The sequence below is a fragment of the Cenococcum geophilum genome, assembly GCF_001692895.1.
Source record: "Cenococcum geophilum 1.58 unplaced genomic scaffold K441scaffold_3, whole genome shotgun sequence".
NCBI lineage: Eukaryota > Fungi > Ascomycota > Dothideomycetes > Gloniales > Gloniaceae > Cenococcum > Cenococcum geophilum.
In genome coordinates this window covers 3834328-3903782 of record NW_027137561.1, presented here as the reverse complement: position 1 = coordinate 3903782, position 69455 = coordinate 3834328, and the positions used below count along the sequence as shown (strand labels likewise).

Genomic DNA, 69455 nt, shown 5'->3' with positions numbered 1-69455 from the left:
TTAGTTAATACAACAAAGAGATCGCGAGATAGTAAGGACTTTAAGAGGCCTTAAAAGTCGCTGAGAACGACGTACAGGTGTAGACTCTGTCGAATACCACTATATAAGAAGGGCCCCTATTAGCAGGAGTACGTAAATTAACTTAACTCTAAAGAATAAGGGCCCTATATATAATATATACCAAAAATTCAATATATTTATAACTTTATTTAAGACCTTTAGTAATATGGTAGAACGACTTTTATTTATTTATTTATTTTTATATCTATTGTATTATACTACATATAATACTACGCATACAGCCTTGGGCTATAGCGTTATAGTTCTATATATATAAATCCTTTCTAGGCAGCTTAATATGTACTAGTAGCTATATCCTAGTAGTTTATAAACCCCTAAACTAGGAGTTTATAGTTCCTTAGTAAAACACTAAGTTACTATAACTACTAGAGAATGAGAAAACGGTAAGAAAAACTATAAGAAATCCTAACCCCTATCCCTATCCTTTTGCAATTTATTTCTATTATTTTGCTCTCTACTATCTTTTACCTAGGTACCTAGTAGAAGTTACCTCCTTCTAGAATCCTATTAATTTTATTCTTCTATAGAATATTCTACACTAGTACTATATACTAGTTTAGCTGCTTTAAGAACCCCGCATTATTTACTATTAGTAAAGTGTTTTTCTTTATAATTAATACAAAGAGGGGTAGTATGCTTGTAGGCCTTGCCCATTATTATATAAGTAGGATAGCAGTGGTCTTTAGATAGATATGCAGCCGTATAATATCTATAGGCCCTAGTAGAGCATCTATCTCCTATATGGCCAAATTTTTGGCAGCTATTACACTGCGTAGTAGGAGAGACTTTAAGGTATTTTACTACCTTATAGCTGTACCTGCAATTGAGATTTCTTTTTACTTAAGGATTTCTTGTCTTTTTTCTTCGTTCTCTATAGTAAAAACTATAGGGCTAAATCTAGTTTATGGATCGTGTCTTTTTACACTAGATAAGATCTATCTAGGTAGTCCTTATATCCCTATAGGATTAAAGGTCTTAATTTCTTCCTTTAAAAGCTTAGAGCCTCCTTCTCTTAGAAACGGTAAGGCAGGAACACTATAGGCTATAATTTAAACCTATAGCTCTAGTTTTTATTCTCTTTAAAAGGTAAAGCAGTTATGCTAGATTTCCTTATATTTAACTAGGAAATCTATATTATACTCTTCTATAGTTATAAGAAGGATATTTTATTTTCCTTTAGTTCTAGCTATAGACGCTAAAACTGGTTTTTCTACTTGCAGTTTTAATATAAATAGTTGATTGACTTTGTTTCGTATAGAGAAGGTATCTAAAGGTTAGTCCTTTTCGTCTGTAATTAAGACTAGCTTCCTTTTTTATGGTTGCTTTTTTTTACTTCTAGTAGAAGTAGAGCTAGAGCGAGGTGTACTGCTAGTTACCCTACTAAAGGGAGGAGGTAGTGATGAGGAGGGTAAGGAGGATAAAGACGGTAGGTCCTTCTTTAGCCTCTCTATATAAGTTTCTTTAATAGGGGCTACCTCCTTACGGAGAGCTCTTACTTCTTCTATTAGTCCTTTTAGGACATCTCTTACCTCTTGTGACGGCTCGAACCATCGAATAAATGTCTCCACAGAGACTTGAACGAATGCTTGCAAGATCAAGCGAACGAATGCTGTATTACGAAGATATTAAGCTAAGGAGCAAGAGAAGGTGGTAAGGCCACGTCTATATACATATGCCAAGTCTTAAGCGAACCCCTAACTAGGTGACGCGCTCCAGCGCCGTCATACCTCTTCTTCTTCTTCTCTTATAAAGGGGTTTTCTCCTACTAGGATACTTTATAAATAGTCCACTAGCTATTTAACTTCTTCTTTTTTATAGCTTAGCAAATTGCTGCAAAATTGCTAAAATTGCGACTTACGCAAGTTTTGCAGACCCCGATTTTCGCTTACGACAACGTGCCTAAAAAAAATTCTTAATGTAACCGTAGCCTACCTAGGGACCCCCCGCATTACTACCGTATTAATTTAAACTATGCCGTTTATATGCCGCTATACTATATACTACTCCTCCCTTATAGCAACCGTAGCTAACACTAAAGTATATAGCTCCGTAGTGATTCCTATACCTACTAGTATAACTAGCTTCCCTAATAAGCTTATTTTTAGTTTTTCCTTTACGTCTATAATGGCTCCGAACTAGTACCATTTGCCTTTTACTAGCTATTTTAGCAGTATATAGTTAACGCTTAGGCCCTATATAACCAGAATAAGCTTAACTAGATCCGTTTCTATTAGTCTAACCTCTACGCGGACCGATATAATAGTATTATAAATACTATCTCCCGCGGAGATGTTAACGCTAATTCTATTAGCCACTATATTATCCTTCCTTTAAGCTACCTAAGTAGCGCCCGTTTTATTGGCTAGTGCTACTAAAATACTATAACTATAGTCCGCCGTTATAGCCGTCTAAGCCTATTTATTGCTTTTATGGCTAATCCGCGGTAGGACAAAGTTATACGCAAGCGTTTACCTTCTAAACTACCACTAACCGCCCTAATTTAGTTGCCCGTATTTTCCGTATAAAGGTTACCTACCTTTTTACTAACCTTAGGAAAAAGTAGATTTTTAGTAAATTCCTTAGCTAAGTTTAGACTATTAAATATTAAAAACAGGGCCTATTATATCTTTACCTTCTTCTCTTTTTATATCCGGAGGACTGTAATTTATTTATAGATCTAGTAGTTATTAACCGCCATATATCCGCAAAGCTTTTATAGTCCTAAGATAACCCTACTAAACGCCTTATAGACATTATACGGACTATAATAGTCTATAGGCACTACGGTACTACTAATCTAAACACCCCCTATATAGTTGCTAGTGCTTTAAGGTATTTACTAACCTACTTAAAGCAGTTTCTAAAGCCGTTCTACCCCGTAACGGTTATACATAATAATAGGTACCCTTAGTATTAGCGCCGCGATAATTTACGGTTATAGCCTATTTGTATACTAGGCGGTAACGGTGCTACTATAGACCTTAATAACCGCTATATAGTACCGTACAATCCGTATTTTAGCGCAAAGTATAGGGCCTATATTAATGTCAAGGTCTGCGCCTCTATATAGGTTATAAAGTATATTAATAAGTATATCTATAAGGGGGATAACTATATAACCGTATAGCTCTTAGACGATAATAATAAAATTAATAAGTACCTTTATAGTAGATATATTGGCCCTATAGAGGCTATCTAGCGGCTATTTAAGTTTCCTATTTATAAGGAGTACCCCCCTATAATATACTTTACTGTATACCTTCCTAGCTAGTAGTCTATTTATTTTTAGCCGGATAAGTCTATAGAGGACTTATAGTAGCGGCTTAAGATAGCCTATTTAACTTCAACTGCTTAGTTTTAGTATAACGCTAAAAATATAGATAGTTATACTATGCTTTACTAGGACTTCCCTTATAGATATACCTTTATAGCAAAAATATAACAGTAGTAGCACCGCGCCCGCCTAAAGGATACTGTTATTAGCTGTATATATTACTACAGCCCTATTACTAGTAAGCGGTATTACTTACGGCTACTACTTACTATTATTCCTAGCACTACCTCTTTTAAGTATCTCCGTACTATTTCTAGCACCCTTTACCTAACCTTTTAAGCCGCCTATATAGCTTTAAGGCTCCTCAATAATAACCGTAAGTGGTTTAACTGCCTATAAAAAGCATCCGTATTTACTACTGGCGCCTTACTATAGTCTCTTTTTGTTACGGCACTGACCTAACGCATACTGTTTTATACTGTCTCGTACTATCTTATACTATTTCCTACTATTGGCTAGCCCACCACTAGCGCCTTGGCGGCTGGCCCTACTATTTATATACAATACCCCCTTTTACCTTCTTCTCCTCTTTATACCACAACATAGTTATTTAGTCTACTTCATTGCAGCACCGTGACACTTTTTATAAATACCTTAGTTTACGGCCCCGTAACGGACCTATCTACCCTTTAGGTAAAATTTAAGCCGTCTCTCTATAACAATCTTCCTTATATTTTAGCGCATTAGCCTAATCTTCTAGGTAGTATTAAGAATATATATCTGGATTACAGCCTATATTTTATCTAGTAGGTACTTACAGACTATAGCAAAACTCTTATAGATTACTTTCTGCCTCTATTATAGCATTACTAGAATCTTATAGATAGTAACCCACTTATTACTATAGAGCTTAATTATAGCACTATTAAAAAAGGCCGTCTTTTTACAGAGCTACGCTTCTAGCTAAATTCTAACTAGACCGCCTACTTTACTATAGTTACTACCGCTATAGATATAGACCTATAAACCGCCCATTTTTTCCTATAGGGCCCTATAGGCACTAGTAAAACCTTTCTTTACTGCTATATCTGTTACTACTACCGCTCCTACGGCTGTATTATTCTCTATATTGCCTCTTCTAGTATAGCTACCCTTTTACTGCCTAGCGGCCGAACTGCTCACTCCTATTTTCGCATTCCTATTAATCTATATAAGAAATCTATATATAGCGTGCCTAAAGACTCCTAGCTAGCATAGTTACTGCGCTCTACTACCCTTATAATTTAGGACGAAGTACTAATATAGCACCGTTACTGCTTTAAAGCCGTGCACTATATACTTATAGATGTCCGTTTTAATACCTAGGCTCTTTTTAGCGGCGTTCCTATTATTTTTAGTAGTAATTTTACTTAAATTCTGCCTGTTGTAAAATGGGGGACCTATACTAATATTATTATGGCCTACTTATAGCAGTCTTTTTTATAGCCTTCCCTCTATATTCTATCGCTACGCTAGAATATAGGCGTTTTAAAATGTAAGCTAAATTAGCGCTTTATTACCTAGGTCTATACTCTTTCTTATAACCCTATTTATAAGGGATATTATTGCGGATACCTTAGGTTGCCCTCAGGACAACCCCCGGACGCCCCTTGGATAGTCGCCGGTCACGTGCCAGAGGCACGTGCCTGTAGTATATAGTCTCCACGATCCTAGAGGCCTTACCTCCTTAAGGATTTGTCTCTTTCACCAATCTATCCTATTCCAATTGTGTCCTTATAGCCCCCTGTCTATAAGATCCCCTTATATTCAAATCCTTCCTACTCTTTTTTGGAAGGGCAGTCGGCTTTAAGGACCAGATTGTTTATTTATATCTTTTGTTAATAACTACTATCTTTCCTTAAAAATCTCGCGATAACCTAAATGGAAACTCCACGGATACCTTATGGAAAGCCGTCGCGCAAAGGCAGGAAGGTCCCTCCGATAGCGAGAGATTGCGATAATATAACCCTCTGGGTAAGACGGCCGAATAAGCCCTAATACCTAGATGCTCTAGGAGCTCGAAGACTCTTATATACCTATAGTTACCGCTAAGGAAAACGCAGATACCCTCTATGACGGTTATAACGCTGCTAGAAAGTAACTGGAACCCCTCTAGCCCCACCTAGGCTAATTGGAAGATTAAGCGCTAGAGGTAACTCTAAGATCTTCCCCTAAGCTAGAAATGCCAGAGGAATATACTAATACGTCTAACTAGGGAACTAACCAGAACCCTCCCGGAAGACTACTAGCCTATAATTAGCATAGTGGCGGTGTATAGACTGCTTACGAGCTAAGTAGGCCTACCCCTTTAGGTAATCTAAGCTAATTACTAACTTAGGACCCGAGCCTCGTTGGGAAGCCTATACTAGCTACTAGTACTAATACTACCTCTATAGTAGGAGCCTCCCCAGGCCTAAGTTTGGAAGGTTAAGAGCCCTATACCGATCTCCTTTAAAATAGATATTGGGAAGCTGTCGTAAGGCTCTTGGAAGCCATGCGGGAGGAAGCTACTAATAAATATATTAGAACCCTCTAAGGGTAAATCTAGATCTAATAGGGTCTAATCTAAGCTAGGTAAATTCTTTTATAACTTAGTTAAGGCTAAGGGCTTCCTAGGAGCTACCTAGTACCTACTTAAGGAGGTATAGAAGACTTAGAGAGTTATCTACGCTATAAACGGAAAAAGAATATGGACCGACTGGCTAAGGCCTCTAGTAGTTTAGAACTCTGCCATAAACCTAACACCTAATAGTTGGACGATTGGGTTCATAAGGTAGACAACTTCTTTAAGATACTAATAATACGAGATAATACTAAAGAGCGTATACGCTAGATTATTAGTAAGATTAAAGACCGATCGCTAAACTAGATTGCACTTAATCAGCTTAATAAAGAGCAAATTATTATATAGCTACAGCTGCAAACCTTTCTAAAGAAATGGACTTAAGATCTATATATTATATAATATAATAATGCAGAGCTATTCTGGAATAGGACACAGCTGGACCGCCATAACTTCCGCTAGTTTATAAACTTTGTGGAAACTCGTGCTTAATAGATGGATCTAGAGCCCTTTAAAAATAAGGACGGTAGCATTTATAAGAAGGAGAAGATTGGGTTTATCTAGGCTAGAATTAAGCTAGTAATTTGTAACGAAATAAAGCGCGTAGGAGCCCTATCGCGGATTACTATATATACGGATTTTAAACGAGCAGTTCTAAACGCTAAAGACGCGGTAAGGAACTAGACCTCTTTTAGTAGGAAGCTGGGGGGTCACTAGAAGCGTAGGTACTCTAGTAGTAATGTAGGGCAGACCTAACCTTTAAAGAAGCTGTTCTTAAAGAGAACTTTGGAAGGGTTAAAGTTAGGAACCTTAAATAATGGGAAAGACTCTTAGGGCTAACCTAATACCCATCTGGCACCTTTATAAGAATACTCTAAGAAGTTAAGAGAAAACTTTAGAGGTAGATCTTATTAGAAAAATAAGCAGGGCGATAACCGCACTAATAATCTAAAAAAAAAAAAGCCCTAGTTACGGACCTCTTCTAGCTGCAACTAGGGCAAGATATAAAAGGAGAGACTTTCCATATTACTGTTAAGCTGGAAATGACACTCCTTATAGGTGAGGTATAATAGTTCTAAGTACTATACAACAGCGGCGCCGAAATTAATCTTATATAATATGATTTGGTAAAAGAGCATAAACTTATCCTATTATAAAGGTGGTAGAAACCTATTATAGGCTTCCTGGATAAGTATCGGATTAAGCTATACAGTGCCCATGAGTTTATAGTGTTAGTGGCCGATATATATAACCGTACCAAGGCGGTCGGCCCGTAACCCTTTTGGGCGGCTAACTTTATAGGTTATAACCTTATCCTCGGATACCCTTGGCTTGCGGAAGTAGATCCTAAGATACGCTTTAAGACAGGAGCCTTTAAATGGTAGAATAATAAAGATTCGGAAGGGCGTATATTACTAATAAGCCTAAAGGACATCCTAGAGAATATAGCCTTAGGCGAAATAGTATACGCTCTATACCTAAAGGAGTATCGGATCTAACCCCTATTTGATGGTAAGATGGGTATAGAGCTTAGTATAGGTAATAACCCCTTTATAACGGAGACCCTATAGGGAACTGCCGGATAGGTCGCGGAGACATTATAGGGAGGCGGCGATCTTAAGGATCTTATAAGATACTTTAACCGCCACAGGTTACTCTGGCTTAAGCAATATACAGAGAGTATACTACGGCACCTTAAACGCTGCGTTAAGGAGTTCCTTACCCTCTATTAGCTACCGTATGAAACGGTTTAACGTACGGTGGTAACTATGTATAAGTAACTACTATAGCGTATAACGCTGCCCGTGAGTATTTTAAGGGAGCTCTGGGACCTACCTAATAATAACGCGGAGGACGAATGTAACCCCAATTTATTAAATATTCTAATAGGCCTAAGGGACTTACTAAGGGTATTTTTAGGTAGGAGAGCTAAAGTCCTACCGCAGAACTTGGAGTATGATTACGTAATTAATCTAGAAGAAGGTAAACAACTACTAAACCTTTCTATCTATAACCTCTCGCGTAAAGAGCTTAAGATCTTATAGGAGTACCTTAATGGCTTACTGGAAAAGGGATAGATCTGGCCTAGTAAGTTGCCGTTAGGCGCGTTGATCCTCTTTGTTCTAAAACTAGATAGAACTATAAGGCTATATATAGACTATTACGGTCTTAATAAGATTATAATTAAGAACCATTACCTACTACTACTGGTTAGTAAAATGCTGGATTGACTATTTAGGGTAAAGATCTTTATAAAGTTAGATTTACGAGACGCCTATTATAGGCTCCGTATTAAAGAAGGGGATGAGTAGAAGACCGCTTTTAAGACCCGATACGGCCACTTTAAGTATTTAGTAATGCCTTTTGGGCTAGCTAATGCGCCTGTAATATTCTAATTATATATTTATAGAGCCTTAGGGGGACTAGTCGACCGTATATATATTATCTATTTAGATAATATTTTGATCTACTTAGAAGATAAGGATTAATACGAGTAACACGTCCGCGAAGTGCTGGAACGTTTAGATAATTAGGGCCTCTACGCTAAAGCGTTAAAGTATATCTTTAATACTAAGTAGGTCGAGTTCCTAGGTTATATTATAACGCCTATAGGTGTAGTTATAGACCTAGTACGGGTATAGACGATTTAGGAATAGCCGGAGCTAGAGAGCTACTGGGATGTTTAAGTGTTCCTAGGCTTTACTAATTTCTATAGGCGCTTTATTTATGACTATTTAGATGTTGCCTAATACCTATCTGACTATATTGCGGAAGCTTTTTAAGACCTGACCTAAGAAGTAAAAAGCTTAAAGGCGGTAAGGAAGAAAACCAAAAAGGGACTAACTAAATAGTATAAGCTATGGTTATGGCCTAGAAAGGTTTAGGAGGCCTTTTAGAAACTTTACGTAAAGTTTACGGAAGCTTTATTACTGCGGTATTTTGACCTAGATTAGCTATTGATAATAATAACTAATGCATTAAATTTTGCCCTTATTGGTATCCTATTATAACCCGATAGGCATCCGGACACTACCTAGCTCTATTAGAGACCAGTAGTATTTTATAGCAGAAAATTCTAGGGACCTAAAGTTAGGTATTATACCTACGATAAGGAACTGCTAGCTATAGTCAACTGCTTTAAACAGTGGCGATATTATTTTAAGTACGCGAGCTATACCACTCGTGTACTCTTAGATTACTATAATTTACGCTACTTTATGACTACGAAGGAGCTTATACTTTGATAAGCTAGATAGGTAGAGGAGCTTACGTGATTTGATTTTGAGATTGAATATAAGCTAGGGGAAAACAACCCTACTAATGGACTGTTACGACGGCCAGACTATACCAAAGGCTTTAAAACGGGAGAAGGAAAATAGATAATAGATATCTTACTCCCTATATTGCAGAATAAGCTCCGGGTATAGGATGCTTAAGTACCTATAGCTCTATGCATTAAGTCTTAGGTGGTGTAAGCCCTATTGGTTTCTACTAACGTTTTAGCTAGTACCCAGTCCGTTGCTAATGAGGGTCCGAATATACCTGGATAGGACGTCCCTGATATATTCTTGGAACCTAGTAATATACTATCCCTAATTGCTAAGCTATCCCCTTAAACTAATAGCGAAGCTATAGAGTAATTGGAACTTGGAGTCCTGTAATAACTAAAGGACTTTAACCTTATAGCGGCCTTCCTAATATACGCGTATTAAAGAGTTGTAAGATCTATAGTACTATCTAGTCTTATACTTGGAGTAGTATAGGATGAAATAGCTTTCACCTAGGAACTATCTAAAGGGTTAACGGATCTTATCCGTGAGGTGTAACGGAGGGACGCTTCCTATGCTATTCTTAATGCAGAAATAGACCGGAAACGTAACGGAAAGGAAGCTGCTAGGCGCTACTATTGGGAACTAGACCTGATGGGCCTACTATATAGAGGTGGTAAGGTTTGGGTGCTATAAGAAGCAAATCTACGATAGAAGATTCTTATAAAGAATTACAATGATCCCCTGGGCGGCCACTATGGTTAAGCAAAGATAGTGGAATTACTTTAGCGCAAATACTATTGGCTAAGGCTTAATTAGGAAGTAAAGGAGTATATTAGCTATTGTGAGAAGTGTTAAGTATATAAGATCCGTAGGCATAAGCTATAGGGTCTACTTAAATTAGTTCCCCCCGCTAGTAAGCTATGGCGATATTACGCTATGGACTTTATTACGGATCTCCCGCTATTTAAAGATGGCTAAGGATGAATATATGATTCGGTTCTTATACTTATTAATAGGTTTTTAAAGTACGTTTAATATCTTCCTGTTAATAAGACGATTAATATATAAGAGCTTGCTAATCTAATTAAGGAGAAATGCTTTCTTAAAGTAGATTAGCCGCACTCTATTATTACTAATAGGGGCAGTGTTTTTATAAGCCAGTACTAGTTAGATCTATGCTTCTATTTAAAGATAGACCACCGTTATAGTATAGCTTTCTACCTATAGATGGATGGGCAAACGGAACGCTAGAACTAGGAACTGGAGTCTTACCTATAGATGTATTTAAATTACTAGTAAGATAACTAGTGCAAGCTACTTCCGTATATAGAGTACGCTTATAATTTAAAGCAATATGTATTATATAAGTATGCACCAATCTAGATTGCCTATGGCGTCTAACTATTTGGGTTTAATAATATACCTGATGATTACTGGCTAAAGCCGTATGATTAGTTATAGGATCCTACTGGGAAGTTTAAGGACATCTACTGAAGAGTATAAGGATACCTCTAGGAATAGGAGGAGTAATGGAAGTATATGAAGTAGAGCCTATAAGATGCCTAAAAGCAGTAGAGACTTTGGTATAACCGTAAGCACTAGGATAAGTATTTTGGAGTAGGCGATGAGGTTCTATTATATTTAACGAATATTAAGACCCGTTGACTATTAAAGAAGCTTAATGTAAGATACCTAGGTCCCTTCTAAGTTAAGGAACGAATTAGTAAGCTAGCCTATCGTCTCTAGCTACCCCTATCTATGGCCTATGTATATCTAGTGTTTTACGTAAACCTACTAGAGTTATAGTATAGACCACCGCCAGAAAAGAACTTTTGTTTAGGCCTAATTAAACACCCTAAGGTGGTGGGCGAGCGGTATAAGGTTAAAGCTATACTACGCTATAAGTTTGTTAAGAATAAGCTTTAATTTAAAGTTAAATAGCTAGGCTAGCCTGCTGAGGACTCTATATAGGAACTAGAGGATTACCTTGATTATTACAAAGATATTTTAAAAGAATATTGGGACTAAGGTCTATAATCTATAAATCGCAGAAAGCGCTTTAATACTACGGTGTTATCGCGACCTATGAAGAAAGCTTGTGAAAAGAGTAAATAGGTTAAATTGGATATGGAACGGATAAGCTCCGGAAACTATAAGGATTAGGGCTATATAGCCTAAGGTAGGACGGGTCCTTAGCCTTTTTACATATATAGCATAGAGTTAATAGGGCATTTTGCTAGAATTGCATTCCTATTTATTAATCTATACTAGGAATATTGTTTTTAGGGCTCCTAAGCCCTTCCTAAAAGCCTTTTAAGGCCTTCCCAAGTACCTAATTGAGGTCCTTAATTGCTACTATATATAAGAACGAATCCTAAAAGTCTAAACCACAAATGCCCAATCTGAAAAGCCACTACGCCCCATTATTATTAGGAGTAGGATTAGTATCCATTAGGCTACTAAGTGATAGCTAACGAGAATGGGATCTAGATGCCTTAGTAGGTGTATAAGTAGGCATAAAAATAGGGGCAGGATAATGAGGTGTAGCTAGAGCAGAGACTCTTAAACGCTTAACACTAATATTAGGTCTAAACCAATATTAACAAAGCTCTTGTGGCGTAAGCTTATAGTTAATAAAGATACGCTTAAGCCTAGAATGAATAGAGACGTTAGCTGGCTGGTATAGTTTAGAACCACCAAGACCTTGCTATAGCAACCGTTAGTTACCTATCCGCTAGGTACCTAAAGGGTAACCTACCTAATACCGTATTATGTTATGCTCTTTTAAAACTTAACGCGTATGCGCGAACTCCTTCCTATAGTAAATAGCAACCTTCTTCTTATTACCCCTATCCCTTACCCTATCCTTAGTATACTAACCTTACTCTTGTATTAGGCGTTACTAGCTAGCTTACTAGGAATTATGGGTAGTATAGATGGCCGTAGCATAGTCTTAAATTTGGCTAAGTTATTTAGCATTTACGCTGGAATAAGAGAGAGCCCGGGCGATATAGTAGTTAAGGATATTAAAGGAACGTCGCCACTTAGGCCCAGGCTATTATTGAAGCTTAAAGTTAGTAATGGAAATCTATTAAGGATAGAAAAACTTACCTTAACGCAACTGCCGCTCTTAGTACGCATGCATCAATTATAAGGACTAAAGGTATTGGATCTAACGTAGTGTGTCTTGTTATAAGCCTCCAGAATCCTATTATTAGATTTCTGGTCTTTTAAAGACGTATAGGCAAAATTGTTTAGGTAGGACTAGCACTAGTTATAGGTTAGTGGGGGTTAGGGTTTTATGTATAAAGGTAGGGCTAGGATACGCTATAGAATTTGCTTAGAAGAGTAGTTAGCAGGAGAATAAAGAGGTATATTAAATTATTGATGAAAAAGAAGAAAATCTTAATAATATATCGAAGATACGTCCAAAATTGGACGACGGTTAATGGCGAGAAGTAAGGTGTTTAAGAAAAGGAGCAGCTTAATAAGTAAGGCATCTTTATACTTTACCTTCTAATACCCTTCCGGTGAATAACCGCAACCTTGCTAATATAACTCTGTTATAATAGCGCTATTTAAAAGAAAGGAAACACGCGTATGAGTTATTTAACTATTACTTCCTTATAAAAACTGACTACGCGGCTAGGGGAAGGCAATTAAGACGTTAAATTAAAGACGTATATGGGTTAAATTAGACCTAAAACGATACTATAGTATTAAAGAATAACGTTATAGACGTTCTTGATAATTGTATAATAGCTATAATTGCTATCGCGAAATGTCCCTATTTGCTGGGTAGTAGAGCTACGCTAAATATACGGTATAGGACTACTAGATTTGAAACCATATACACCAAATCTTAAGAGATAAGTCTCTTTAACTAACTAATTAATACCTTAACCGTATCTAATAACCTAAGGGCAAATGCGGGAGTAATGCGTTAGTGACGCAGGGGATTATAAGAAAAGGATTATAAGAAAAGATTATAGACTATATCTTAGTAGTTAAAGACGACGGTAAGCTAAGGCTCTGTACGTTAAATTCTATACTAAAGGTTCTATGGAACTATACTGGAATACTAAATTGCCTATAATACTTGTAATTGATTATAGACTGGTATAAAGGCTTAGAAGCAGAGTTGCATAAAAATCCCTGTATTAGCCTAGGTAGTCACTAGTATGCTTCTAGTAAGCTTTTAATGGGTCTCCTAGCAATCCTTGCGTCTTTTCTCTAGTTATGTTTTTTTCTTATTGAGGTTTTTTAGGAGTTTAAAGTAGGGGTTAGATAGATAGATGATATATAGCGGTATGCCAATACCTCTCCAATATCTCTCTAAACCTCTTCTGGGATAAGCCCTTATAATTTCCCTACCATAAGGTAATAGCGATTGGGGGTTAACCGTAAGAAGGGGGGGGGTAATGTAAGGGATATTATTGCGGACACCTTAGGTTGCCCTTAGGATAACCCCCGGACGCCCCTTGGATGGTTGCCGGTTACGTGCCGGAGGCACGTGCCCGTAGTATATAGTCTCCACGATCCTAGAGGCCTTACCTCCTTAAGGATTCGTCTCTCTCACTAATCTATTCTGTTCTAATCGTGTCCTTATAGCCCCCTGTCTACAAGATCCCCTTATACTATTCTTATTAGCTATATCTAGCTGCCTACTAGTATTGCCCAGTTTACCAGTTTATAGCCTTTTTTTAACTTTTTTTACCCTCCTACTCTTTTAAAGTAGGCGTATACTAATCTCTATACATTCTACAGCTATGCTATCTTAACTATCTATAACGGTACCGTTGCTCCTATTAATAATATTATTCTCCACTCCCTTAATAGCCCTAAGTCCGTTTTCTACTCTATAGATACTATAGAATAGAATAATTTAAATACTAAAAATACTCCCCCTTAGAGCTTTTATAGAGCTTTAACCTTATAGGCCTTTCTCCTATATAGTTCTGCCTTAAGATTAGCGCTCTAATAATCCTTTTATGGAACCTATATCCTAAAGAGGGTTTCTATAACAGTACCTATATAGTTCTTACCTAGATAGGTCGCCGCTGTCTTAAAGCCTATATTTTTGGTAGTACCTTTACTAACTAGCTACGGGTTATTCTATAAATTAAGCTGTTTTCTACGGAAGGTAAGCTGCTGTTTATTATTAGCTAATGGTAGTTTTCTATCTATTTATCTTTTATAATAACTATAAATAAGTTATAGGGTTAGTCTTTTAACTTTATAGGCGTTAATTTACGGATACCGGTTTTTATATATGGTTAGCTCTATATTATACTATTTCGGATTACTACTATAAATAGTATTTTAGTACTGCTTCCCCTAAATTAAATAGAAATGGACAATATTATATATCTAGAAGTTTTGCTTTTATAATATGGTAATAGTAGTAGTAGCAGCGGTGGCAGTAGCAGTGGGAGTAGAAGTAGGAGCAGAAGCAGGAGCGGCAGCAGCAGCGGTGGTAGTGGTGATGGTAGTAATGGTAGTATTGGTACTGTTACTTAAAGAAGACAACAACAACGACGACGACGACAATATAAATAGCTATTGTTAATATACATTACGTGATCAATTATATAAATCTATATTACGCGATTATCACGTAAAGGCCACCTAAGTCGAGACAGCGAGACGCCACCTCGCGTAGCGAGGTGGTAGATTGGATTCCTTCCTAGTCTATAAAGCCCCCTTATAATGGGGCTTGGTCGCCTTCCCCCCCCCCAATACCTCTACTAATGTTTTAGCCCCTATTTTCCCCATTTTTTTCTTATATTTCTAAGGAGATTTAAACTAATTAGGTATAGGTACAGGGGTTAAGGGGGGTGGAACCCTAGATACTTTATTATTAACAATTCTGCCGCCAAATAAAAGGCTATTTAAGAGGCTTTTCTAGGTCCTCCTTTATTAACTAAAGTAGTTTAATACCTTCTCTACTAAAAGCACTTTGGTAAGACCCTTAAACGGAAGTTCAGCGGCGACCAATATAGGGCAACGCTGCGACACTGCCTTGCGGCGCTTAAATATAGGTAAACTAAAAAGGGTTATATAGACTTCCTATATATGGCTATTAAAGCTCTACCTACACCAGACTATAAAAAAGGCTTTAAATATATTTAGAAGGAGTTAATTAAGAAGATACCTCTCTAGGCCCAGTGCAAACGTAAATATTTAATAATGCTGCTTTAAATTAAAATAATAAATACGGTGGAGTCTTAGCACAAGGTCCTTAAATACTTATTTATTAAGGGAAAGCTTTATAAGGCCTCCCTTACTAGCTGCGCTAAGTACGTTATAGTTACTATAAAGGACTATAATATACGCGCTCGTGCTATAGAGCTTAATTTTTAAACTAAAAAACACCCTATAGTGCTTAAGCACCCCTAGATAGAAAGCCTTCCTTATTTAGTATAGTTGTTAATTATAGACGAGCTTAAAATCGCAGAAAAGAAGGACGCGGAGTGTGACGGTAACAACGGTAGAGAGCTCCTAGATAAGGTTAGCTGCTTCTACACCTTCTATTAAACCTATTAACTCCCCTACCGCTATATTTAGAGCAATAATAAGGTATTTAGCTACCTCCGCCGGAAAAACTTTAAACGATATAAGTGTATATAGAAGGACTGTGGCTTTAAAACTTATTAAGGTAAGAATAAGGAGGATATTACAAAGGAATTCTTTCGCTTACTAACGTACAAGGCTCGCGATAAGGGAGGCCCTTAATAATATTAAGGATCGCTTCTATTAAATTAAGGAGAAAGATGCCGCTTTGGAACCTTAGATACGGGAGAAGTTGATAGATTAGTGGCTATTAAAGCTTAATTAAGCCTCTGGTAAGGTGTAGCATTAGGAGTTTATTAAGGAAACTAGCCTTCCCATATTAATAGATAAGTAAGTAAAGGCAGAGAACCTCAAAAACACTATAAAATATACATACATTTGACTTCTTATACATTTAAAAAACCTCATATTTTCGTATACGTGGGGAGATGGTGAGGAANGCATGTTCCCCGTCGCGTACATAGTAAATTTGTATGTAAACACCGGGGAACGGCGTTTCGACGGCACCCGCGCTGGCCTGCGCTGGCCCGCGCGTGCGTTGCCAAGCCCTGCACTTTAGACAATCCCGCTTTTCCCAAAAAAAAAAGGGGGGATTCAATTTTCTGTCGCCTCCGTACATAGATGTATATTTTTACATTTCGCGCTATAGAACACGTTTCAAGTGCAACCCTAGTAGATATAATGATCATTTTGCTGATGAACATTATTCGGGGCTGGCAAAGTCAAATCCAGGGCTCCAGAGTCACGGGGATTCGCGTTGGTGAGACCAGTCTCATTTTAGGTTGGCCACTGCATTTTGAACCTTGCGCTATCAATAGCGAGGCCCCCCAAGGCCATTGCGACGCCCATAAGACATCTTATTGCAGTATTTATACGCTTGTGTTCAGGGTTATATATTTCCATCCGAATAGCCAAGGTTGTGTCATGGCCCAGTGTAAGGCTCGGGTGCTCTCTGACCGGACAGGCCAGACGCCTTGCGAGCAGCCCGCAACATCCCTCAATGGGCGTCTATGTCCATTTCATTCCAGGCAATGTCAAGGTTCAATTTGATTACATCCAAGAAAATAATGGAACATACTAAATCTATTCCAGCGCTATACAGAGGATACAAAAGGCGGAATCTGCAACTCGACGCCCTTGCTCAATCGACGCCAACCTACCTAGTCAAATCTAAAATTCCCTTGGTCAACCAGACCTTCACAGATGTTGAATCGGAAGATACTCTACGGCAACTGCATAACTACCTTTTCAAGAGATACAATCTCCTGGAGTCAGTAATCCGCAGCCGTAAACTTCACCACAGCCATTTCTTCGCAGTCGACAATGATTACGGTCATGAGAAGTTCCTTGCCCAGCTCCAGAAGGAAAAGCACACCACAGCCCGCGCCTTGGAAAGGCTTGGACGGCGAACGGCAGATGTTCTTTACAAGCAACAGAAGTGGTTCAAATGGGTACGGCGATGCCAAGACGACGAGGAGTCTCGCCGCGAGAATGAAAGCAGGAAAGTCAGGCTTGAGGCGCAACTCTTTAAGCGCCATCAAAAGGAAATCGGGCGGCACCAGAGAGCAATGAAAGCACGGGAAGAGCAGAAACAGCAGGAAGCTTTCCTAGATGAGGCATACAGTCAGAAGCTCTCTGAAATGACTGAAGAGGAGCAGGATGAATGGGATCCTGTCCAAGATGTTGCAGAGGACGAGCGCAGCAACTATATTGACCTAATCAAATATTTCCTAATGCTGAAGGACTCGGAATCCCCTCAGACACGGCCCGAGGAAGAGGCTACAAATGCGAATCCTATTGTCGAAGAACCCGGGAAAGGTAAGAAAGTGTCCAAAAAGAAGGGGAAGAAGATCAAGTCGGATGCCAACCCTACAGAACATGCTGCTGCGCAGGCAAAAGAGCGAAGAGCGTCAAGCATTGAAACGGAAACGCAAGCTCAAATGAAGAAAAGGTTACGAGAAGGGGTTAAATATAATCATGACAGAGGATTGTATCTCGTCGGTACCATCGAAAACCCTATCGAATTAAAAGACCGGTCACCACCCATGCCAGATGATGAAATAGAAACTTTATTAAAAGAGATTGCAGAGATCAAGAATCTTTTATTTTGCAGATTGTTATTGTCACATGCGGCTCTCTTACCCGCCGCGCTAAGAGCTGGTAGCATTGATGAGTTTTTGGATGATAAGGAAGTGACACTAGAGGACTTGCGAGACTTGTGCCTGAAAATCGAGAAGCCAGGACTCCAAGAGGTTCGAGATGCTTGTGCGGATCTCGCTCGACGAGACGAGGAAGAGGACAATGCTGGAAATGCAGATGGAGACTATGAAGACGAAAATCAAAGCGATGAAGATCAACTGGAATCATATATCGATCGTCGCGAACGCTTACAACCGGTGCCCAAGTTCTTCAAAACTAAACGGGAAATGAGGCTTCAAAGACAGCGCAAACGATATCAAAAACTTGTTGGAATGGATGATGCTGCCGCCTTCATTGACTTTGGTATTATTGACGACGAGGGAGAGTACAGAAAGAAGAAGATGCGTATTAAAATATGGTAAGTGCACAGCTCCGGGGTTACGTACAATATGTCCATTTGGATCACCAAGTATCGCCATATCTGACCGAAAACGGTTGAATAATCACCGTATTGTACTGAAGTTCCTCAGAGTATCTTTGCGGATACTTCATCATTTCTCTAAAATCAATTTATATTTTGGCAGCATGTTGAAAACTGACATTGCTTTATTCAGCGGCCGGTATATCTACAACTATCCTAGCGAAAGAGCTTTGAACCGTGGCGGGTGGTTTCATTTCTGTATCGTTGCCAAAGACTCTGATCTATGCGATGTGAGTGATGAAACTAGGAAGTACGGGATGGAAAACCGCACACTAACGGTAGATTAGGCTATTGAGCTTTGTCGGCATTGGGATGAGTTCTTCGAATTGAATGTGTTGGCAACCTATCAGTATTTCCCTGCAGCTAATTGGATGATGTGGGTTGGTGATCGGCTGAGACTACAATTGCTTTCATTTGTATGTCATTTATCAACGTCGCCTTTGGAGTATAATCTAATGGTTTCAGGGATTCATTCCATACTTCCAGAGCGAAAATGCGGATATGTTTACTGTGTACCATCAAACGGGATCATCTCGAGGCAACACAAGACGTTCTCACCATATCCGAGAAATGAGGAATTTTATCTGCGGCCATATCAAGCGAAATGATGCTGCGAGTCGTCGCTTGATTCAATATCTCACAATGGAGACTGCTCATCTCATAGTCTTAGCCCGTGATGCCAAGACCGGGCGTACATTGATAATGCCCCCCAAAGACGAACTATGGCTCATCCGCGAAAAGGTTGGTCTAGGAAGAGCATCAAAAAACGAGTATAATGTCCTCAGCCAAGTTGGGCCGAAATTCTTCGAACAGATGGACAAGCACAGACGATGGCATTTCGGATTTGACGACTATTACGATATTTACGTATGGGATCCAGTGCCAGGCAATCCTTTTTCCTGCCTGTACAACAAACTACAGCAGGTGAGTCAAAAAATAGCCTATATCCTCCCGATATCGCATACTAAATATATTAGACGCTCATCAAAGCCAATCGCCTCTGCACTACGCCGGACTACTATAAGCTCGCATCTCCCATCTTGAAAACGCTCACTAGAGATCCTATCACCTTCAGGGTACGGACAATCAAACCGGGTGAAAATGCGGAAAGCATATGGGATATTATCAATCATCCAAAAACAACTCTTCGAGGCTGGGATATGGATGGTAGAGAGGTTTCGTTGGGTAATGACCTGAAAAGGTGTGTTTATAACGAGGCCGACGCTCTGGAAGACCGAATTCTTTTTCCTGAAGAATTTCTTGGGGAGATGAAAGACAACTTGTTCAAAGAAAATCCAAGCGAAATAGTAAATTTTGAGCGCTCGGGACCGAACATCGATCCTCGAAGATTTGCGTACGACCTAGATACTGACGAGGAGTTATCCGAAAATGAATCAAACTCAGAAGATATTTCCGAGGGCGATAGCTTAGGTTCTTCTTGCGAGGACCTTGAACAAATCGGGGACGGCGGAGGGGGTGCCGAAGATGAGAGCACCAGCTCTGGCATGGATATGGAGAATACCATGACGCTTTTCAACCAAAAGTTTATGCAGTCTTTATCCTTCCATAATCGAGAAGATCGGATGCGAGAATTTGTGAACGACGCTGATGTTCGAAAAGATGTCGTCGTAGCGCGTTTGATGGACCAATTTTCTCAAAAGAGAAACTACAGTGATATGAGCCATGACAGTTTGGACCGGGAGTTCATGCGCTTCTTAGACCGTCAGAAGTCAAAAAGTGAGTGAGAAATAAATTAAAACATAGCGCACATACACTTATGGCTAACGAGGACCTAGTATTCAAGGATTGTTGGCACAAAGCTGATCTAGAACCCGGAGCATCGAAGAAGTATTCAGAACTTCTAAGGATGATCAGGACCATGGAAGACTACCAACTGTCTCAAAGAATGACAGGTCCATTTGAGATGCTGGCATTCCTAGGCATGGCGTCACGAGCACACGGACATCGTCGCATTATACCGGATGCCTTCCAAGCCTATGCTGGGATATCACTCTTCTTTCAATCAGATTTCCTGACCTCCGAATGGGGCAAAGAATTCGAGAACTCATTACTCTTCGACCAAGGTGAAAGAGCGAAACATCTGCCAGACAGAAGGACGTACAACAGTAACACAACCATGCCGGACGAATTTTGGGCAGAGTGGGATGGCCTTCTAGAGAAATACAAGAACCATGAAGCGGATTCGAATGACATCTATCCGTTCGAGTGGGACAAGGTCATACGGCCCATAATTGCACACTGTGAGTGGAATTTATATTCATTCTGTTTACCTCTAAAGCATAGCCACTAACGCAACGCCGCCTCAGTATATAAAAGCGGTGTGATATGCAACTCCTATTCAAACAGGGTTCCCGGCGAGGCTATAGCTGCCGCTGAACCCTCCCGGCCAATGGATCTCTACATTGACTTTCGGCGCCAAATTGAGATCATTAAAATACCGCGGGAGATCCAGGACCCGCGCCTGGTTACTCGCGAAATGCTCCTTGGTAAGGCTCGTGCCTTCACTAACACTCACGGCCCTCGTACCCGCTTTGCGCTCCTCCGCCTCTGGTCAGCACCACATTTCTACCCACTCATGATCGGTTGGGATAGGCGGCACACGGTTACGTTTTACGACGCCGTGGGCCGCGCGTGGGAGTGGAAATTCATTCCGAAGGATATGCCATGCAGCGAGTGGTCAATTCACAACCAAGCGCGACTGCGGGTTATGCCGTATGTGGCAGCCTTTAGCGAACAAGTGATTGTCAAGCGCGATATGTATCTAGTGATGGGGAAAGATGAGGCGGACTTGAAGAAAATAGCGGCGGGCGTCACGTGGGCTGTGCAGACGGAACCGTGGAGACTCGAAGTTGATTTTTGGAAGAGCTTTGTTAATGTGGATTTGGGATTTCTAGAGGGGCTGGACGAAAAGTGGTTGGATTGATTGTTTTAGTTCTCGTGCTAGTATAAAATACATGGCATCGGAGTTAATGTAGCGCTTCGTCCAATGGGAATCTCGCTGCAGATGGTCCAAGCTTAATCACTCGGCCTTGGCCTTCAGGCCATCTTTCCCGTCGCGTATCAGACAATTCCATCTCTTCGCCTCAATACCACAGCTCTCCAATGCGCCCGGAGGAGCACCCAACCAGTCCCAGCCTGCCATGGCGGACAAGCTCGTCCTTCACCATGGCCATGGTAGGGCTCCTTTCGCGGGGCTTCCTCCATGGGCTGAGCAGAACAGAAGTCAATGGGCTGGATGGGTTTTTGCAGTTACTCGACCAAAGGAAGAATGTTGAGGGGAGAGAAAGAGGTTTAATCACAGGTACGTGGTGGCATTTATGGTATGGTCTTGCGCAAGTCTGACCCTCATTGGTAGTCTCAAATCATGTCTCTGTGTACGTATGTTCAACCAGGTTTTAATTTACGTTCACGATTGACGGCATCCCGCTGATGCCCCGGCGGTGTGTAGATTGGATGATCCGTTGGTGTGGGGAGTTCTCCCTTTTCGATATCTTCGATCACCAGATAATCTTAGATGGGAGCTTGGGAGCTATGATTTATGCTTCACTAATAAGTAGTAATACCCGACGCCTAAAATAATCCCGTATAGCTGACCAGTTTTCTGCAGAGTCCTCTCCACGTTCTTCTCCCTTGGCCAGGTACTACCTACCCACCGCTCAATGCACTCACAATTCGGAGGGCTTTTCCAGCCCACTATGACGCAAGCCATCCGCCTTCTCTCCAAGAGGCCGTTCATCCACTCCAACGACCCTCCAGAAACACCAAACCCGTCTATCGCAAGCCCAGATTTCTCTGATCCTTTCACGTCTGGCCATCTAACTTTCTCCACAAACGGCAGCGATACCTTCCCCGCACCGTCGGCCTATCTCAACCGGCGGCACAGCTGGGTTCATATATTTCCGGAAGGGAAAGTGCACCAGAAGGAAGACAGGACAATGCGCTACTTCAAATGGGGAGTGTCGCGGCTGATTTTGGAAAGCAACCCATGTCCGGACATTGTGCCGATATGGATCGAAGGGCCGGATGAGATCATGCACGAGGCGAGGGAGTGGCCGCGATTCATCCCGCGGCCGTTAAAGAGGGTCAGCATCACATTTGGGGAGAAGTTGGACGTGGAGAAGGCGTTTGGCGACTTGCGCGAACGGTGGAAGCGGCTGCATGACAGAGAATCGAGCAGTGTGCCAGGTGGGAAGCTAGACGTTGGAGTACTGACGGACGGGCTGAAGTACGCGGAGGAGGCGGTTGATTTGAGGAAGGAGTGTACGATGAGGGTGAGAGAAGCGGTGCTGAAGGTGCGGAGGCAGAGAGGTTTACCGGATGAGGATCCCAAGGTTGGACTAATGGAAACTTATCGTTGCGAAGGCACAGGAAAGAGGGAGGGAGAGATGGATGACGGAAGCTGGGTGAATATAAAACGAGAAAACGAGTGTAAAATTACATCTGAGGCTTGGCGATGAGATGCGCAGCAAGGGCAGGCGCTAAAAGCTTGGGGGTGAAGTTTATTTACACTCGAAAGAAGAGACGGTATGGAAAATGTAATATAATCACAGGATAGAACAATAGAGCAAAATAGAGCAAATAGAGCAAATATATCCAGGCGACGTTGTCAGATTAGATCAAGTTATGATGCCCTCGTCGACTGCCTTCCCGAGAGCCTGATGCCTAGTCGATGAAGAAACCACAACTTTTCGCGAGCGGGCTTCTAGCGTCATCAGACTTGGGCCTCAGTGTTCAGGAGCAGGCCGCGAAAGCCAAAAGCCATCGCACAAAGAGTCTCAGGGGTTGCTCTATCATCACCCAACGACGATTCACGGCATGGCTACTCAAGTTTGCGACGCGCAGAGATGAATAGCGACGAGTGAAGGTATATTGGTGTGGGAGAGCATGGGAGCGGCGTGGATGATTTTATGGTATGCGCGGCTGAAATTCCCTCTGGGCTGGACAACCCACCAGGCCACAACCCCCCTCCCGGTACTTAAACTGCGCTCCGTCCGCACCAAGTGGGCGAGACACGACGCAAGATTTCACCCGCCATTATTACGCTTAGTCAGCTATCGATAGAGCCCGCCCCCGACTCGCGCGCCTTCATAAAAAAACTTTGCCACAAAAGGCCAGAACCCACCAAAGCCCACGCTTGTGCGTCTTCTGTGCGTCCAACCACACACACGCTTGCTGACTGTCCAAGCCCAATTCGCCCAATTCCACAAATACGCCCGATCCTTACCGCCCGTCCTGCACTGGCCAATGGAAGGTCCAGACGCCTCGTGGGTTCCGCAAAGCCCTGACCTCTCCGGATGTCACTCCAACGACCTCGGACCTATCCACCCTCAACACCAAGGCTACCGAGGCTCAATCTCAAACTCCACTCCTTACTCTCCTCCAACCTCCTCTCCCCACGACAGGTCTCAAAGTCAATATATGCCACGGTCAGTGAAGAAGGAGGAGCGCGATAACGATGACGACTACTACCCCAACGCGTCGTTGTCCGCAGTTCCCGACGCGAAGCCCCCAAGGGCGCGCAAAGCCAAGCCCGAAGGCAATGGCGCCGCTTCTGGGAACGCTGGAGTCCTACTAGGCACAGAGCACATTGAGGTCAAGACTAAGTTTCCAGTAGCGCGGATAAAGCGCATCATGCAGGCGGACGACGATGTTGGAAAAGTAGCGCAGGTGACACCTGTTGTTGTTTGTAGGTTTGCCCCGGCACTTCATGCCATTCTCTATTCTTGATTGCTTTGAAAGAGTCCCAGAATCAATGCAGAAACCTGAGTCCTTTTCCCAATCCCTTCGGAGGGCTTCCACTAACGTCTGGCCTCGCAGCGAAAGCACTCGAACTCTTCATGATCTCCCTCGTTACAAAAGCTGCCGCGGAAGCTAAATCACGCTCCTCGAAACGCGTTTCCGCCGTCCACCTCAAGCAAGCCGTCACCAAAGATGAGCAATTCGATTTCCTCTCCGAGATCGTCTCCAAAGTCGCCGAGGCACCTGCCGCGGCGGAGAAGAGCGAGGACAATGCAATGGAGATCGAGGGCAAGAAGCGAAAGGGCGGCGGGAGGAAGAAGCGGAAGGCCGACGATGATGACTTCTGATTAGGGATAGGGTTCGGTATTACGGCAAGGGCGGGCGGGCTGGGAGACGGGCAAGAGTTTTCGGAGCTATAGACCTGTTTCAATCCTCTTGGAGTTCTGTCTCCTACTGCGGTCACAGGCGCGGACTAGAGCTGGGGTTGGGTGTTTACCATGGCGTCCTTTGGAGGAATGATACGAGATTTTTTAGCACATGGTTAGCGGTTTATGGTGGGCTTCTTTCTTCATATATGGGTATCTTGCATAGGGTCTGGCGTCCGATTAGTATTCTGGCTCCCTAACACATGTTTTAGCCTGGTGCTTGGCTGTGGAGCTGAGAGCCAGCATATCTATATATTATTCTACATCCAAAAAGGTTATTTCAAGACTCTAACTTGTAACTGCCTTTCACCATAGACGGATCCACCATTTCGCAATCTGGATGAGCAGATAGACCTTTGGCATATCTTGAGAACACATGTTAAACTGCTGATCAAACAGTGCATATTGCTGGAGACGCGGTCATTAAGCTCTACGAATCGAATGGAGAGCGGGGCCTATATACGGCCTTATCCTATTGCTGGGGAAAAGCTCAGACAGTTGTCGCGACCTCCTCCACATTGAAAAATTCGAAAGTAGGAATAGATTGCTCTAGTCTGCCGAGAACAATCCAAGACGCAGTCTCCGTCGCTCAACGTCTAGCCATACGTTATTTGTGGGTGGATACCTTATACATCTTGCAGGACAACAACCATTGCGAGGACTAGGAGAACGAGTGCGCGAAGATGGCAGTCATATACGAAGGATCCTATGCAACCATTGCAGCAACACATGCTGCAGACTGCAATGCTGGATACTTACCTTCATTACCCGCCTTATAGCCTTTCAAATACGCAATTCGGGGTACTAATAACCTCCCTAAGACCATCCATCTCCACGATCCTCCCGATAACACCAATTTCTTTGCCCCAGTTAGCCGAACTAAGGACCCAACGTACGTGGTACTTTTAAGAACGCATTTTAGCCAGTCGAATTCTTTATTGCTCACAATCTACGTTTCGAATGTGGAAACAGCGTTATGCGAAGATTGATGCCTCAATAATAAAGTTAACCAAATCCACTTAAAGTCACGATACGGCCATATTCTTAGGCATAATTCATAAGACGTCGCGAGCTGGCTCAAAGGCGATGGAATACTGGATAAGTCTCATACCGGATTATACTTCCAAACATTTCACTCACGTGAAGGATACCCTCCCAGTTCTTTCTGACCTTGCAACCAGGATGCCCGGGAACCTCTGCGGCTCCTACCTCGCTGGGCTGTGGGAACGCAATTTAGGCAGGCAATTACTGTGGAAGTTTGTCAGAAGCATGCAGTGCACTAGACCCCAAAGCTACATTGCCCCTCCTTCTCCTGGGCGTCTAGACGCGGCGAAGTGGTCTGGTTGTCGGATCACAATTCTGACGGCAGGCATGGCTTTGATCATCGGGACGCCATCAAATTGGTGATGCTACTTGTTTTCCACATCCGGATAGCTGCAATCCTATGGTTGAGGTGACTTCGGAATTTCTTCAAGTGCACTACCAGAGCGACTTTCAGGGGATCCAATTCGCCCACGACAACCCGGCCAATGATCGCTGCCTTCTAGCTTGTAACGATGAAATCGACTACTTCACAATTGACACTACAGATGACACACAGATACCTCTCAATTTAATGCTGCGTTGCGTCCACTTATTTCCATACGTTCACCTCGGAAGAACCTATGCGCAAAGCCTGATTTGAAGCAATCCTGGGAAAGAAGACGAAATTTAACGATTATTTGAAGCTATGACGCCATGATTATGGGTTTTAGTCAGGATCAATATTACTTTTGTATCCTTTGATCTTGCAATTAAGTCAGCTTGAACTTTTCAAGGAAGACTTTTTGTCCGGGATAGGAATTCTGCAGGTGCAAATTATTAGTTTTCTTTTTTCGTTTTTGCCTTTCCAAGTGTCTGCACCAGCTTGAAGGTAGCTTTCCACCGTAAATAGGCTTCAATATGGATACAAGAGTAGGTATTCCTACCAATTCATACAACAACTATGCTCGAGAACAAGCTCAGATATTATCAGATAGTACCAATTCAATTCTGTTTGGATATGTATTGGAGGCCGTGTAATATATTTTCAGCACGCTTGGTGACATTCTCCCATTCATCGTTCTTTCTGTCAACCTGACAAGACCCCTAATGCACATAATCTAAATATATAAATGGCTCAGAATTGATCTTTGAGGTAATTTAATATATTACTAAATCTATATTACAGGACTTAAACGTTCACACAGAATCACAGTCACAGGCTATCCAGATTATATATACCAATAAATATTTACCTGTCGCTTGAAGACTTACGATTGTGCTTGTCCTGTTTTTGCATTCGAAGTGCCAAGACTTCCCCGGTCGATTTTTTGACGAACGCGTTTTCGCGAAGTCAATATCTCCAGGCTCACCACCGTGCAAACCCCCGCTCCTCCCACACATACATCACCATGTCTCTCTCGATACCAAATGCGCCAAATGCCGGCTTGTTCAAGCAAGGTTACCAGAAGTAAAGCCTCCCTACTCCTCCCACCCCACCCCCACTGCATCTCGGCCTTAAGCTAATATTGTACGCTAGCTACGATGCAGAAGATGGCGCAGTCCTCCGCAATATTGAAGCGTGCCGAACTATTGCGCAGACGGTGCAGACCTCACTTGGACCGTATGGTCGCAACAAGATCGTCATAAACCATCTTCAGAAGATGATACTCACCTCAGATGCCGCAACTATATTGCGCGAGCTCGATGTCGTGCACCCCGCAGCGAAGTTAATTGTGATGGCAAGTCAACAACAAGAGGCGGAGATGGGAGATGCTACGAATATGGTAATAGTGCTGGCTGGAGAGTTGCTAAAAAAGGCGGAGAAGCTTCTAAGAATGGGTTTGAAGACGAGTGACATTGTGCAAGGGTATGAAAAGGCGCAGGAGGAGGCGTTGAAAATCCTGGAAGGTATGCTATGTTATTAGATCTCGATTGTGCCTAGCGGCGATTTGCGCTGTGCTAACGATACCACAGAGTTGACTGTTGACAAAGTCGAGGATATCAGGTCACAGGAAGAGCTGAGCAAGGCCATCAGAACAGTCGTAGCAGCAAAGCAATCAGGAAGTGAGGACATCCTGGCCAATATGGTGGCAGAGGCGGTGCTCGCAGTACTCCCGAAGAACCCAATAAACTTCAACGTTGACAACATCCGTGTCGTTAAGATCATGGGCGGAAGTCTTGAGCAAAGCAAAGTTGTCAAAGGCATGGTCTTTCCGCGGGAGCCAGAAGGCAACATCAAGAAGGCCAAGAAAGCTAAAGTGGGAGTATATTCATGTCCTATCGACATCAGCCAGACAGAGACAAAAGGCACAGTACTCCTCCATAACGCTAAGGAAATGCTTGATTTCACGAAAGGCGAGGAGCACCAGATTGAGAACATCATCAAGGAGCTCCACGACTCCGGTCTGCGTGTCGTAGTTGCCGGCTCTACCATTGGTGAACTTGCTATGCACTATCTCAACCGCTACAACATTCTCGTCATCAAAATTCTATCAAAATACGAACTCCGCCGTTTATGCCGCGTCGTCGGCGCTTCACCTCTCGCCCGTCTCGGCGCCCCTATGCCTGATGAAATGGGGTCAGTGGATGTCGTGGAGACACTTGAGATCGGCGGCGACCGTGTAACGGTGTTTAGGCAAGAGAATGAGACCACCCGGACCGCAACGTTAGTGCTTCGTGGGGCCACGCAAAACCACCTTGACGATGTGGAACGCGCGGTGGACGACGGCGTTAACGTTGTCAAAGCAATTACTCGCGACCCACGTCTCGTACCTGGAGCTGGTGCTACGGAGATGCAGCTTATCGAGCGCATTACAAATCTGGCAGAGAGGACGCCTGGCCTCTCGCAATATGCCATTAGGAAATATGGCGAAGCTTTCGAGGTCATCCCTCGCACGCTTGCCGAAAGTGCAGGGCTCGATGCTACGGAGGTTCTGAGCAGGTTATATACCGCACACGCCGCGCAGAAGGGTCGTAAAGACGATGAATGGACAACCGGCGTGGACATTGAAAACGATGACAAGACGGGGACTCTAGATGCAAAAGAAGAGGGTATCTTGGACCTTTGGGTTACGAAGAGCTGGGCTATCAAGCTAGCGACAGAGGCAGCAAGGACAGTCCTGAGTGTGGATCAGATTATTGTTGCCAGGCAAGCAGGAGGGCCGAAACCTCCAGGTCCTAACCCTAACTGGGATGAGGATTAGGGGGTTTGAATGTGCGTGTAGAATACCATAGATTTACTAAAATCTGTATGAGCGCAATGGGCGTTTGCAGTGTACGTGACTTCGACCCCTTTGTAGACTAATTTCCCTTTTCGGACAGACTGTTGTGGCCGCCGCTTTATTCTGCCGTTCCCGATATCCTCACCGCTATGTTTCAAACACCAAAACTTTCCCATCACCGCGCGTGCCTTCGAAAGTTCAACATTCCTATCCCGCAACCGACAATAGCCACCCTTCATATAGATCTTCTCCTAATAATACTCTTTTAAAATCTTTGGGACTGCAGGCCAGCATCTCACTTGATCTGCAAACGCATTCTCTTCGCTCGACACTAAACCACCACCACCCTTAACTCCCTCGCGTCCCCATCATCCACCATGGCCCGCAACTCTGAAAAAGCGCAATCAATGCTCTTCCGCTTCCGCGCCGCGCAAGCCGCCGACCTAGGGATCCTCGACATCTCCCGGACGCGACGACCCAAACTGATCACGTCGATCGACAGCATCCCGACGTGCGAGAAGTGGCGCGGGCAGGTGCTGAAGGAGGTCTCGCGCAAGGTGACCAAGATCCAGGACGGCGCGCTGTCGGACTTCCAGATCCGCGACCTCAACGACGAGATCAACAAGCTGATGCGCGAGAAGCACATGTGGGAGGTGCAGATTCGGAATCTCGGCGGGCCCAACTACATGCGCGGCGGCCGCGTCGTCGACGCCGAGGGCCGCGAGATCCCCGGTGGCGGCAAGGGATATCGCTATTTTGGCCGCGCGAGGGAGCTGCCGGGCGTTAAGGAGCTGTTTGAGGCGCAGGCGAAACCGCCGCAAGAGGATGAGAAGGGCGGTGGTGAGCGTCGCGAGCTGCGGCAGAGGATCGATGCGGGATACTATGGGTATAACCTCGATGAGGAGGATGGGGTTTTGTTGGAGTACGAAAGACAGAAGGAGAAGGAGGCGTTTGAGAATGTAATGGCAGAGGCTGACGAAGTCGGGGAGCGGAAGACTGCAAAGGAGTGGCAGGAGTTGCCTGGCGATGCTGGGGATGGCATTGGTTGGAGGTTACCAACTTTGGAAGAAGTCCAGGAGGAACTGGTCGAGAGGAGACGGAGAAGACTGCTGGATAAGCTTGGTTGAGAATCTTGATGGGTATATATGTAGGAATCTAAGTTGAGAATGCGCCGGGTCGAAACAATTGGGCTTAGGATGGGTCTGAGACTTTGCATTTTAGGGAAGATTAATACCACAACTCAGTGAACGAGAGTTCCTTTGTATTGAAAACGGGCATTCTTAAATTGCAACTCTGGAAGCTGACCTGGCGGCTTATACGGCATGTCTTATAACAGCAGTAAAACTGTCTTGACCTGTTCTCCCACGTGAAATGTCGCTGGCTACTTCTAAAGGGAAACATAATGAAGCACCATAGAAGAACATATTAAATCTCATTTACAGCATCCTCGACAAGGTTCACAATTTAGACACCTTTCAATTTGTAATGATACCGACTACATAGCAGTCTGGTCCCAACGTGCAGCATGTCCAATGCTTACTGCAACTGCCATGGAACAGACATTACTCTCATCATTCAATATCCCACAAATCGAACACCATGTTTAAAAAGGGACGAAAAGGAAGGGCAAAACAAGAATTGAGGATCGATTGAAATATTTTAGACAGGGAGGACAGGAAGAGAAAACGAAAGGAGAGGTAGGTTCATAATGCACAAGGGCAAAGTCCCGGTCTGCCAGTCCCAATGTCCACTTGAGAGAGGTTCCAAGAGCAAAAACGCCGCGCCTGATCCCTCCGTCATGGCCACCCAGACGGAGCCAACCCAAATACAAGTTGCCAAAGAGCGTAAGAAAGAAGGGGAGAGTAACAGCGAAAGAAAATCATCATTCAAATGATAGCTGGTTAGCGCCTCAGAGATAAACAAATAAAAAAGAAAGTAGGGAATAGCCGAGGACGCAGGAGGTTGAATAACCAGCGCCTTAGTTTGTGGCTTCCATTTCCGGTTGCTGGCGGATCTGACTATTAGGGCCGTACGAGTTTGAACGAGAGTGCGATCCGAGAGAGTGCCCAATGGAATGCCGGCTAGTGTGGCTGCCGTGACGGCCCTTCCTAGATAGAGATCCCACATCGTGTTTGCCTAATGTGAAGCGTCAGCACCTAATCGAACGGATATTTATTTAAACCCTTGGACTCTTGGAACTTACCATCGCAACAAGCCCGGACATTCTCCAACCTATCTGCATCCCTCTCTTGTTGCTCAATGACTTGCCTCAGGTCTTCTGCAGAGTCGTGTGCGACAGAAGGATCATAGACGGAAGCCTCTTGCATGCTAGACCTACTTCTACGACTTGAAAAAGACCCTCTTAGAGCCGAGTTTGGGCGAAACATCCCACTCAGACTACTCAGTCGCCCAGACATGGAATTGTGGTTCGGTCCCAGTGACGATGCTCTTTGTGCAGCTGCTGCTGATTGGCGATGAGCTAAGCTCCCCACTTGTCGTTGTGGTGAAGATGTCCGGTGGCTTTGGTAGGATGAAAGCGACGCTCGAGATCGTTCAGTTTGCCGCGAGGAAGTACGAGTGTAGGCAGGGTTGAACTCATGAATGTCTTCGGGATTGGTATTGCCTCCCTCATCTCGCTCTGTGCCAGAACGAAGAAGTAGATATGAGAGAGCATTAAACCAAGTTTCATGTCTTTGTCCTGTAGTTGCCGTGAACTTGATGCTTCGCCCAGGGGTGATGACAATGAGACTCTTTCGGTGCAGTCCAGGAGGCATAGGATTGTCATCCGTGACGACCTGAACCGCTTCGATGGCTACACTCTTTGCTTTCAATTGAGCCCTTCCGGCCGTCGCAGGGTCTTGTTCACTCCAGTACAGCGTGCGTGTATAGGGATGGACCCAGAAGAAACGGCGATGACGATTTTCTGACATATTTCCTCGTCCAGCCTTCCGAGTGTACTTCCACAAGAACTCTCCAATCATGGTCTGGGTGATTGCTTGGATCATACGAGGATCTGTGATATTAGGATCAAGTCCGTCGTGTCCAACGGTGTTCCTAGCAATATTGAAGCGCTGGTCCAGTTCAGAAGCAAATGATGATACGGAAGAACGCCGAGTAATAGGGGTTGAGACCCCGCTTCGACCAGTATTGAATCGTGGTCGAGGGGTTGTGCCGCCTTTTGATGCTGGACTTGGCATTCCATTCCCAGCTGAATTCCGTGTTGGAGTGCGTGGCCTATTCTTGTACGCCGATGCTGGCATGGCTGGTGGTCCCATAGATCCTGGTGAAACGGCGGGCGCCGCGGGCATAGCAGGTGCCAATGGAGCCTTCTGCGCAGCCGCTGCGATTACCTCCTTGTGATCAACTGGTAGTGGAGGAGGCTCTATTCCCCGGTTGCGATTACTACCGGCACTTCCAGGCCTTCGTGGCGTCTTGTATGGATCGACTGCAGCAGCAATGTGTTGCGGCTTCTTAGGGCTCGATGGCGGGGAGCTGACACGCTTCTCAGTCCCTGCAGTAACGACAGTTGCCGAATACTTTTGACTCCTGGCAGCGAGTAACTTGTCGATTTGGTCCGCTGATACCATGGTCTGCGTACCCTCGTCTGTAGTTCTAGTGTGTAGAGGTTTGACAGCTAGGGCGGGGTCGCTTCCAACTTCACGCTCCGCTTGCGCAACATTACCAGTAATTAGTGCAAACGGGACACGGCCTTCCTTAGTGGCAGGTGTCGATTCGGTATCTCCAACGCCCTTTTCAGAAGTCTCACTCGTGGCTTGCGGGGGCTGGCTTGTCTCGTCTTCTGCGATCTGGGTTGACTGCCCGGAGGATCCTCTACCCCAAGGAAGGACTGAGCTGAAAAATCCCATTTTGGGCTTCGTGATCTCTAACTCAGACGCGGTTGTAGGCCTCACTCTCAATTCCTCTCCAGTCTGAGATGATGTAGTCGCAATAGCAGCTACAATAGGTCTCCGATGAGCCGTCGCTGGTCGCGCTGGCTCATGAGGTTCGAAATCTTGTGAAATAACGTCGGAGAAAGACAGTAGTGCCTCTTCGAGAACTGGAGCTCGCGGTGTGGTTTCATTCGGAATTGACTTGGCTACTGGCAGGGCACTTGGAATAATAGGAGGTTCTGGCTCTGTTTCTTGTGCAACAATAGCGGAAATCTCATGTGTCGGCATTGCGGGCGCGGTGGCTTTGGGTGGTTCAATGGGTTCAGTTTGCTGCGCGGTAATAGTAGAGATTGTTGAGATAGCAGGTTGGGCTGGCTCCACTGGTTGTGTTTGCTGCGCTGTAATCGATGAAATATGCATCGGAGGAGATGGGAATTGTTCAAGCGTAGGAGTGTCTGGCTCAGTATGCTGTGTTGAGATCGTAGACATGCTGATGGGAGCTGCCTTAGACACCTCTGGCTCTGTTGCTGTTGAGGCATGCGAGACCACAGGCTCACTTGAGACAACCGAAGTGCTGATGGAAGTAATTTCGTCCTGTGGCAGCTCTCTGAGCTGTGACTGCTCAGCTTCCGATTTAGCAGGCTGTGAGCCCTCTTCTAGCTTGTCCTCGTGAGACCTTAAACTCCCGCCAATACCGACAAGAGCTGCTCCTGTTATATTAGATGCGTTGGCAAGCATGCCCTTCAGTTCCCAAGGCTCCGTCATCATGCTGGAGTCAACCATCCGCGGTATTGGCTCATACATTGGCTGAAGAGGGGATTTGCCAACAGCAGACTTCCGCAGCGCTTCGGGCGACGATTCTTGGGAAAGAATCATTGACCTGCTCGGGGTTCCATCAGCAACACTGCCGTCCTCACTTTCGCCACTAAGATTTCCAAGTTCCGCAAAGAGACTCTGGCCTTGAGCAGGTGTACTGGAACTGCTTATAAAACTCGACGGAGAATCCTTAGCTATGGGAGGAGTATTGACCAACACCTCAGTGCTTGATCTTGTGCTCCGGCGATATCCTCCTTGTCTGATCTTGAGACGGTAGCGTGGATGTTGGGCCTGAACCGGCGTTCGAACGTCCATGTCGTCTACTTCATCACCAGAAGTTGATGCTGTGCTCTGGAACGAGCGGCGGTTTCCAGCAATCGTAAGGGGCGAGGGCCTCCGATTCCGTGGATCTGCAGAAGCTCCACCTTCAGTCTCCGTGAGGTCATCACTGCTGTCACCATCGAGCGTCTCTGCTCCAGTCTGGAAAGCGTCTGTTTCGGTTGTAGTGCCTTCCCGTTCATTGGCAGTTTCGAAGGCATCCGAGTTCTCAGTTGCGGTCTCGAAAGCTTCGTTGCTGGTATCAACTGAAGAGCTGACTCCAGGAGAAGGACCCCGAGCTCTTGCGGCACTAGGGAAAGCACCAGGAACCATACCTGTCGACCTCGGCCGTCTGCTTGGGGTCTCCAGGTCATCGTGCTCTTCCCATTCTTCCTCGTCAACGATAATCTCCTGATTGCCGTTTCTGACAGCGCCTAATCGATCAGGCCGTGGAGGCTTCTTGAAGACGTCCTTGTCATTTTGCTTCCGCCTTTTACCCGCACTTCCCAAGCCGTTTATACCTCCATCACGTTTTGTCTCTAATTCATCACGGGCATCTTGCAACATTCGCTTGAGCTCAATCTTTTCAGTCTTCTCCCGGTGAATATTGTTCTTGAGGTTTTGGATCATACGATGAGCATGATGAAGCGAATGTTTGAGCGTCTCGGACTCAAGCTGTCCGTGCCTTGGAGTTGCTTTACTCGGTGACGGTGGCGGCGAATGCTCAGGCGTGATGATGTCACCATCTTCGTCGTCATTGTCCGATGAGGTATCCTCTAAACCATATTGATCTTCGGATCTCGCACGATACGCTACAGCCCTAGCTAATTCTTGGTTTTGAGAGGCAAGTTCGTCGATTTTACGCTGTAGGGCTCCTCTTTCAGTCTCGCCCATGCTGACATTGCGTCGCAAACCGGAAATTTCAGATTCATGATGCTTGGTGGCTACGGTATGGTCCTCGTTGAGCTTGGCATAGTTCTGTTTGAGCTCCTCGAATTCCCGCTCGACAGCAGACTTCTCAGACTTGGTCACATTTAGACTCTGATTCAGCCTGTGTTCTCTGTCTGCTGATTCCTTTGAGGCCGCCTCAAGCTCGCGGACTTGGGTTTCTAGGCTCCAGTTATCGTCCTTCAGCCTCGACTCACTCTCGTCTAGGGCCCGTAGTCTTTGCGTTAAACCTTCCACCTCAATCTCCAACTGCGATCTCTCAAGATTGAGAGCTTTTAGAGCCTCATCTTTCTCAGCCAAGACCGCTTGTAGATCGCGGAGCTGCGATAGCAATGAAGTGCTAATCTCTGTTGCCAGTGTGATGTCGTGGATTCGGCTTGGCTGTTGATTTCGCTGCTTTCGTGAGGGGACGCTGACCTTGGACGGAGAGTGCTGAGCCTCGCTGGAATACACTGAAGCACCAGCAGTAGCATCAGAAGCCTCTCCACTCGGGACTCTAGATTTCGGTAGAAAAGCTCGTGCTGTTTCCCTACCTACATCATTAAACTCCTTCTCAAGCTCTACCAATTTCTGACGCAATTCCGGCCCTATCTCATTGTCCTCCTGCTGCTTTTCAACGTCTTTCAGCCTCTCCTCTAGTTCCTTCCGCTGTTGCACGAGCGCATTTCCTAACTGCGATGTCTCTTGCAACCTTCGAGTTGTTTCCGTAAGATGCGCTTGCAAAGCGCGTTTAGTCTGAGAAGGCGAGCTACCCGAATACAAGGAGAATTGCTGGATGTCAAAGGCAGAATACCGGTGCCTCTGCGTGTCTTGCACCGAGCTGGAAACGAAGGGATCAAAGCTACTATGGTCCTCGACAGGTAGCGCGCCGGACAGGGGACTTGCGGTTGTTGCCATGATTGAAGAAAGTGGACTGAGACGCTCAGTTTCCCATCGGGTACAATACCGGTTTAGTTTAAACGTGGAGGTGGTCGTGGTGCGGCACGCCGAGAGGGACGAGGGTTCGGCAGGATTAAAAATGTGTCGCGCGGTAATTAGATAGCTAGATTATACGGTCGGAGCAGAAAATGGTGGGCGAATTGGAAGCTGCAAGAGGTATATTAAAACAAAGGTAACAAGAGGGCACCAGTTAAACAGTCGTAATTCACGAGGCGACAGGCGCAATGCGCGCGATCAGGGTGGCAGGCGGAGGAGCTGGAGTTTCGGATGGTGAGGTGAGGAGACGCGAGAAGAGCGGAGGCAAGCTCACCCTGTCAACAATCCACGCGTCTCTACAACACTTGGACAGATGGATTGGAGAGCATCATTAAACCGGTGCCTTAGACGAGGCAAGGACGGAGGAAGGGGGGAGAGCAAAGGAGATGAAGGAGGGATTGGCAAAAGGCGTTGAGGGCGGAAATGCAACAGTGTTGTTTGCGCTGGCGGTGGGAACGATGCGTCAGTTAGGCGTGCAAGGGTTTGGCCAGTTCCAAGGCCATTCCCGGCTTGTCGGATATGATTCAAGACTGTCAACATCGCAGAGTCGATTGGCTGCCCATCAACACCAAAGATTGGCTATGTTATGCATTCCCGGGCGGCTACCTGAGCTTCGACCAAGCCGCGACTCTTCCTCTGATTGCGCCGGTGTTGAAGTTCGATCACAAAACGCCTTTTTTTCGTTTTACTGAAGCGAGACCCGCACATTTCGCGGACGAGCTTTCCAAGAATTTCACGACTGAATATGCCGAGCAGCTTTTGCATCTTGCCCGATAAAGTCTTCACCCACTCAAGACTCTATTATCATAATTCGCTATCCCATGGAAAATATCTGCAGTCCTAGCCATACTGTACAAGCTGTAGATGAATGTCCAAGGTACTCCACAACTTAATGCATACAAGATCTTCATGTTTCTCAAAAATATCTAAAACTATTTATAAGAGTATAACTTGGCTACTAAAAATTAAGTATATGCTTCCACAGCATATCAAATAATCTTTGTTAGGCGCCTTGATGCCCTCGACCTAGAGAGGCATGAGATGTTCGGGAATCTGGCACATCTGGTTGGCAACGATTAAACGGTCCACACCTTGGATCCGTTTATGTTAAAGTTCTTCGTGATCAAATACCCAAAGTAGCAGTTCACCTTTTTCCAAACCCCCCACATTGCCAAGCATGTCATCCATTGTTTACTTAATACTAGGGACTAATCTTCACCTTTCTTTATTCAAAGTATGAATGAAACTTACTAGCGAGAAGAAAGAACCTCGGACCACCAGATTGTAAACATAAACAAGAATGTTTTTTGAAGCCATAGAACCAATGATCCCGGAACAAGCGCCGGGCCAAAAGTATCATACTCGCACTCTCATGCCCCACGGAGCTCAGAATTTATTGGCCATTGGGCTTCAAAGGCAGAGGTAACTACGGGGCAAGCCAGCCATTATCAAGTTCACCAAGCCATTTTAGATGATGGGTTTAGTACTCAGACGATTCTATTTCTTGATAGTTTCAGAAACTAGGCCACGGAATATGTGGGGAACCATATTTTGCAGCAGGATATATCATTAAGGATGTAATGCGTATAAGAATAAAGATATAAAATATAGAGGGGGAGATTATCTAGAGAAACAACATCCCCTGGCCTGGCCAGTTTTAGATATCATAACAGGCTCTTTACTGTACATTCAACGTAATAAGCCACGTGATCCCCTTGAAATGGTATGCTAAAAGGGATAATGCCAAGATTTGTGTTGGCTATCATGTAAAGCATGAAGCGTGAGATTGATATTAGAAGGCAGTATGCCTGGGCGACTAGGTTAAAGTGGTAGCACGATTTTACTACACATAGATTTCAGTAAACACGCGGGTCAATAGCTCTGCGCCTGTGAAATCAGTGAACGGAATTAAGTAGAGATCATAATACAATCTTATTCCACTCGGGGAGCGATAGCATCACAGCCGTAATTGGAGGTGTTTTTGTTGTTTTAAAAATTGTCTATGTAATTTTAACGTAGACTGTCCATATGTCAGTATATATCTCTATGCTGCCGTACCAGGAACCCATAATCCCGGCCCAAAAAGAAACTGCGCCATTGCGCAATATATTGTCTCATTCACTCGATCAGAAGTATCTTGCCATGAAATCAGGCCAGTCACTCTCCAGATCCGCCGTCTCCTTCCCCCTCGCTTAAGGCCTGGCCACCCTCTCTGGCCTTATCCTTCCTTCTCTGTTCTCGTTCTCGCTTCTTCTCTAAAAGCTTCTGCAAGTTCTTTGCGCCATTGAATACACCGCCAGTACTTGCTCCGCAGGCAGCGCATGACGGATCCTTCCGGTAGCGTTTCAGCGCACATGATTCGCAGAAGTAGTGACTGCATTTGGTGACGATAGGGTTTGTATAAGATTTTCTGCAAATAATGCAGGCAAATGGTATCTTCTCCAAAAGCGCATCGTCTGCGCCATCATCGTCATCCTCTATTTGCCTTGATCGATTGGCAGACGCAACAGTCTTTCCCTCAAGCTTTTTCCCTTTATTTTGTATTTCCCAATCTCGATCTATTTTCCAACCTTGGGCGTAATCGTCTCGAGAATGCAGGAATTTGCAGCTGTCCCCGAAGCCGCAGAACCCAGTTTGCTTGTAATCTTTACACACGTCCGGTGCGTAGTCGGTAACGGTAATTGTGCGAATATTTGTAGGAGCTTTCATCGGCCCCACTTGACGATTGGGAGCGTCAGGATTCTTTTGGATGAAGGACTGGGGTTTCACTCTTGTGGTTCCGAGTAGGTTCTGCGCACTGAGCGCATCTTTGGCGTTCTCGTCGAACCAATTTGAGTGTTTCGTGGCGTCGTTGCTGACTTCGATTTTGGCTGACCGGTCCGCGTCGTACTTTGTAGTCCCTTCCCAGCCAGTCTTGGATTTTTGGTCTGCAGTGGATGATTTCAAGACAGCGCCTGTAGTCTTCCTCCGCTTAACCATGCGGCCATCTTCGCCTTCTTCTTCGGATCCGGATGAGGAACCTGAGGATGAGGGTGGCGGCGGTGCTGCTTTGCGTATGCCTTTTGCGGCGCGTTTTTTGAATACTGCGATAGGTTTATCCATTGCGAAGTAAGTATTGGGATGGTACACGTTTTATAGCTGTTGTTCTTGCTGGCTGAGTGCGGCTGCAGTTGAGTTGTGAAGGAAGGCAAGTGGCTGAGCAATCCGGAATGACTAAGCAGTGTGGCGTAACAATTCGAACTCCCGAAGGTACTGGAAAGTGGCTTCCAAACCTCTACTTGTTCTTCACCAGATATGGTATATTAGTGAGACGGCCCGTATAATTATCTCTCTATTCTTATTCAAGCTATCCTACTCGTATTGCCTTTTTGGAAGTTGAACCCGGGGTTTTTTATTTCTGCAAAGAGTAGCTGAATGTCTCTGCTTGTGACCATTCGCACATTCAAACTTCCAAATTTTGAGTTTACAGGCTTGTAATCAATGTTCTTGGATTCTGGTATGTTTCCCCTTGCTCGGGTGATGCAATGCCGAAGGAGGATAGGAAATTGCAACCTGTTGCTAGTTCCCATGTTGGTATGTCGACCAACCTGAACACCAACTTTCAATGATGTAGCTGGTTTTATCTAGGCTAAGCCTTCGCGAATATTGATAGTTTCTGCATTTTCGAATCTCCAACCTTTGCCGCTTACCTTCTGGCCATTATGGAAAAGCCTACGACGAATGGACATGACTTAGATGCGGAAAAGGTAGGTTCAAATGTCTCTGAGGTGTCAAATCCCCAAATGCGCCGGCCCGCGGGAAGTAATTTCTCAATCCTATGCCATCGAATGATCCAGCTGATCCTTTGGACTGGCCGGTGACTTTAAAGGTCTGCTATCTCAAGGAGATCATCACCTTATAATGATGCTCAGTGTATGATAGTGTAGAGTACTCATCCAGGTTGCATTACTTGCGGCCATTAGAGGGTTGAATACCGCGATTACTGTATCAACCCCGCTTACGTACCTTTAGCAAGGAGTTTCATAACACAACTGTCATGGCTTCATACCAAACGTAAAATTTCCTATTCATATATCTCGTTATGAACATCCCTTTTAGCGCAATATGCGAACGGCACTAGAACCCTTGTTATTGCACTTGACAGCATAGGGCCATTTCTCTAGGTACATCTCGCGAATGTTTACGGGCGCCGGCCCGTCTATCTGTTTACTACTCTCCTTGGCTTTGTATCCGCATTGGGGAGCGGGTATGCGAAGAACTGCGGTCAACTTATTGCTGCTCGAGTCTTTAACGGCCTATTCCCAGTAGCAATGGCCCTCGGAGCGGCTACGGTTGTTGATATGTTCTTCTTCCATCAACGGTACGATTTTGTTCAATAGCGCGGCGTGCTCGAACACTCTTAGTGACGCAGTGGGCGAGCGATGGGGTTTTTCAAGGTTATAATGACAAACAGATCACGTTTAGCGCCTATTGTTGGGGGTCTTCTTGATAAATACTGCGGCTGGAGATGTGTGACTGCACCAGTCTGATTGAAAATGGAGCGCAACTGATCATGAGCGTAGGGACCTTCAAGTTTGCTGCGATTCTGGATGTCGTCATGCTTGCCACAATGATTGTGTCTCCCAAAACTCTCCATGTTCGCAATGGGTCCACTTCTAATACGGTGGCAACGGAGTCCGTTCAGCTATCGAAAAACATGTTCGCTAGTCGACTTAAACTCTGGACTCGCCATCCTGACCTAAGGCTTCGTGCAAACCAATTCATCCTACCATCATTGAGGATGGCAAGGTATCCTGGCGTCATATTCCCAGCTCTTTATTACGGCTCTCGGTATGGCTTTGCCAGCATCTTACCTGCTGTAACGGTAGCACACATCTTCACTGAATACTTCGGCTGGAGTACTCTTGTGATTGGCCTCACGTATGGGGCTGCCCTGACTATTGGAGGTTGTTTAGGTGAGATAGGTTCATAGAATCTAACACCGCCTATCATAGACATGCTGACACTAAGTCAACTGGCAGCCGATATGGCTGTTGATGCAACTGTGAGACGTGAACGAAGAAAGCTTGGCGGAAGGATCCAGAGCCTAAAGTCCACTTGCAAGCCATCTAGGCTGGTGAAGTCCTAGTGCCAGTAAGTAAGGTGAACCTGGGAAGGCTAAAAATTTTGCCAAAAGGCAGGAACACATTATATATTGACTTTGTTGCAGGGGATGCGTAAGGTGCGGACTTAACTTCAAGGGATTTTGATTTTGGTGAGGTTAGCCATGCTGCGGTGTTGGTAGGCATTGTGAACTTGATAACGAGCTAGAAGAGATGTAGGGATTCTTGCTGGTGATGGAAAAGATGATTCAGTAAAGACAAGTTGTGATGTTTCTGAAAATTGTCTCTTCGAAGAAATGAATGGTATTAAAAACATTAGGGCCATGATCTCCTTCCAAATATTTATGACGTCTACACTAAATTATTAGGCCGGCTCGGGCTCAGCCACCTCGAAACCCGTCCGTGTCGGCAATGTGTACGATTGAGAACGCGCTTCGCGGAGAATCTGAAGGAGCGAAAACAAGTATGAGGTTGTTGTTGTTTTCCAAGCGTCGGATAGTTCTGTTCCCCTGCACTAACTCCTGATTAGTCCGTAGATCAAATACGAAAAATAAACTAATGCAGTGGGCCGATTTGCCCCAACTCGCTCTTTCGACCGTGTTTCGGGCTGTCGGTTGCAAAACTTCAGATCAGATCAGAGCTGAAAGTCCGGTAGAAAAGGACGCGTTCCTTCCTAATTTAGTGCGCGTTTGTGGCTTTATAAAGCAGAGGCGTGTACAATCTAGAGGCTTTAAATTAAGTTAAATTCTAAATCTAGAATTTTAAGCTCAATCCCTTGCACCACTGTTCTGTGCCTCAATGTGGTGGCCCGAGCTTAGCCAATTAGAGAGCGTATTTTACAGGCGGTCGGTATTCTGCTAGGAACATGAGATTTAGAAACAGAGCGCCAAGAAATACGTTTGACTGCCGACTGTTTTGAATTCCGCTGTACAAGGAAGGAGACTGCTAGAGGACTTATATAGCGCGAATTAACACTAAGAATTGACCTTGTGTACTCTCTGTTCTATATATTTACAACCTCATTTGACGACGACAGCAACAATTTGTGGGGCTCGCACGGGCCATCATATTGAGGCACCCATCGGTGCAAGGGATGTTGAACTGATGCTAAGAGCTTTAGCTTAGAAGCCTTACACGGTAAAGTTATTAACTTTTTAGTAATTTTCAGTGCGTTTTTTAGGCAGTTAGAGGGGCATTAAATTAAACTAGAATTTAACCAAACAATCAGAATCGGATTAGAGCTCCAGATTAACTCTATTCCGAAGCCCTTATTCTGATCTGAACTTGCAACCGAACGACCTCTTAGTCCTTCTTGTTTGGGCTTTGCTTTCTAGATGGGACGATTCAATTTGAGAGCGGAGTTCACCAATCGTTTTACAACCGAATCCGCATCCGCATCATATGCGGTGACTTTACACTGCCTCTTTTCATCTCGTGGTAAGTGCACGTTGATAGTGCTGATTAAACGGTGCGGATTTATACTCTTTCTATCCAGGACTATACCTAAAGGTAGAAGTATGCCGAAGTAGCGGGGCTTATTACTCGAAAAGGTGTGAGTTTATACCACTTGACCTTGTTAATTAACAAGCACTTACAAGGAGATGCAAAGAGACGGTATGTTTGAGTTCTTAAAGCTGTCTATTCATGAATTAGAGGGACGCCATCCTTGGTTCAAACGGTCGGTAAAAATCGAAGGCTTTGGAAATCACCCCAGACCTCTTATTTCGACCTTTAAGAATATAAGAGATGTTTGAGGGTAGAAGATAGAGTTGTTTTGATACTCATACAATTATTTTTAACCCAACACCGCGAGTTGACATGCACACTACACGCTCCCTAAAACACCCCCCAAAAGCCCCCCTTCTTACTCCGTCCCTACTGACCCTTCCACCCCTCAACTAGCACGACAGGACCTCTATAAACATGCCTTCTCCTCACAAAATAATACGCCATAGAGATGATCGCTACGCCGACAAACATGACGACGGCCCAGTTAAAGCTCGTCTTGTCAACCGGAGTAGCGTTAGGCCAAAAGCACCAGAAGAACGTGTGGATGGAGTAAAGGAAGCCACATAAGTTGACGGGAATGCCCCAGCGCCCGAGGCTCCAGCGCGAGCGTGGAAGAAGCTCTGGGTGTCGCCATCGCCGCCAGAGCACACATCCGATTGGGAAGGTGCAGGTTATCATGAGCGAGACGATGTTGAGAGAGATAACTTAAATGGCTTGATATCAGTATTGTTCGGGGAAGAAGTGGGCTGGGAGTTGCTTACTTGCATTGAACGCAACGTCGGAGCCGATATTGATGAGGGAGAGCGCGGTGGTGGTGAGGCAGGTGATGGTAACAGCATTGGAAGGCACTTCAAGCTTGCGGTCGACGTGGCCAATCCAGTTGCTGAAGGGTAGGCCTCTGTCGCGCGCGAAGGCCCATGTTTGGCGGGAGGTAGAGAGGTTGAAGGATACGGTACCAGCGAAGATTAAGATGGTCGGGATGACGTTGAGGGCGACCACTCCACCTGGAGAGACGGCTTGTCGGGAGACCTTCATACTGTCAGGAGTCAGGCTCATGGGGAAAATACGTCAGGTAAAAGAGGCTTTGCTTACCCAGATATGAGGATAATATGTAGGGTCATTAAGTGCTGCGTCGACATCTGTCATCATGAACATATACGAAATGAGGAAAACAAGTCCCAAAGCTCCGTTCAGGATACAGCTCCAAGCCATAGCACGGGGGACAGTGATGCCAGCATCTTTAATCTATTCAGACATGTGTGCCGCCGCATCAAAGCCTGTTGATAAGGTTAGCATGCATTGATGCAGCAATTCGCAACTGACACATACAGATACAACCATAAATGGCCGATATCTGGCCAATCATAAGACTCAGACCCATCGAGTTCCACCCACCATCGTTGGTGAACTGGGTGAAAGTCACCTTGGCCGTGTTCCGTGGTGCTAGCGCCCACAACACGATGATCAAAAAGCCGAAGACATGAATAACGAGCATTATATTCTGAATGAGAGGCATTGCTCGTGAACCCCAGATGTTGAGGAACCAGACGACGATCGTGACCGCAATAACCATAAGCGTGCCTTGCCAATTTGTAGGAGCATAGTCAGGATACATAACGATCGCACATGCCTGAATTAAAGTTCCCACCAGGAATGGTTCAGATGCTGTGCCTGCTTGCCATGATAGTGTTGACATCCATCCTAAGGTTCGTTAGAGATGTTGTCACTCTAGTTACTAATAAACAATACCTATGAAGTAGCTCATAACCTTCTGATATTGCGGGGGAGCAAATTCTGAAACCCAGTGGTATTGTCCTCCTGAGGTGCTATCTAGTGGTTAGTTGCGATACTACACTTTAGATCCATCGGAGAAGGTACTTACGGAGCCATCGATGCCATCTCAGCCAAGGAGGCCATGACAAAGCTGAACCCAACGACGTCCATATGTATGGCCAGATTAATCCAGCCAACCCTCCATCAGTGAGGCCTTGAGTTGTAGCTCTACAAAAAGTAAGCACTTCGTTGGAATGGACATGTCTTCTGGGTCTACTCACGTCATTAAGACCTCCCATGTACCCTGCAGAATCGCAGTGAAAGCCAGCGCTGACGGTGGACGGTAATTTCTCTAGTTAAATGTTGTATTAGTCAAATTCTAGGTTGAATCTTGCAGTTCTTACCCTCAATTTCTGAATCTTTCCCATACGGCCCATGTCATCCCTGTCATTGCGAGTATAGTCCTTATCATGATGGTTGTCTCCAGCATCTCCATCTTCAAAACCCTGTCGTTTGGGGACTGCTGCTACAGAAGTCTCATGTTGTATCTTATGGGTATCTTGAGATAAATCGTCTGAGCCAGCAGAAGAAAGCCATAGTGAATTAATGGGCAGAAAAAGGTGGGGGAAGAAAAAGAGGGACTAGCTGGAGAGAACGCATGGATGCGCCGAGGACGAAAAGAAGTACAACATATAGAAAAGGATTTGTTGGTAGGGGGGGGTACTTGGGCAGTCTCTTTGAGTTCAGCGACGTGCACGTGACGGGTCACGTGACAGCGCGCGGGCCATCGTGTAGATACCTTCTCGGGGCCTTCGAGCCCCTGAGATCCTTCCTCATAGAGTATCATATGTATCATTCCATCAGCCTGCTCAGTGCCCTGACAGGATTTAGATGCGCTTTCGGGTTAGTGCCCCGTTCGTCAAAATCCTTTGCGTATCTTGCGCAAGTCTTCGCGGGTCTTAGAATGGCGTCGGCTCAGGTGGTAGGTTTTTAGCGACCCGATTTGGTTGAGCGTTATATTAAGTCGGTTGAACAAGGTCAAATCATTGGAAGTACGATTGGGAGGGATGGTTGATGGAATTGTATTAATTAAATCTATATAGGCTATACGCGCCTTGTAGGTGGTCCGCGCGGAACGCCGGAATCAAAAGTGCGCGCATCACCTATATAGATTCAATCAATATATTATCATCAACCATGCCTACCAATCGTACTTCTAATGATATAGGCTTTGTTCCACTAACTCAATATCCTGTCCCACCGACTCGGAAGGCCAAAGGACGTCCCCCGGAGCCCTGGTCGCTGCCCGCTTTCGAGCTTCTGCAAATTGAGGATATCACCGACCTCATATTTCCGAGCATGCACCTTTGATCCTATTAATTCTATTGGCTAATCCTTATCGATAACGTGTGGACGAATTTCACCGTGCTAAGGGATAAATTCGTTAGAAATGTTTGAACAAAAATAGAACGCACTATTCTACAGAGAATTTTTGATCGATAACAATAGCGTACTTTTTGGAGGTTTAGTCTTTTGTTGATTTGGAGAAGCAGTTGTTGGTAGGGGGGGGGTACTTGGGCAGTCTCTTTGAGCTCAGCGACGTGTCACGTGACAGCGCGCGGGCCATCGTGTAGATATCTTCTCGCGGCCTTCGAGCCCCTGAGATTCTTCCTCATAGAGTATCATATGTATCATTCCATCAGCCTGCTCAGTGCCCTGACAGCAGTTTATAATGTCGTGCAGATGATCGACAATTGTCTCGCGTGATTTGGGTGCACTTTTGCACGACCAGCCCCACCCACCCTTCCATTGGGTCCTCCGAGTAAGTGGTCCGTGCGCGAACACCAGAATCAAAATAACGCGATTACACCACTACTATGCCTTCCAATCGTACCGGAATCGATATAGACCTTGTTCGGCCTACTTAGTATAACGTTCGGCCAAATTAAAGTACGGAAAAACCCCGCCTTAAGCCCTGGCCGTTGCCCAGATTCCTGAGTACGGACATCGAATTCAGCTAATTTAATTGGTTGGTTCTTATCGATAACCTAAGGACCCATTATCGTGTTAAGGGATAGGATGATCTCGCCTAACCGACCCTCTATATCATCACTCCCCTTCTTTCAAAGAGCGCCATAATATTCCTATGCCTACGATTATCTCCACCGTGAGGCCATAAACTTGCAAAATGTGGGACGCTAGCCGTTTCCACCTTCTGGACCATCCTTTCTATAATCCTGATCTTAGTTACCCTGTAACTTTGCTCAATTCTGGATTAATGGGTCTGGACAATGCAAGTATCTTGTGAGAGCGAACCTTGAAACGCAGTACTTACGGTGAAGCTTACCATTAACTTGCCATATAGTTCACTCGATGGCAGGTCATGACAACGACAGACATCATTACTGAAGCCGCCATCTTCATCTCAATCTACCTAGTCGCAAACCCCAACATGGCTCTGCGCTTGAAAGCAATGGTCGTAGGCGCATCCAGCAGTCAACTTCCGTAAGCAGCAACCACCCCCCTTTGCCTCCCCCTTCACCACGCTAACTCGCTCTCAGCGTCATCGTCGCCCCCGCCATCCGCCTCTACTACCTGCGCCGCACCATCTCCTCCCGGAACTCCTCCCTCAACGGCGCCTACTCCGCCGTCGCAACGCAGTGGCAGCTAGGCTACGCCACCATGTTGAGCACGATATCGAGCCTAGGCCCCTTTCCTCCGCCCCTTCAGCAGCACGAGCTACCGACACACGAGTAGCGCGACCAGCACCCACAACGGCACGCAGGCATGCGCCAAATCCGCGCACACGTTCCCGTTTAGCTCGCTGCAGTCCGCCACGCGGGCCGGCGACGCGCCCGCGGAGATCACGGACCCGCACGCGCTGCGGCCGGACCGGTTTGCGCGGGAGGCGCGGTGCTGGCACGAGAGGAGCGCGGCAGATCTGGATTAGGTGAGCTTGAGCAGCAGCGATAGTAGGAGGCTGATTATTACGAAGAAGATGATGTGGAGCGTGGAGCATGATTGGGCGAGCGTTGCGGAGGCCAAGTCGAATGCGAGCGCGACGACGGTGCATATGCCGTAGGGGGTTGGTTGGAGGGTCCCGAGAGGACGTTGTTCCGGTACGGTTTGCATGCGTACGAATAGGTCGAGGGTTGGGGAGGGAGACATCCATGTCTGGGTAGAGAATGGGTAACGCACGCTGTTATATTGAGGAATGGTTAGGTTAATGTCAACACCCTTTTTGCATCAAATGTACACTTTTGTCAATATCTCAGCGCAAGCGCTTGGCGTGGTTCTTCAGTTCTTTGGCTAGTCCGCCCGTCTAAACGACTCCTGGCCTGAAGTGCACTCGGGCCATGTGGAAATAGCCTCCAAACGTTGTTAATCCTCCGCCCATTAAGCGCTTTCCTAATGAGGCTAGTTTTATCACTGAGTTTTGTGGCGTCTGTGGATCCCAAGGTCGTTTCATCGTTAGATAGTGACGGTCTAGACTTCGGGTGAACTTCGCGGGTCGCATTGCCGAGCTGCTGCGGTTAAAATTTACATGTTTGACGGCAGGAATGCGAAGTTTCGACCGTCTTTCATTGCGCGTGTTAGTGTAGGCACAGTGAGCTGTATCAGTGTATATGGTAAGAACCAAAAGAAGTTGGTATGCAAAATACATTAAAGTAAAAGAATAGCCTGTGTAGACAGCTAGATGTTCGGTGTTGTAAATTGAGAGGCCCCCAAAGTCATCGTAAATGAGAAAAAGAGAGGCAGCTCACAATTCCATCCATAATCCTACGCTTCACTCCAGCTCCACCCAGTCACCCTTGTCCGCGTCATACTTGCGCTTGGGAAAGGGTTTACAAGTTCCTGCAACACACTTGCCAGCTTCTTCCTTCGGAGCATCCGAGACATCAATGTTTGGCTCCCCTGGAGGTTCTTTGCAGTTGTCAGGATCTCTCGCGTAAGCGACACATCGCCAACATTTGTGGTGATGAGGTATGTCTTGACTTGGCTTTGGATTGCAAAGGCTTCTGACAAGGCGCTGTGCTCTTTCGCAGAGGTGGTTTCCGTTAATTGTATGCCCGCATGAGAAGATGTTTTTAAATGGCTCGACACACATTTTGACTAGCCCTTGTTATTGTGTATGCACATGAGAAGATGTTTTTAAATGGCTCGACACACATTTTGACTAGCCCTTGTTATTGTGTATGCACATGAGAAGATGTTTTTAAATGGCTCGACACACATTTTGACTAGCCCTTGTTATTGTGTATGCACTGGGGCAGATTGGATATGGCGTACCACACTATTGGGTGGGCTAGGGGTGGGCTAAGAACCGTCGGAATTGCTCGATAGGATTTCGTCCGGGATGTGATAGTGACTATGAGTATGCTGAACTCGGTTACTATCAATAGGTGAATGTGGATTGATATTTGGAAAACTTGAAAATGGTTGTCTTGTGGAAGACTATTACTAAAGGTCGATGTTAAAGTGAGTATGAAATTGAGGTAACGGTAGCTTAGGGCTTCTGTGAAGACCGTAGAGGAAAGAAGCGTAAAAGTGCTCGCTCACGAGCTGAGCTGGAATTTCTTTGATTTTATAGAAAGGATTTTGAAAGCGGCCAAAAGCGCGGATAGCTCGCATTCATGACTGTTAAAGTCATTCACTAACGTATATTGATGTGAGTCTTTAGTACCTCTACACAATTAAACAATGAAACGGAGGTTCGGACTGACCAGCCAGGATCGGATAATGGAAATCTGGTTGTAGAAGAGTGCGTTTGGCCTTGTTAGGAATGGCCCAGTAACTTAACACATGAGGCGTTTTTCATTGTTCCCCGCTTGGCATTACTCCCAAATCCCCCCTGACATATTAAGAGACCTTCAAAGAGAGTTTTGTTTGCATGCATAAGAACCAAGCTGCTATTTTCAAAGGCAATGGACGATGACTCCTACCGATTACGTTTTTCTCGGGTATCACTGCCAAAACGTGACATAATATCTTCCATAGCCCTTCAATACCAGTACCCTAACGCCGTTCTATATGCATTTACTCCGGTACTTTGGAACTCAGCTTTATCAACACTGAAATGCGACACCCTCCCTTTTTACCACGTTTTTACCGCCACCCGCAAATCCAGTCCCTTCACTCTTAATCTCCACTAAGCCAGGCTTCAGGCCTTTTTCTTTGTCTTTCTTGCTCTCTTTCCCTTCCTTTGTTTTCTTTTCGTGCTTCTCAGGTACCGAGCTCAGATCCGCGTCACACACGTAACAGTGTATTGTGTCCGGTTCTGGGTCTGGGTTGTGCGGCTCATGATTATGTCTATGTTGTGGCGTCATGAACTTCATCACGCAGGGTTTGCAAAGAACATGACCACATGGGATAACTAGCATGGCCTTTGTAGAGTTAGTGAGAGCTTTACGGCAACTAGGGCAGCTGCGAGTGGCAGTGCTGGAATCAGAGGATTTTTCTTCAGTGAAATGAACACTGGTAAGAGTTTTAAGGGAGAGCTCATGAGGGGAGGCCGGGCTTGACACAGGGCAGGTTGGTTGAGGTTTCCGGGAGCTGGTAGACGAGAGCGTTGCGCTGGAGGGGTTGGCAGAAGGAGTTTGTGAGGGAACCCAAAATGAGGGGAGGTGCGGAAGGGCAGCTTTCTATACAGACATCGAAAGTTAGCTCCGGGCATCAGGTAGTCGACAATGGAATAACGGGTATAATGACGGATCGTGAATTTCCGAGTACCTTCTCCTCGCTGAGCGCAGTCTTTGCGCGTCCCCTCTCTTCTCTTGCGATCCTCAAAAGCTCTTCCTCATCAATCTCAAACTTCCGTTTCTTCCCCCTTCCCTCCTTCACCTCTCCCCGCTCAACAACCACCTTTCCTCCCTCTCTCCCAACCACATTTCCTCCACTTCCGAGTTTCACTTCTAATCCCATTTGCACGGCCTCAAATTCTTGTACGGCCCTCTCTCTTGCTTCTTCATCCTCCCTTGTCCTCCCTTCCTTTTCCTCCTTCCTCTGCTTCTCCAGCGCTTTATCCAATCGCTTTATCTCCTTACGCTGCGCCAGCAAATTACTCACGGCGCATTCACGACAGAATAGGTCGCCGGAGGAGCAGGCGACAGGGTCAACAGCAGGGAGGAGGCAGAGTTGACAGGAGCCGAATGGGAGAAACGAATCCCTATTTAGGCGTGTGGATTGTGAGCCCCAGGTGGATTTGAGTTCGGCGCGCTCATAGGCCGTGAAGAAGGCGAGAGATGTGTTTCGTTCTGGGTAATGTTAGTCCGGCGGTGAGAAGGTCAGAAATAAAATTGTGGGCCTTACTACTATGCGCCATAGCGAAAATGTGTTGATGTAGATTGAGTAAGGTCCATATATCGACGCTTGACGATCTTTGCCCCAGCAGGCCCAGACGCGATTCCGTTGGTGCGGATTTTCAATCGGTCCGCAAGCTGACTAACTACATTTGTGCGAAACCACCGGAAATCACGTCTGAGGCTGATTCCGGGGTGCAGCTGAGCAGGGTCACGGGAAAGTTGAACAGGGTCACCGAATGGGGTCGGCGAAAGCTGAACGGGGTCACCGATGGAGCGCCGGAAAAAGGCGCATTGGTAGCCACATTTAACTTAAGCGACCGCATAAACCAAAATATCTAGGGCATATGCTACGCATATGTATATAGGCATATCCCTTGCAACGTCAAAATGGGTCCTCAGGTTATCGATAAGAACTAACCAATCAAATTAGCTAGATTCGGTGCCTGTACTTAGAAATTTGTGGGTTTTCCTGCACGGACCACTTACTCTGAGGACCCTGACGTTGCAAGGGATAGATATACGGACATATATATATATACACATACTAAAGTAAATAAGAGTACAGCAAGATAGTTAAACGGCCTACTAGTTAGTATGTATAACTATATGCTACGCATATACTAAGTATATATAGGTATTCTAAAGCTTACCTAACATTAAATATAAAAACGATAGTTCTTAAAATAATATAATTAGTAGAGAGAGTATTAAAGATACGAGAAATCTAATAGATTTCTCGCGCCTACGGCGGGCTTTTGTCCTTCTAAACTAAGTACTGCCCTACTACTGCCCTGCTACTACCCTACTGCCACTACTGCCACCATACTGTCCCCCCGCGTCTTAGCCCATAACCGCTAGTAAAACACTAAGAGTGCAGTAATACCTCTGAATATATAATATTAGCAGTTATAGTATCCCCATTCTGTAGCAGTAATAGTAAAAGCCCGTATATATCCGTTACTCTTAATAGTGTAATATATAGCTGCCTATGCGTAAAGACCTATATACGTAAATTAACCCTAATAAAGTTAAAAGACTGCCCTTATAATCCATTTACGGTTACAGCAAAGCATAGCCGGATTAGAAACTGCCTTCTACTAATAATAAATAGCAGTTCTCCCTCTGTAGAGGTAAGCTTAATATAAGGGATTAGCCGCATCTAGCTATAAAAGCTACCGCTAAGTATCTAAGCTTTAATACAGCGACTGTCTATACGCGTAATAACTATATAGGTGCCGTTATAGAGGCCTTCCTTAGTGTTACAAACGCTTTAAGTACAATGTTACGACTACTTAGAGAGGAGTCGGAGGAAGCTAGTTGGTTAATTTAGGCACGGTCCAGAATGGAGCCGGTAGAGCTATGTGACGAGGAATAGTAACCAAGGTTATATGACGTTGTACGTAGTATATGCAGTGTATAAAGGGAACGTACGTATAATATATATAACACGTACCTTATATATAAAGGGGATTTCTTAGGAGTACGGTTGTATATTTAAAGGACCATAGTCCCTACCTAGATAGTTCTCTCCTTTATAGTAAATCTTAGAATATAATTAGAGTTAATCTGTTAGGCAACTACTCCACTAGTTATTATTACGTTGTTAACTTCTTATTTACCTATATACCTAGCCTATTAATAAGTCTACCATAGTTCCTACTATAAGGCTTTATTATACATTTACTACTAAGGTTACAGTATTAATAAAGTTAAATAACATGCCACCAAAAGCAGCCACTATAACGCTATTGACGGCGGCAACTACTTTAAGGCTAGGTAACGACACTAGTATAGCAGATACTAACTTATAGCAACCTATAACGGTTAGATAACTATAAGAGATAGTTAACCAGCTAATAGAAAATAATATAATGTTAGAAAATAGGATTAACGGGATAGGAGTAGTAAAGATTAAGCTACTATTAATTAAAAGGTATATAGGAGAAAGATTAAAACTTAAAGGATTCCTTATATAAATATACTTTAAGGTAACGTAAGAAGGAGCAAAGCTGCTAATACCTATAGATCGAATAGTATATACGGGACTATTTCTATTAGAAAGGGCACTTAAATAGTTTAAGCTTTACCTTACGGAAATATAAGTAAATAGAATAACAACCACTAATTAAAAAGTACGGTTTATATTTATAAGCTAGGAAGGGTTTACGAAGCAACTTATATAAATATTTAAAGACCTAGAGGTAGTAACCATAGTAGAAAGAAAACTCTAAGATATTACGTAATAAACCTTAGCAATTAAGTATATAAACATAGTTCTAGATATTAGTAATATAAATAGAGTGGAATAATAAGGCGCTTATAGCACAGTATAAGTAAGGACTTAAGGCTAAAGTTTAGAATATAATTATCCTAATAGAAGATACGGACACTCTATAGGAACTAATAGATTAAGCGATTAAGATTAATAATTAGATCTACTAAAGGGAATAGGCTAAAAAAGGTTAAGATAGAGTTCTATAGTTATATAAGGCGTAAAGCACGCAATAACTAAAGCTAAGTTAAAAACTATAGTATGGCGTAGAGTTAATGGACCTAAGTAGTACTAAAGAATCTAGGAAGTAAAATAAGAAATTATAGAAACCTAGAGGATAAGAATTAAGTAATTAGAGGTTTAAAAAGCAGAGGCTAAACTAGGGATCTTAATAGTAGAAGACGTTTAGGTAGACTCTATAGCAAGAAAAATAGTTTAAAGAAGGAGCTTATATAAATTGCGGAAAATAGGGTTATTACGTTAGAGACTATAGAAGTAGGCAGAGTTACTATATAATAAAAGGGATAAGACTAGCAGACGATATACATGTATAAAGGGACAATAATATACTATAAGGAACAAAAGAATATTTAATTAAAAGTTTTATATTTTATTATAATAATACATACTAAATTTATAAGGACGCTAAGTATGGCGTAAGTTATTAGCTATAGGAGCTATATTTAATAGAATATAGAGGAACTAATAAACCAGTTTATAGATCGGATATTAAGGACGATAAATTTAATATAGGCGAAATATTTTATAACAATAAGGCAATATAGGCCGCTTACTAGGAGTGAGTAAACCTTAGAGATGTTATATAAGAGGTAGAGAATAATTCCACTATAAAACAGGGAACATTAGTAGGGATTAAGACCCTACTAGATATAATGTCTATCGCTTTATAAAATACAAGAAAAGTAGGACAGTAAACTACTTTGGCACTTAATAAAGGTAAAAGGCCAAAAGCTTAAGATTCTTAAGATAAGATAAGGTAAGCTTAAGGACCTATAACGGACAATAACTAATAAAGCAGAGTAACGGCTTAGTTTAGTAATATATAAATAAGCTTAGGATGAAGTTTCCTAAAGGTATAAGATTCTTAAGATAAGATAAGTGAGATTTAAGACTCTTAAGACGAGATAAGAACACTAAGTAAGCCTAGTTAAACTAAGGCTAAAGCTAAGCTTAAGATAGAAGCAAGCTTAGGATTAAAAATCTTATAGAACTAAGAATTTAGCAACAGAATAAGGACTATTAAAGAAATTGCAAGTAAGACTTAGTAACCGGATTGAAATGTTAATACTAAAATTAAAAAGTAAGAAGACTTTAAGGATCTATCTATAAGACGTAAACTAAAGGAAACTATAGAAGAGTTTAGATAAAGAATTATTATATAGTAAGAATAGAAACTAGATAAGAGATCTAGTATATTAGGACGTATAAGGGATAAAGCACTAGTACGAAGAATCACTAATAGGCCTAAAGTAGGCATACTAAGAGCTAAGTGGCTTACTAAACTAGAAAACGAAGAGGATTTAGGGATCCCTATTAGATTTAAAGAACGATATACTAAAGGCTATTACAACGTAGTAATAAAAAGATATTTCTTTATGGATAAGCCGTATATACTCTAGTAACTGTACTAAAAGTAGTATAGATAGCGACATAACGATAAGTAAAAAGATTTCTATATATAGTTAGATAAATAAGTTATCTAAAACCACCCAATTATAGAGAAGGCTATAACTTATATTAAAGGAGCCTTAATTATAATATTAAAGGATCTAAAGAAATAATTAGAGGACTAAAGAAGCAAAAGACGTATCTTAGTACCTATAAATAAAGTTATAACGTTTAGATTAACATAATAAAGGTTTAAACTTAAAGATAAAGACAAGTTAAGAGTTAACCTAAAGTACCTAGTATACTATACGCTATTATAGATTATATATATGGACGATATATATAAAATGCATAGAAATCCAAAGGAAAAGAATTGGAAATACCCTATAAGGATATATTAGGCGCTAAATAAGCAATAGTATAGAAATACTAAGTATATACATAGCTGGCATTTAGTAAAAGTTTAAGAGTTAGGAAACTTAATATTTTAACTAAAAAGATTCCTTACGGAAAAACACTTAGATAGATAATAGTAGTAGAAATGCCTAAAGAATATATGTCTATAGTATATTAAAGATAAAAAGTAAACTAGGTATTAGCTAAAGAGCGAGCTAAGTATATAAGAATTAAATAGCTAATAGTTAGAAAAAGTAAAGGCCTACAGGACTAGAGGGAGCTAGTGGTAGAGCTTTAGACCCTTAAAGGAATTTAAGGACAACACCTAAATTTATAAGTTAAATAGTAAAATTAGCAGTTTAAAGCGCTAATAAATAGTAGAGTAACGTAAAACTATATTTTACTAATAGCAGTTAAGAGAATAGGATTACCTTACAGATAGAAGGAATAATCTTACCTATTAGTTATAATTTTAGGAGATCTAATAGCCTATAAAGGAGGGATTATTAATCTTAAAATAGGACCTATTTAGATAACTATTAAAGGAAGATAAATTAAAATATCTTTTAATATCCTACTATTAGGACGGGATAAGGTAGTATTAGGAATGCCTTAGTTATAGGAATATAACCTAAGGATTAATTAGATTATAGGTCAGGTTAATATTAAAGATACTTAATACTATAAAATATAATAATAAACTAAGTTAGTATAGTACTAAGTTAAAGCGATATATAAAGAGATTAAGCGAGGCTTAAGTTATATACTAAAGAGATACTATAAGTATAGCAAGAAACTATAAAGTCTAAAAAGTAAAAAGCTAGTAGATTATATAGTATGGGACTATAAAATAGAGTTAAAACTAGAAATAAGTCTAAGGTTCTTTTTAACCTATAAGCTTACTAAAAAAGAGTCTAGAGCACTTAAAGAGTTTATTTAAGAAAACTTACGAAAGGGATATATTAGACTATTGCAGTTATTAGTAGGTTATCTAGTACTATTCATATTAAAGAAAAACGGAAAACTTAGGTTATATATATTACGGACGCTTTAAGTACAATATTACAACTACTTAGAGAAGAGTTAGAAGAAGCTAGTTAGTTAATTTAAGCACGGTCTAGAATAGAGCTGATAGAGCTATATAATAAGGAATGGTAACTAAGGTCACGTGATATAATCTATATAATCTATAGGATCTATATAATCCGTAACAGAGTAGATAGAGTATACGTATATTACGTATAAGAAGGATTTTATAGGAGTACGGTTGTGTATTTAAGGACCCTTAGTCCCTACCTAGATAGTTCCTTCCTTATAGTAATTCTTAGAATATAATTAGAGTTAATCTATTAGGCAACTACTCCACCAGTTATTATTATTTGTTAACTTTAACTTGTATTACCTATACACCTAGCCTATTAATAGAACCTACTGTAGTACTTACTATAAGGTTCCGTTACATAATTACTACCTAGTTATAGTATTAAGTATAGAAAGTCAAACAATATGCCATTAAAAGCAGCCACTATAACGCCATTAACGGTAGCAACTACTTTAAGGTTAGGGGGTAATACCAGTATAGCGGACACTGACTCGCAATAACCTATAACGGTAGGACAATTATAAGAAATAGTTAACTAGTTAACAGAGAATAATATAGTACTTAAAAATAGGATTAACGGGATAGATGTAGTAAAGGTTAAGTTACTATTGATTAAAAGATTCTTAGGAGAGAGATTAAAGCTTAAAGGATTCCTTATATAAATGCACTTTAAGGTTGCGCAAGAAGGAGTAAAGCTAGCAACACCTATAGATCAAATAGCGTACGCAGGATTATTCTTAATAGGAAGAGCACTTAAATAGTTTAAGCCTTTCTTTATAGAGATATAAGCGAATAGAATAACGACTACGAACTAAGAGGTACGGTTCGTGTTTTTAAGCTAGAATAGATTCGTAGAGCGACTTATATAAATATTCGGAGACCTAAAGGCAGTGACTACGGCGGAAAGAAAACTCTAAGATATTACGCAGCGAACCTTAGTAATTAAATATATAATATAGTTTTAAACATTAGTAATATAAGTTAAGTGGAATAATAGGGCGCTTATAGCATAGTATAAATAGGGACTTAAGGCTAAAGTCTAGGACGTAATTATTCTAATAAAAAATACGGATACCCTAAGGGAACTAATAAATTAAGCGATAAAGATTAATAATAGGATCTACTAAAGGGAATAGACTAAGAGAGGTTAGGATAGAGTTNTATAGTTATATAAGGCGTAGAGTACGTAATAACTAAAGCTAAGTTAAAAACTATAGTATAGCGTAAAGCTAATAGACTTAAGTAGTACTAAAGAAACCTATAAGAGATAGAGTAAGAAACTATAAAAACCTAGAGGTTAAGGATCTAGTAATTATAGGACTAAGGAGTAGAGGCTAAACTAGGGATCTTAATAGCAGAAGATATTTAGGCGGACTTTATAATAAAGTTAATAGTTTAAAGATAGAGCTTATATAAATTGCGGGAAATAAGGTCATTTTGCAAGGGATTATAAAGATAGTTAGAGTTACTATATAATAAAGGGAACTAGACTAGTAGAAGACACACACGTATAAAGGGATAATAGTATACTATAAGGAACAAAAGAGTATTTAATTAGAAGTTTCGCGTTTTATTATAATAATGCATGCTAGATTTATAAAGACGCTAAGTACGGTATAAGCTATTAGCCATAGGAGCTAAAATCTATAGAGTATAGAGGAACTAACAAACTAGTTTGTAGATTGGACATTAAGGACAATAAATTTAATAAAGGCGAAATATTCCGTAACAATAAGGTAATAAAAGCGGTTTACTAGGAACGCGTAGCCATCGGAGATATTATATAAGAGGTAGAGGATAATTCCACTATAGAATAGGGAATATTAGTAGGGATCGAAACCCCACTAGACACGATATCTATCGCTTTGCGAGACGTAAGAGAAGTAGGACAGTAAACCACTTTGGCACTTAATAAAGGCAAGAAGCTAAAAGCTTAAGATTCTTATAACGAGATAAGAAACAACTAAGATTCTTAAGACGAGATAAGGCAAGCTTAAGGACCCACTATAGACAATAACCGATAGAGTAGAGCAGTAGCTTAGTTTAAGAATATACGAATAAGCTTAGGATAGAGTTTCCCATAGGTATAAGATTCTTAAGATAAAATAAGTGAGATTTAAGACTCTTAAGACAAGATAAGAACACTTAAGACGCCTAGTTGGACTAAGGCGGGAGCTAAGCTTAAGTTAGAAGTAAGCTTAGGATTAAAGAATCTAAGGGACTAAGAATTCGGAGTGCGAATTAGGATACCCATAAGTAAGAGGCAAGAGGCTTCTTTACGGATTAGAAAATCTGCGATATAAATAGCAGTTAGGCTAGGAGACAGATATATAGACCTAGAAGACTTACTAGGAGAATATAGTGTTCGGCCTAAAGATTAAAAAGTTAATACTAAGATTAAGAAGTAAGAAGACTTTAAGGATCTAATCGCGAGACGCGAAAAGAAAGAAACTATAGAGGAATTTAGAGTAAGAATTACCTTATAGCAAGAACAGAAACTAAATAAGAGATCTAGCATATTAGGATATATAAGGGACAGAGCGCTAGTATAAAGGATTACTAATAGGCCTAGAATAGGCACACTAAGAGCTAAGTGGCTTATTAAACTAGAATAAGAAGAGGATCTAGGGATTTCTACTAGGTTTAAGGAACGACATATAAAAGGCTATTACGACGCAGTAATAAGGAGATACTTTCTTATAGATAAGCCGTATACACTTAAAGGGCTATACTAAAAGTGGTATAGGTAGCGATATAACGACGAGTAGGAAGATTTCTATATATGGTTGGATGAGAAAGTTGTTTAAGACTACCCAATTATAGAAAAGGCTATAACTTACATTAAAGGGGCCTTAATTATAACATTAAAAGATCTAAAGGAGCAGTTAGAGAACTAGAGAAGTAAAAGATAAATCTTAGTACCTGCGAATAAAGTCGCGACGCTTAGATTAACATAAGAAAGGTTTAAACTTAAGGATAAAAACGAGCTAAGAGTTAACCTAAGATACTAGGTATACTATATACTATTATAGATAGCATGTATGGATAATGCGTATAACATATATAGAGTACTAAAAGATAAAAATTAAAAGTATCTAATAAGAATATATTGGATAATGGATAAGGCAAAATACTAAAACGCTAAGTATATACATGGTGAGCACCTAGTAGAAGTATAAGAATAAGGGGACTTAATACTTTAACCAGGAAGATTCCTTACGGAAAAATGCCTAGATAAATAACAATGGTAGGAATATCTAGAGAATACCTATTTATAGCATATTAAAGATAAAAAGCAAACTAAGTATTAGCTTAAGTTAGACTAAGTATAAATAGGATCTAGTAGCTAATAGTTAGGAAAAGTAGAGGCTTATAGGACTAGAGGGAACCAGTAGTAGAGCCTTAGACCCTTAAAGGAATTTAGGGACAATATTTAAACTTATAAGTTAAATAGTAAGATTAATAGTTTGAGGCACTAATAGATAGTGAAGCAATAAGGAACTATATTTTATTAGCAGCAGTTAAGAAAATAGGACTACTTTATAGATAGAAGGAGCAACCTTACCTATTAGTGATAATTTTAGGAGATCCAATAGTCTATAAAGGAGGTATTATTAATCTTAAAACAGGACCTATTTAGCTAACTATTAAAGGAAGATAAATCGAGATATCTTTTAATATATTACCATTAGGGAATAATAAGGCAGTATTAGGAATGCCTTAGTTACAGAAATATAATCTAAAGATTAATTAGGTTATAGGTTAGGTTAATATTAGAGATACTTAACGCCGTAAGATATAATAATAAGCTAAGTTAGTATAGTACTAAGTCAGAGCGACATATAAAGAAATAGAAAAAGGCTTAAGTTACGTACTAAAGAGATACTATAAGTATAGTAAGAAACTATAGTTACTAGAAAGTAAAAAGCTATTAGAGTATATAGTATAGGACTATAAGATAGAGTTAGAACTAGAAATAAGTTTAAGGTTCTTTCTAATCTATAAGCTTACTAAAGAAGAAGGTAGAGTACTTAAAGAGTTTATCTAGGAGAACTTATAAAAAGGATATATTAGACTATTATAGTTATTAGCAGGTTATCTAGTACTGTTTATACTAAAGAAGAATAGTAAACTAAGATTATGCATTAACTACAAACAGTTAAACAGCATCACTAGGAAGGATAGGTATCCTTTACCCTTAATTAGCGAAATCTAAGATAGGATCGGTAATACGCAAATCTTTATAAAGATAGATCTAAGATAAGCGTACCATTAGATTAGAATTAAGGAAGGTAATAAATAGAAGGCAGCCTTTAGGTTAAAGGAAGGACTATATAAGCTATTAGTTATACAATTCGGGCTTATAAACGCACTAGCAACGTTTTAGAAGCGTATTAATAATATATTAAGAGAATACTTAGATGAATTTATTATAGTATATCTTAACGATATCATTATCTACTTAATAACTAAGGAAGAACACGGAGAATATGTTAAATAGGTCTTAAAGAGACTATAAGAAGAACAGATGCTAGTAGTAATTAAGAAATGCAAGTTCTTTACTAGGAAGACCGATTTCGTAGAATTTATTATTAAACTAGGCCAACTTAATATAGATCTAAAGAAGATTAAGGCTATAGTAAATTGGTAAGAACTAGAGAACGTTACGCAGTTAAGATCGTTTTTAGGGTTTTGCAATTACTATAGAAGGTTTATAGCGCAGTGGTTAAAGGATATTAAACCATTTACGCGATTAATAAAGAAAGAAGAACTGTGGATATAGGGAAAGGAACAATAAGAACTATTTAAGGAAGTTAAGAGGTTGTTTACCTAGGAACTAGTTCTTAAGATCTATTAACTAGGACTAGAGACGGTTATAGAAATAGATATATTAGACTTTATACTAGAGGTATACTTTATATAAAAGTATCCAGATAGATAGCACCTAGTGGTATACTATAGTTAGAAGATAACACTACTAGAACTAAACTATAACATCTATAATAAGGAGTTATTAGGTATAGTTATAGCACTAAAGAAATAGAGAGCATTCTTATAAGGCATAAAGAAACTATTTATAGTTAAAACGGATTATAAGAACCTAATAGGATTTTTAATAATAAAGGAACTTAACTAAAGATAGGTTAGATGGGTAGAGATACTTACAGAATACTATTTTAAGATTTAGTATACTAAGGGTATAGACAATACGCGAGCCGATACATTAAGTTAAAAGGCTAAACTGTAAAATAACGAAAAGCTATTAGGGGCTTTACTGCGAAAAGATACAGACGGATTAATCAGGTATAACTATCTAAAAATAATAGTAACTTAAAAAGAACTAAATAGAGTTTATAAGTCACCAGAAAGCTTTTAGGTATAAAGAATTTTAGAAGCATAGCTAGAAGATCTACAGTTGGATATATACAAAAATTAAAAAGTAAAGTATATCCTAAGAAGTATAGCAGAATAGTTTATGGAAGATTTCTATAAAGGATTAACTTAAGGATATAACGGAGCTATAGGCTTAGTGTTAAGGGCTTGTTTACTAACTTTTTTCACCTAATCGCGCCCACCTGTTCGTCGCCTAAAAAACCCACCTGGAACGAACAGGTGGATATTTCCAGGTCGATCAAATATCCAACAGGTAGGAGCTGCTTGTTTACCTCACCTGTTCAATTTCCACCTGTTGGGCCATCTTGGCAGCTGAAATTAATGTTCCACCTGGCCTATTTAACGTCCTTGCGCTTACCGCAATTACATAGCCAGAAGTAGTATAGATTGCGCGATTTTGCCCACCTGGGCTATCAACCAGGTGGAATTCCACCTGCACCCTCTGTAGAAAAGGGGGGGTCCTGTATATCCACCTGGGCGGCCCGTCCAACCAACCCGACCTCAATCACGACGTTTTTTTAAAGGATTATACGCACTATATGATTCCCACCAATCTAAACTATGAAGCCTCATATATCCAAAGCAGTATACGCAGGCCTCTATGCTCTGCTGGCACTGTTCCATGTACTTATTAACGGTGCAAAGAGCCTTCCTATATCAAATAGCAAGCGCCAGCAGATATTCGATCCTCTGCGCGGTGAGGCAACAACAGTAAAGCTATTGTACGGTCCTCCCAAGGCAATTAAAACGCTCACCCGTATAGACCAAAGGACGTTTAAATTGCTGCTTAATCGGCTAGTCAATAAATACGAATTACGCCCGCAGGAATGTATATTGGCGGAGCAAAAGCTGATGATATTTATAGCGATATGTGGAGGGGGGCTTAGTATGAGGATAGCTGGGTAGGAGTTTCAACATTCGACTCGTACAATTAGCCTATAGGTAGTTAATATTTAAAGTCATAAAGGACTAGAACTTACCTATATAAGCGTTTTCTATAAAGTTCTTAATGCTCTATATAAGCTGCATAAAGATATTATTAAACCGCCGTCTAATTGTATACCCGGACGGATCGAATCTAACAACAAAATATAGCCATTTTTTGGTGACTGTATAGGCGCGCTTAACGGCTCGCATGTGCCTATTTTAGTGCCAGAAGCTAAGCAATTGGCATGGCGAAATAGGAAGGGCTAGATATCGCAGAATGTGCTCGCGGCGTGCGATTTTAATATAAACTTCGTGTATATTTTACCTAAGTAGGAGGGCTCTGCACATGATAGCCGGGTACTTAGTTTTATAAAGGATCGAGGCTTCTATACACTATTAGAAAAATACTATTTAGCAAACACCGGATATATAGCTGATGATCCCTTAGTCCTAGTACCATATTAAAAGGTTAGATATTATCTAAAAGAGCAGGATATAGCGAGGCAGAGGCCAAAGGATAAGTATAAACTATTCAACCTGCGCCATGCGTCCTTAAGGAATATTATTAAGCGTATATTTGGTGTACTTAAAGCGCGCTTTTTAATATTTAATAAGGGCCACAGAGGCTACACCCGGAAGATGCAGGTAAAGATTATATGGGCGTTAATAGCGGTTCATAACTTTCTAAACCAGAACGGCTGTAATCCGTATAAGGACGAGTTTAGTTACAAAAGTAAGGACAATTTAGATACCGACAACTATACGGTTTCTTATAGTGTAGGTAAGTAAGCAATAAGCTAGCAGCGGGAGGATATAGTAGATATAATGTGGGAGCAATATCAGGGCATTCTAGCTATAAGGTGTGGGTATAATTAAAGAAGTTCTAAAAGTTCTAAAGGAAGCTAATATTTAATTTTAGTAAAGCCGTAGATGTAATTAATCTGTAAGCGTAGCATTTAAGTACCTTAAAATACGTGCAATACCACTATTAAAAAAGTTGTGATAGGTTATTTAGCTATAGATTAATTACTTTTCCTACACTACCTAAGAAGTTGCTAATTAATAGTAGAAAGGTGCTTAAAATTACGAATAAAGCTGCCCACAGCCTTCTTAATTGGCGAGCTATATATTGCTAATAGCGTCGTCTTTAATAATTCAAATGTTGCCGCCGCCTCGCTAATACTCTCGCTTAAAGCTTCTATCACCGCTGACGTCTTTAACAGACGGCTTTGATTAGCAGCCTTAGCCGCGTTCTTTGTTGACCGCTTCATTAACTCTAGCCTTTTTACTTTCTCGGTATTTTGAGCCTTCTTTTCTGCTACGCCAGGCGCAGGTAAGGGAGATTAGCTTATAGAGGATAATAATATTAATAAGGATACTAACGAGGATCGCGAAGGCGCTAACGGCGTTAATACACCTAGCGTAGAAGTAGGGCTCCAGCCATTAATTAGCGTACCAGATAGGCACCATTTAACTATACCGCGCGGTATATTTAGATCCTCACTATCCTTATCATTATAATTAGATAAATTCGAATCTATACTGCCCCGGTTCCAAACCGAATTCTTATTAAGCGCCTCCTTAATTATGCCAGCGTAGTCGCTATAGGCCATTTTACCAACAAGTAGCTCCGTTAGTTGCTTATAGTAAATAGGCCATTTTAATTTAAAAGGCCTCCTTTTAATATGGCTATTAAAATAGCCCTTCATAACGCCTTCCTTATTAGTCTATAGTAAGCCAGTAACCTTATATTTATCCTACCCTAAACACGCCTTAATATATACCTTCTATTCGCGGTATATAGCCTTCTAATAATTGTACTTATTCGTTAACTAATTAAGAGTAAGGCCCTAGCCTGATTTAACTTTAATATAGGCAATAGCGTCAATATAATCAGTGGCTTTAAATATAGCTCCGTTGGTCTCTTTACCCTAGGCAACTAATAGCTTTAGGTACTCTAAAAACGCCTTACTTAACACCTCAAGCCATACTAGTCAAGGCTTCTTACTAGGATCCTCGCCCTCTACCGCCTTCTTCTTCCTCCGTATCTTTTTGGCAGGTGGCTTAAAACTAGTACCAGCAGCTATAGAATCGTTCTTTACCGTGTTTGCCCTTACTCGCTTTTTCGGCGGCTTTATTACAGGTGTTGGTGTTAGTTTGGTAGTAGCAGAGGCAGCTTTAGAGGACGTTATACTAGGTATAGAGGTAGTGGTAGAGGTGGTGGTAGAGGTAGTGGTAAAGGTAGTTAGGCCGTGGCCATAGCTAGGGAAAGGGGTAGCTATACCGGCAGCAGTGTCAATAGGGCTTCCCTCTATAGGCTTGTTGTTGTCGCCTATTAAAAAAGATGCGTATATTAAGAACGGGTTAATTATATTTATAAGGCTCTAACTGCTTATTTTATGGAGCCTTTTTGACGTCCTGCGTGCGGCTTACATAACCCCTACTTTACCGCTATTTCGCCTACCTATAACCTTGGCAACTACCTAGTAAACGAACCGCTCTTACCTGTTCGATCTACACCCCTAAACGAGCGCTTGCTAGTGGCGCTTACAATCCACCTATTGGGCCTTAATTTGATCCACCTAGCGGCGTCGACCAGGTGAGCACGAATAGGTGAAAAAAAGTTAGTAAACAAGCCCTAAGACTCTAAGAGGAGTATACTATTAACGGAATCTAGAGAATAGCGTAAAAAGTTATAAAGGAATATCTAGATTGCTAGAAAAATAAACTAATAAGGCATAAGCCGTATAGAGGGCTATAACCTATTAAAATACCAGAGAGACCATAGGAGGTTATATTATAGGACTTCATTATTAAGTTACTAAAGTTAAGAGATCCTATTACCAGGTAAGATTATAACGTAATTTTAGTAATAGTAGATAAGCTTATAAAGTGGGGATACTTTATAGCATATACGGAAGAAATCTCAGCAGAAGATATCGCTAAAATCTATATTAAAGAAGTGTTTATAAGACATGGAGCACTAAGCAAGATTATATTAGATAGAGATTTAAGATTTATAGTAGTATTTTAGGAGGTATTCTTAGCGGAATAAGGAGTTAGAGTAGCAACTTTTACCATATATTATCTGCAGACAGACGGTTAAACGGAAAGATTAAATTAGACACTAGAACAGTATCTAAGGCATTATATTAATTATATATAGAACAATTAGGTATCGCTATTACTAGTTATATAGTTTATATACAATATAACACTATAAGAAGGAATAGGTACTTTACTATTTAAGGCGAATTACGGATATAAGCTAAGGATATTATTATCGCCACGTTAAGTAAAGAAAACGAGTAGTATAGCTAAGTAAAGAATGGAGACCTTAATAAATCTTTATAAAAACCTTACGGAAATAGCTAAGGTAGTATAGCAAAGAATAAAAAAGTACTATAATGCTAAGAGATCTAAGGGACCAGATCTTAAGGAGGGAGATAAAGTATGGCTACTATACAAAAATTTTAAGAGTTAATAACTAAGTAAGAAGTTAGACTATATTAGACTAGAACCTTTTAAAATTATATAAAGGATTTTATTAGTTACGTTTAAGTTGAACCTACTAGCTAAAATAAAGATTTACCCTATACAGTATATCGTAATACTAAAGCTAGTATATGGGAATATTAAGCCACTAGTTTATAAAGCAGACATATATAGAGAATAAGAGGAAGATAAATAGTAAGTTTTAAAGATCGTTAGTTATAAGGACATTAACGATAAAATATAGTACGAGGTTAAGTGAATAGGCTACACTAAGACTACCTAGGAACTACTAGAAAATTTAAAAAATGCTATAGAAAAGGTATAGGAGTATTGGAAGAGATTAGGTTAGGCAGCATTAATAAAAAAGAATCGCTAAAGAATAAGTTACCTAAGGGGGACCTAAGAAGAGCAGTTGCCGAACTACTTAGATCTATTTCCTTCTCTATTAGAAGAAAATCTATTCTTTTATTACTAAGTTCCTATAGACCCTATTTTATAAGCTTCTACTCCTTAAAACGGACCTTCTTATAAACCTTCTTAAGACGGATTAACTAAGCGGACGCCGTAAGACGAGACTTAAGAGCCCGTTGCTAAGTATTGGCAGCCTCCCGTTCTACGTTATAAGAATGGCATAACTCCGCCAGAGCAACAGATAGTTTATTATCTAGCCACGCAGTAGTAAATTAAACACAAGACCCTAAAACAAATCAATTAGGGAACTAGACGACTATTAAGAGTAATAGGTTATATATATTTAGTATTAGAGATGGAGCGAACGTTATAGGACAAACGAATATTTACTTTAGTGTACTTTAAGCAAGAGGACGGTTATCGCAAAGATGGACTTGCCAACGCAATATAGACTAACCCCTTTTTCAAATAGCGAGAATACGGAGACAATATAATCTCACTAAAAGACAATATAATAGCAACGGTACGAAACCGATGGGCTGTAGAGGAAGAAGAAATTGCTTTAGGTATTATAAGTAACGATATTAACCAAATTAATTAGACGGACATTATACCTCTAGTAAACGACTTAGAGATATTAGGAATCTTTAAGGACGAAGATAAAAGGAGGGAGATGATATTACGGACGCTTTAAGTACAATGTTATAACTACTTAGAGAAGAGTTAGAAGAAGCTAGTTGGTTAATTTAAGCACGGTCTAGGATAGAGCCGATAGAGCTATATAACGAGGAATGGTAACTAAGGTTACGTAATATAATCTATATAATCTATAGGATCTATATAATCCGTAATAGAGTAGATAGAGCACACGTATATTACGTATAAGAAGGATTTTATAGGAGTACGGTTGTGTATTTAAGGACCCTTAGTCCCTACCTAGATAGTTCCTTCCTTGTAGTAATTCTTAGAATATAATTAGAGTTAATCTATTAGGCAACCACTCCACCAGTTATTATTATTTATTAACTTTAACTTGCATTACCTATACACCTAGCCTATTAACAGAACCCACCGTAGTACTTACTACAAGGTTCCGTTACAATATATTAACTATAAATAGTTAAATAGCATTACTTGGAAGGATAGGTATTCTTTACCTTTAATTAGCGAAATCTAGAATTGGATAGGTAATGCGTAAATCTTTATAAAGATAGATCTAAGATGGGCGTACCATTAGATTAGAATTAAGGAAGGCAATAAATAAAAAGCAGCCTTTAGATTAAGAGAAGGACTATACAAACTATTAGTTATGCAATTTAGATTAATAAATGCACTAGCCACATTTTAGAAATAAATTAATAGCGTATTAAGAGAATACCTTAATAAGTTTATTATAGTATACCTTAATAATATTATTATCTACTTAATAACTAAGGAAGAGCACGGGGAACACATTAAATAGGTCTTAAAGAGACTATAAGAAGAATAGATGCTAGTAGCAATTAAGAAATGCAAGTTCTTTATAAGGAAGACCAATTTCGTCAAATTTATTATTAAACTAGGTTATATTAGTATGGACCTAAAGAAGATTAAAGCTATAGTAAGTTAGCAAGAACTAGAGAACGTAACGTAATTAAGGTTATTTTTAGGGGTTTGCAACTACTATAGAAGGTTTATAGTATAATAGTTAAAGAATATTAAACCGTTTACTAGGCTTATAAAGAAAAAGAAACTATAGGTATAAGGAGATAAGTAAAAGAAGTTATTTAAAAAACTTAAGGAGTTATTTACCTAGGAGCTAATCCTTAAAATCTATTAACTAGGACTAGATACGGTTATAGAGATAGATATATTAAACTATATACTAAGAGTATATTTGCTATAGAAGTACAAGGATATATAGCATCTAGTAGCATACTATAGTAGAAAGATAACACCACTAGAGTTAAACTATAACGTCTATAATAAGGAGTTATTAGATATAGTTACAGCACTTAAGGAATAGAGAGCATTCTTTTAAGGCGTAGAGAAACTATTTATAGTTAAGATGGATTATAAAAACCTAATAGGGTTCCTAACAATAAAAGAACTTAATTAAAGATAGGTTAGATGGGCAGAGATGCTTACAAAATACTATTTTAAGATTTAGTATACTAAAGGAACTAAAAATGCAAGGGCAGATGCACTTAGTAGAAAAGCTAAACTATAGAACGATAAGAAACTATTAGAAGCAATACTACGCAGAGATAAGGATAGATTAATTAGATATAATTACCCTAAACTAATAGCAACTTAAGAGAATAACAAACTAGAAAGAGTCTACGAGATACTAAAGAGTTTTTAGGTATAAAGAATCTTTAAAGTATAGCTAGAAGAATAGTTAAAATATCTAGAAGAAGAAATACTGTATAAGTATAGAGAGGCGAAGTACATCCCAAGAAGCATAGCAGAGTATTTTATAGAAGATTTCTATAAGGGAATAACTTAAGGACATAATAGAGCAACAGGCTTAGTGTTAAGACTTTAAAAAATATATATTATTAACGGAATTTAGAATATTATAAGAAAAGTAATAAAAGAGTATTTAGATTGCTAAAGGAATAAACTAATAAGGTATAAGGTATAAGCTATATAGAGGGCTATAACCTATTAAAATACCAAAGAGACTATAGGAGGTTATATTATAGGACTTTATTATTAAGTTACTAAAGTTAAAAAATCCTATTACTGGATAAGATTATAACGCGATTTTAGTAATAGTGGACAAGTTAACTAAATAGGGCTACTTTGTAGTATATATAGAAGAAATCTTAGCGGAAGATATCGCTAGAATCTATATTAAAGAAGTGTTTATAAGATATAGAGTACTAAGTAAAATTATATCGGATAGAGATCTAAGATTTATAGCAGCATTTTAGGAAGTATTCTTAGCAGAGTAAGGAGTTTAAGCAGTAACTTTTACTATATATTATTTATAGACAGACGGTTAAACGGAGAGATTAAATTAGACGCTAGAGCAGTATCTAAGACATTATATTAATTATGCATAGAATAATTAGGTATCGCTATTACTAGTTATATAGTTTATATACAATATAACACTATAGAAAGGAATAGGCATATTACTATTTAAGGCAAATTATGGATATAAGCTAAGAATATCATTATTACTATAGTAAGTAAAGAAAATAAGTAGCATAGCTAAAGAAAAAATAAAGATATTAATAAATCTTTATATAGACCTTATAGAATTAGTAAAGAAAGTATAAAAGAGAATAAAAAAGTACTATAATACTAAGAGATCTAAGGGACTAGATCTTAAGGAGGGAGATAAAGTATAGCTAC

The 69455-nt window shown here is 41.7% G+C and overlaps 12 protein-coding genes across 12 annotated transcripts; 8 read left to right on the top strand and 4 right to left on the bottom strand.

Annotated features, from left to right (window-relative positions):
- Window positions 1–16614: 16614 nt before the first annotated feature.
- Window positions 16615–21443, top strand: K441DRAFT_627094 (uncharacterized protein). Its single transcript, XM_067646157.1, has 8 exons — window positions 16615–16841; window positions 16895–18359; window positions 18556–18652; window positions 18710–18838; window positions 18888–19346; window positions 19400–20159; window positions 20219–20683; window positions 20750–21443. Exons 1-8 carry the CDS (start codon window positions 16727–16729, stop codon window positions 21364–21366), a joined length of 4107 nt encoding a protein of 1368 aa, XP_067509449.1. The 5' UTR covers window positions 16615–16726; the 3' UTR covers window positions 21367–21443.
- Window positions 21444–21545: 102 nt separating this feature from the next.
- K441DRAFT_702685 (uncharacterized protein) lies at window positions 21546–23102 on the top strand (the record flags this gene model as incomplete). The annotated part of the gene is made up of 4 exons (XM_067653419.1): window positions 21546–21744; window positions 21948–21996; window positions 22051–22846; window positions 23028–23102. 4 exons carry the CDS (start codon window positions 21546–21548, stop codon window positions 23100–23102), a joined length of 1119 nt encoding a protein of 372 aa, XP_067509448.1.
- Window positions 23103–23699: 597 nt separating this feature from the next.
- On the top strand, window positions 23700–24933 carry K441DRAFT_627091 (histone-fold-containing protein). The gene is made up of 2 exons (XM_067646156.1): window positions 23700–24129; window positions 24261–24933. The coding sequence occupies exons 1-2, from the start codon at window positions 23862–23864 to the stop codon at window positions 24527–24529; spliced, it is 537 nt and encodes a 178-aa protein (XP_067509447.1). The 5' UTR covers window positions 23700–23861; the 3' UTR covers window positions 24530–24933.
- Window positions 24934–24961: 28 nt separating this feature from the next.
- Window positions 24962–25605, top strand: K441DRAFT_164226 (uncharacterized protein). Its single transcript, XM_067640277.1, has one exon. The coding sequence runs from the start codon at window positions 25316–25318 to the stop codon at window positions 25514–25516; it is 201 nt and encodes a 66-aa protein (XP_067509446.1). The 5' UTR covers window positions 24962–25315; the 3' UTR covers window positions 25517–25605.
- Window positions 25606–26096, top strand: K441DRAFT_725474 (uncharacterized protein). The gene has a single exon (XM_067654125.1). It carries the CDS (start codon window positions 25694–25696, stop codon window positions 26012–26014), a length of 321 nt encoding a protein of 106 aa, XP_067509445.1. The 5' UTR covers window positions 25606–25693; the 3' UTR covers window positions 26015–26096.
- Window positions 26097–26894: 798 nt separating this feature from the next.
- On the top strand, window positions 26895–28968 carry K441DRAFT_602014 (T-complex protein 1). Its single transcript, XM_067645248.1, has 3 exons — window positions 26895–27098; window positions 27168–27538; window positions 27605–28968. Exons 1-3 carry the CDS (start codon window positions 27040–27042, stop codon window positions 28831–28833), a joined length of 1659 nt encoding a protein of 552 aa, XP_067509444.1. The 5' UTR covers window positions 26895–27039; the 3' UTR covers window positions 28834–28968.
- Window positions 28967–30259, top strand: K441DRAFT_652241 (pre-mRNA-splicing factor ISY1). Its single transcript, XM_067647339.1, has one exon. The coding sequence runs from the start codon at window positions 29229–29231 to the stop codon at window positions 29976–29978; it is 750 nt and encodes a 249-aa protein (XP_067509443.1). The 5' UTR covers window positions 28967–29228; the 3' UTR covers window positions 29979–30259.
- A 7348-nt stretch (window positions 30260–37607) lies between these two features.
- On the bottom strand, window positions 37608–38957 carry K441DRAFT_652239 (uncharacterized protein). The gene has a single exon (XM_067647338.1). It carries the CDS (start codon window positions 38898–38900, stop codon window positions 37956–37958), a length of 945 nt encoding a protein of 314 aa, XP_067509442.1. The 5' UTR covers window positions 38901–38957; the 3' UTR covers window positions 37608–37955.
- Window positions 38958–40282: 1325 nt separating this feature from the next.
- K441DRAFT_692690 (uncharacterized protein) lies at window positions 40283–41330 on the top strand. The gene is made up of 5 exons (XM_067652587.1): window positions 40283–40753; window positions 40820–40842; window positions 40911–40931; window positions 41008–41019; window positions 41269–41330. Exons 1-5 carry the CDS (start codon window positions 40306–40308, stop codon window positions 41323–41325), a joined length of 561 nt encoding a protein of 186 aa, XP_067509441.1. The 5' UTR covers window positions 40283–40305; the 3' UTR covers window positions 41326–41330.
- Window positions 41331–42775: 1445 nt separating this feature from the next.
- K441DRAFT_673432 (putative GABA permease) lies at window positions 42776–44619 on the bottom strand (the record flags this gene model as incomplete). The annotated part of the gene is made up of 8 exons (XM_067650649.1): window positions 42776–43113; window positions 43171–43438; window positions 43502–43647; window positions 43739–44110; window positions 44159–44239; window positions 44292–44410; window positions 44464–44534; window positions 44587–44619. 8 exons carry the CDS (start codon window positions 44617–44619, stop codon window positions 42776–42778), a joined length of 1428 nt encoding a protein of 475 aa, XP_067509440.1.
- Window positions 44620–46416: 1797 nt separating this feature from the next.
- Window positions 46417–47597, bottom strand: K441DRAFT_652235 (uncharacterized protein). Its single transcript, XM_067647337.1, has 2 exons — window positions 46744–47597; window positions 46417–46687 (listed from the first exon to the last, which is right to left on the bottom strand). Exon 1 carries the CDS (start codon window positions 47352–47354, stop codon window positions 46812–46814), a length of 543 nt encoding a protein of 180 aa, XP_067509439.1. The 5' UTR covers window positions 47355–47597; the 3' UTR covers window positions 46417–46687; window positions 46744–46811.
- Window positions 47598–49248: 1651 nt separating this feature from the next.
- Window positions 49249–50416, bottom strand: K441DRAFT_537219 (uncharacterized protein; the record flags this gene model as incomplete). Its single annotated transcript, XM_067642464.1, has 2 exons — window positions 49249–49824; window positions 49913–50416. Coding segments are annotated over 2 exons (1080 nt in total), but the record flags the coding sequence as incomplete, so codon positions are not given.
- Between the last annotated feature and the right edge of the window lie 19039 nt (window positions 50417–69455).

Excerpts from the sequence above, each read along its gene's own strand:
- K441DRAFT_627094 (XM_067646157.1), top strand. The coding sequence starts at position 16,727 with ATGGCCCAGTGTAAGGCTCGGGTGCTCTCTGACCGGACAGGCCAGACG. Across the intron at positions 18,360-18,555 it reads AAGATGCGTATTAAAATATG|CGGCCGGTATATCTACAACT; the intron begins GTAAGTGCACAG and ends TGCTTTATTCAG. Across the intron at positions 20,684-20,749 it reads ACGGCCCATAATTGCACACT|TATATAAAAGCGGTGTGATA; the intron begins GTGAGTGGAATT and ends ACGCCGCCTCAG.
- K441DRAFT_627091 (XM_067646156.1), top strand. The coding sequence starts at position 23,862 with ATGCCACGGTCAGTGAAGAAGGAGGAGCGCGATAACGATGACGACTAC. Across the intron at positions 24,130-24,260 it reads GGTGACACCTGTTGTTGTTT|CGAAAGCACTCGAACTCTTC; the intron begins GTAGGTTTGCCC and ends CTGGCCTCGCAG.
- K441DRAFT_164226 (XM_067640277.1), top strand. The coding sequence starts at position 25,316 with ATGCAACCATTGCAGCAACACATGCTGCAGACTGCAATGCTGGATACT.
- K441DRAFT_725474 (XM_067654125.1), top strand. The coding sequence starts at position 25,694 with ATGGAATACTGGATAAGTCTCATACCGGATTATACTTCCAAACATTTC.
- K441DRAFT_602014 (XM_067645248.1), top strand. The coding sequence starts at position 27,040 with ATGTCTCTCTCGATACCAAATGCGCCAAATGCCGGCTTGTTCAAGCAA. Across the intron at positions 27,099-27,167 it reads TTCAAGCAAGGTTACCAGAA|CTACGATGCAGAAGATGGCG; the intron begins GTAAAGCCTCCC and ends ATTGTACGCTAG. Across the intron at positions 27,539-27,604 it reads GGCGTTGAAAATCCTGGAAG|AGTTGACTGTTGACAAAGTC; the intron begins GTATGCTATGTT and ends ACGATACCACAG.
- K441DRAFT_652241 (XM_067647339.1), top strand. The coding sequence starts at position 29,229 with ATGGCCCGCAACTCTGAAAAAGCGCAATCAATGCTCTTCCGCTTCCGC.
- K441DRAFT_652239 (XM_067647338.1), bottom strand. The coding sequence starts at position 38,900 with ATGGATAAACCTATCGCAGTATTCAAAAAACGCGCCGCAAAAGGCATA.
- K441DRAFT_692690 (XM_067652587.1), top strand. The coding sequence starts at position 40,306 with ATGTGTGACTGCACCAGTCTGATTGAAAATGGAGCGCAACTGATCATG. Across the intron at positions 40,754-40,819 it reads GACTATTGGAGGTTGTTTAG|CCGATATGGCTGTTGATGCA; the intron begins GTGAGATAGGTT and ends GTCAACTGGCAG. Across the intron at positions 40,843-40,910 it reads ATATGGCTGTTGATGCAACT|GCTGGTGAAGTCCTAGTGCC; the intron begins GTGAGACGTGAA and ends CAAGCCATCTAG.
- K441DRAFT_652235 (XM_067647337.1), bottom strand. The coding sequence starts at position 47,354 with ATGGATGTCTCCCTCCCCAACCCTCGACCTATTCGTACGCATGCAAAC.